At 40.9% G+C, this 72,089-nt stretch overlaps 3 protein-coding genes across 5 annotated transcripts in view; 1 reads left to right on the forward strand and 2 right to left on the reverse strand.

Annotated features, from left to right (window-relative positions):
- Positions 1–26,063: 26,063 nt before the first annotated feature.
- On the reverse strand, positions 26,064–60,369 carry LOC100556147 (uncharacterized). Of its 3 annotated transcripts, none has more exons than XM_062976821.1 (13): positions 60,122–60,368; positions 53,663–53,848; positions 51,054–51,116; positions 50,513–50,632; positions 49,249–49,328; positions 47,737–48,052; positions 45,317–45,390; positions 44,567–44,650; positions 43,019–43,148; positions 42,099–42,221; positions 33,640–33,770; positions 31,622–31,733; positions 26,064–28,632 (listed from the first exon to the last, which is right to left on the reverse strand). In XM_062976821.1, exons 1-13 carry the CDS (start codon positions 60,195–60,197, stop codon positions 28,430–28,432), a joined length of 1,698 nt encoding a protein of 565 aa, XP_062832891.1. In that variant the 5' UTR covers positions 60,198–60,368; the 3' UTR covers positions 26,064–28,429. The 3 variants fall into 3 exon arrangements, with proteins under 3 accessions (XP_062832891.1, XP_062832892.1, XP_062832893.1); XM_062976823.1 differs by having other exon boundaries at positions 28,496–28,632; positions 31,622–31,767; positions 60,122–60,365; XM_062976822.1 differs by lacking the exon at positions 53,663–53,848 and having other exon boundaries at positions 60,122–60,369.
- Positions 60,370–63,249: 2,880 nt separating this feature from the next.
- polr2h (RNA polymerase II, I and III subunit H) lies at positions 63,250–70,625 on the forward strand. The gene is made up of 5 exons (XM_003227605.4): positions 63,250–63,592; positions 66,211–66,294; positions 67,058–67,151; positions 67,787–67,870; positions 70,040–70,625. Exons 1-5 carry the CDS (start codon positions 63,520–63,522, stop codon positions 70,155–70,157), a joined length of 453 nt encoding a protein of 150 aa, XP_003227653.1. The 5' UTR covers positions 63,250–63,519; the 3' UTR covers positions 70,158–70,625.
- thpo (thrombopoietin) overlaps positions 70,297–72,089 on the reverse strand; it is a 9,677-nt gene continuing 7,884 nt past the window's right edge. Inside the window, exon 5 of the mRNA XM_008120847.3 lies at positions 70,297–72,089. This exon is cut by the window's right edge and continues 702 nt beyond it. The gene's annotated coding sequence lies outside the window, so the exon portion shown is untranslated.

Genomic DNA, 72,089 nt, shown 5'->3' on the forward strand with positions numbered 1-72,089 from the left:
CAGATGGCCCTCCCACCTCTGTTTAAACCCCTCCAAAAAAAGAGACTCCACCACATTCCCAGTCAGCCTTTTCCAGGGTTGAGCATGTCTTACTGTCAAGAATTTCTTCCTAATGTTTAGTTAGAATCTCTTTTCCTGCAGTTTGAATCTATTGCTCCATCTCCTATTTTCCAGAGCAGCAGAAAACAAGCTTGTTCTCTCCTCAATATGACAGCCTTTCTAATATATAAGCATGGCTATCATGCCCCTACTTCCGCCGGGAAGGAGCAGCCAACAATAAAAGGACTGAAGCATTGACATCTCTGGCCCATCTCCTGTTCGGATATCATCCAGCATGCCAACGTCTTAAATCAAGAAATAGTTTTCTCAGGAACACTTCAGCAAGTGAGAGTCCAAAAGTGGCAGGCTAAAAGCCAGAAGCTCAAGCCATGGCTGATACCAAATGAGAGACTCCCTTCTGGGCACACAAAAGACTGGGCGACTTGTCAATATTTCTGCCCTGCTGAGGGTTGCCAGGTCAGGTTTATCCAAATCTGGACATTTCACATCCAAAACCTGAAACTTAGGGATAACCCTATGGAGATGGACCTGACAATTTCATTAAGCATGATACATTAGGCATCAACCACAGTTGCACGGAATAGGCTATTGATTTAAAAACATATTTGGCTGGCATCCTGTTGGGAAGAGACAACATTTATGATTGCATAAAGTTGTACAATATTCATATTCTCAGGAGGAGGGTGGAGATGTAGTTGTGCCACTGGGAACACTGGGAAAGTGACATCAGCACTGCAGAATGACCATTGCGAAATGGTTCCAGTCCGCAATGGGTCCTAATGCAAAACATATTCCCTGGCACAGCGGGAGCCCTGTTCCAGTATGGGACAACTTGTACAGTCTCCATTGCACAGTGTTGCAATTCACTAGCATATTGGTTATGTGTTATATCAGATATGTAAATCCCATTGTGCCAGTGTGCATTATAGCCCTGACATGGAATCTGTCATTTATTTATTCCTAGTAAATGAGGAAATAAATACATAAACACTTTCTAAGGCAGTCAAACCCAGGACCTGGGATCTGGCAAGCCTTGTTATTTAAGGGAAGTCTGTGTTTTGTTTCTATGACTTAAGGTTAAATGCATGGGAACCAGACCAGTTATATGTTTAAAGTACGACCTTCTCAGTTTAATCGTTTTATCTTCTAGGAAGAGTCCAGGGTTGATTTGTTCTTGGACCCATTTAGTTGTCTCTTTGGAGTTAACATGTAGCTTAATTATTAACAATTAGCAAGCCCAATTACTCTGAGACCTGGGGAACAGGAGAAACTTCCATTTCCTTTATTGACTACTGGGAATCAAACTTCAAAATAGACATTCATCTGCATGCATTTTTTCATTGTCTCTTACATATCCAATTTATTTTACTGAAGATTTGGTATACTGAAGTTAACATAATATTTTTTATTTGCTTATTGGCAATCTCGTTTTTTTCATTTAGCATAACAAATTATAAACATTTACATAGAGTTGCTTAAGGAAATTGGAAATTTTGGAAATTTCAGCACAACTGTTCTCTACCTCCGATACTTATGTTTGAGCTGGAATGTAATTATCCTTTGGATTTTGAACTTTTCCTCCCTAAATTCTGGGATGACGTTCTTGGCTTAAAAGGGATAGTAATAAGCTTATGAAAATATATAAACCAGAATAAAATACAGTTAAACATGTGTACATTAAGATAAATATTGTTTATAAATGCAACATTGAGAAAATAAGCTCAGAAATACATGGATTAGAATTCTACCTCACGCTTCTGTAGTGTAAATCTACTTTCATGTTGTCACACAATGGTTGCATACACAGCCTTCTGCTGAATACCCTGTTTGTTGTTCACTTGTGCAATGTGGAATGCACAACAGTTGTTTCTGCAATCCCAGGGAACCAAAGGTTTCGTTGAAGGCACTGTTGAGTATCAGTACTCTAAAGCAGTGGTTCCCAACCTTTGGTCCTCCAGGTGTTTTAGATTTCAGCTTACACAGTTCCTAATAGCTGGTAAGCTAGCTGGGATTTCTGTGAGTTGAAGTCCAAAACACCTGGAGGCCCAAAGGTTGGGAACCACTGCTCTAAAGGCATCAGATATCATCCAGTCCTGAAAGCTAAGCAGGGTCAGCCCTGGTGAGTACTTGGGCGGAAGACAGCCAACAAATATTAGATGTCTTCAGAAGCAGGAACTTGCAAAATAATCTCTGAGTCCTCCTTGGCTTAGAAAACCCCATGAAATTCATGGGGTTGCCATAAATTGATAGGCAACTTGAAGGTTCCACACTCAAAGAGTGCAATACTATTGATTCATCCCAAGTCAATCATGATTTGAGTGTTGGACTATGAATTGGAAAACTAGGGTTTGAAATCCTGGGTGACCATGGGCAAGTCACACTCTCTCCGAGAAAATCAAAAGAAACCCATATCCAAAAAAGCCCCATGATAGAATCACCTTAGGATCATCATAAATTATAAATAACTCAAAGGTATGCAACAACAGAGTAGAACTATAGACTCAACTGTTGCCTGGTGAGTCAAATGTAGGTAAATTGAATTGATTCAGTGGTTCTGCTCCAGTAGAAACTAATGGCTCTGTTCCAGTTGGGACTAAAGATGGGATTTGAGCCGATGTGAAATGTACATCATTGTACTTCAGGGAGAGTAAACATCCATTGTGTGATATCAACAAGACTCCAACCACATATTTATGTACAACTTCTGCTATAGACATGTTATTGTGGGAATGGGTGGAACTGACTTATAAATTAAGATCTGAAATTGATTTGGGCAAGAGATCATCTATCCAATCCTTCCTTATAACTAAGGGCCCCCTATATTCCAGGATCTGATCCCAGGTTTTCTGCTTTAAACTGATTATATGAGTCCGCACTGCCAGATAATCTGGGATAAACAGAAAACCTGGGATCAGAACCTGGGATATAGGGCCTGCCTGGAAGGGCCCTATGATACATGCCCTCCAACATTTCACAGATGAAAACAAGGGTACACCTATATAAGCAAGGTCAGAATGTGGTCAAGATGACAAAAGTTACAAGAAAATAGAAAAGCTAAGACTAAGTTAATTGAAAGTAAACTCCTTTTGTAGTTTGAACTCTGCCTGCATCCATTGAAGTAAACTGAGGGTGAAGGGGGGAAATGAGGGAAGGAGAGGAAAATCAGGAAGCTTTAAAAGAAACTGAAAAAAGTGGGATAGCGGATGATTTAATCGGGATTCGGAACTGCCGATCTGGGACAATTGGGAAATATGGTGTCATGACAATCTAATATGCTGAAGGGCTTGTGGGAGCTTAACGCAGAACAAAAATATGAACAAAAAACAAAATAAACTGTGTAAACTTCTTTTACCAGGATTAACAAGAAAGCTGCAAAAGAATTGGCTCCCTCTTCTAGTAAATTTCAGGTGAGCTATGAAGACCTTTTCATTATGCAGGGCTTTTACTGCAGGTTAAATGTTAGCCTCTCTACTTTTTGCGTGGAATTGTTTTATCCCGCTTGTGCTGTTGCCGTAATTGGTTTTATTTGTTGGAACTGTTTTGTGGTGTGGCATTTTAACTGTTTTTTCCCTAACGTCGTGTGCAATCTCTTTCACAAGCTCCTTTCAGATTATTTTAGAAAGCACAAGGCAGGTGTGTGCTTTCAACAAATAATAGATGATGTGTAGAGCTTTCAAGTTCACTAAAGAATTCTGGAACATTAAAATTCAGCACAAAGAAGAGCCGGAGAAGAGTGAAGAGAAAAATTAACTGTCACTAAAGAAAAAAATAAATAAGAAGCAGCAAGGAAGAAAGAAAAAGATGTGGATGGAGATTCTGTATCAAAGAGACATAACTCTGCAGAACGGAAACATGGCACAACCACATCTGCATTGCATACTAATGTGTTACATCCAATGCCCAATCGTGGAATCAATTCAAAATGAGCAAGAAAGCACAATGTGGAATATGCAATTTGTGATGTTTGCAATAACATCCACTTTTCTAAACTTCAACTGAATATTGACATAATAAGTACAGTCAAATACATACAGTAAGTCCTGTTATTACACAACCACATTGAATGTGGTTCTAGTTATAGCGAAGAGCTTTGAAAACCATGGAATTGTGAAGGATGTCTAGCAATGTATTGAGAAGTATTGTTTCTAGGCCTCCAATGCAAAGTTGACCATATTGGACCATACAATCATACTGGAAGCTTAAAGATCTCTAGGTACATCTAGGTCCTCCTATGCAACTCTATACTATGCGTTGGTTGGGAGCCCAAGATATAATTCATTTCAGATGAGAAAAACAGAATTCCAGATTGTAGGTGAAAATTGTATTCCATGAAGTTTCCTGGAATAGATCCTTCAGATAATATGTAGGCCTACTATTCTACCATATGTGGAAGGCAATGTGTATATAGTAGAGTCTCACTTATCCAACATAAACAGGCCGGCAGAATGTTGAATAAGCAAAAAAAAAAATGATAATAAGGAGGGATTAAGGAAAAGCCTATTAAACATGAAATTACGTTATGATTTTACAAATTAAGCACCAAAGCATCATATTTTATAACTAATTGACAGAAAAAGCAGTTCAATACACAGTAACATTATGTAGTAATAACTACTATATTTATGAATTTAGCACCAGTATTTATTATTTATTATTTACCCCATTTATACCTGGCCCTTCTCCACCCAGGAGACTCAGGGCGGCTTACACATGGCAACTATTCAATGCCTCACCAAAGGCAAAAAGATTAAAATAAATCAAATTAAAATTAATACATTATTAATAATTAAAAAACAGTACATTCAACATTAAAACCACGTCATCCAAACTGTAGTCCGAGGCCATTCCGTAATCATTTCACATATGCTAGGTCCATTATTGCACTAAATTATTTCCAAACGCCTGGTCCCATAACCAAGTTTTCACTTTCCTCCTGAAGGTTAGAAGGGAGGGGGATGATCTAATATCACTAGGGAGGGAGTTGCATAGCCGAGGAGTCACCACTGAGAAGGCCCTGTCTCTCGTCCTTGCCAGCCTCACTTGCGAAGCGGATGGGACCGAGAGAAGGGCCTCCCCAGATGATCTTTACCTCCGTGATGATTCATAGAGGGAGATACCTTCGGACAGGTAAGCTGGGCCGGAACTGTTTAGGGCTTTATAGGCTAAAGCCAGCACTTTGATTTGTGCTCGGAAACAAACTGGCAGCCAGTGGAGCTGACGCAACAGGGGAGTTGTGTGCTCCCTGAACGCCACTCTGGTGAGCATCCTGGCTGCTATGAAAATGAAAATGAACAAAATCTGGCAAAATCTAAAATCAGGACAGTAAATAAAGAACAACACTCAGAAGACAGGGGAATTCCAGACAAGAAACAATCAGGGCCAGCTAACACCTCCCAAAAAAGGATGCTTCCAGACAGGAAGCAGCCAGGCTTTGAAGTTGCAAGGCTATTCAATGCTAATCAAGCTGGACAATTGCAACCTTCACACTTTCCTAAAACAGACAAGAGTTCTTTCTCCCACCCTGGACCTTCCACAGATATATAAACCCCACTTGCCTAGTTTCCAACAGATCTCACAATTTCTGAGGATGCTTGCCATAGATGTGGGCAAAACATCAGGAGAGAATGCTTCTGGTGACATGGGCATACATCCTGGAAAACTCACAGCAACCCAGTGATTCCGGCCATGAAATCATTCGAGAACACATAGTCACAAATTCCCTTCCTTTAGCTAGCTATGAACAAAGAGAACGGCTCCGCCGTGCACGACATGAATGAATGGAAGAGTCTCCACTATTGCACATATAACGAGAGAAATCTTCTCATAAAGAGTTTCGATTCCAAAGAAGCTGACTTTTTTGGTATGCAGGTGTATTGCTTCAATCATTGGAAAGATCTGAAAGACCTGTATCACCTTATGAAGCCTTCTGATAATTTGGCACAAGGTTCACGGCTTGAATTTTTCATCCTATTGCATTCTATCCAATTCCCACAACTGCATATGCTTTATACCCAAGGTATCCAAAATAAAAAGTAGGTTTTCATGAAATATCCAAGAAAGCTTATGCAAAACTCAAAACAGCTCTTGCAAGTGCTGCCACATTTATGTTTCTCCCCTTCCTTCCCTTCTTCCTCTTTATGTAAAAGTAAAATTAATTCCATCTCCTCGATGTACAATCACAGTGTGGGAAGAATTAAAGTTAAGAATGCTCTGCTTATTTTGAAATTCATGATTGGTATTTTGCTTGCTGCCTGGGTCTTGGGCGAGTCAAGGCCGTTTTCGGAGAGCTCCCCGAAGCCCTCCATTGATTATAATGCATCCCAATTATTAGAAATTCCTCCGTAACGGCAATGCGGCATTTAAAGAATTAATCCACGCGGGACAGTTTGTCGCAGGACGAGATTGCTGAGAAATGAGGCAGAAATCCTCCAGTGGTTTCTCATACTTTTGACAACTGAATAAGGTTGTTTCTGTCTGCATGGAGAAGCCCCTTTATTAACTCCCTTCAAGATTTAGGCTTATAATAGACATAAATGTAACGTCCCAGCTGTATAATATATTAGTGCCAAAGAAAATAAATTAACACTCACAGAATCGGATGGAAAAAGGCCGTTCGGATTCCTCATTTCAGAATATTGGATGCAAAATCCAAAGTATGTTTACTCAGAAGCAAATTCTACTGCATTTAATAAGACAAGATTGTGCCCAAAAAGTCTCTCTTTCACAAACTATGGTTCAAATTCGGTTCTTAGTCTCTATTTTTTTAAAAAAAAAAAATCTTTAGATTTGTGGAAATTGGATAACACAAAATTTATATGTTTCATCAATTCAATAAGTTTACTCCATTTAGGAGAAACAGTTGGATTTGAGTCCATATAACTATTTTAAAAAGATTATGCCCATCAATATTTATAGAAATGCTGGACCACTCTAACAACCATCATGTCAGACTACACAGAGAGGCCACTGAAATCCACAAGCATTTGGACAATTACAACAGAAAAGAGGAAACCATAAAAATGCACAAAACCCCACTTACTTAGTTTCCAACAGATCTCACAATCTCTGAGGATGCCTGCCATAGATGTGGGCGAAACGTCAGAAGAGAATGCTTCTGGAACATGGCCATATAGCCCAGAAAACTCACAGCAACCCAATTTCTATTTAGGTGGAATAATAAAACCTAGCAAGGCAAAGAAGTAAAAGATAAATGTGGAAAAACCCGAAGATTAATTTTAGCCACAGGTTTGAATTAATTGCATATATATATACTCCAAAGTTATTCATTATTAAATAATATGATACAATTTTAGAATGTCTCATCACCTCTGACAGCATACTTTTTAAATGAAAAAAGTATATAATTACTTGCATAAAGAAACAGATATCATGAAGTCATTCTCATTAAAAGGATTTAATTTTATAATATATAAAAATAATTTAGGACTTGATCCAAAGTCAATGTACATGGAAGGAAGATCATGAACTGGGAAATACGAAGGGGGGAGTTCCATATTTGGGTCAGGACTATGACAGACAGATCACCCTATTTTCGGTCCCTGAAGTTTCACGTGTATTATATTTGGAGTTTTAAAAAGCTTCCTTGGGGGCTGTAGCTCTCAGAATCTAATAGTCAGCAAGGAATCTGGAAGTTCTCATCTGAAAGAAATAAGGTTTCCAAACTCTAAAATCATAGGGTCATTCACTCCAATTTCCCTGATTTGCTTGTAATTAAATACTCAGTCGTATCTCTATATATCACACCAAAGCTATTTTGTAGCAAAAATGAAAAAAAAGTGCAGGTAATGACACAATGGTTAAAAAAGAGGCAGCATGGTGAGCACTGGACTAGGATATTGGGAAATCAAGGTTGACAACAAATTAAAAAAAAGATATCCCATTTAAATGCTACTAATCTGAAAAAAACCAAGCCAGATTAATGTAGCCGTTTATGTGTTGGACCATGGCATTGGGAGAACAGGTTTCAAATTCACATTCATCCACAGGAACCTACTGGATAACCTCGGGCAAATCTCAGCTTCAGAGGAAAGCAAAAACTGAAGGCCATCTCAGGATATTTCACCAAGAAAACTCTGTGATAAGTTTGCCTTAGGGCCCCTATAAGTCTGAAATGACTCAGAGGCAAAGAACAATAACTTGAAACAGCATAAAAACAGCAGGGTGTTGTGTGGTTTCTGGGCTGAATGGCTGTGTTCCAGCAACATTTTTTCCTGACTTTTCGCCTCCATCTGTGGCTGGCATTTTCAAGCTGTAGACAAAACTTTAGGAGATGTTGCTGCTTGAACACATTGGCCATAGAGCTCAGAAACCACACAACACCCCAGTGATTCAGGTAAAAGCCTTTGACATTAGCACAAACATATTTTGAAAAACATTACAATAAGAAGGTAAGTTTATTCTTCAAAGTTTATACGCAACTTGCCATAACATAACCATTTGCACCCAGAATCCTCCAATATCCAAAAGTTTGCATTCAATATTTGAGAAGGAAAACCCATTGCAGAATTTGAGCCTGCATGAAATCTGAAAGAAAACTGTGTTAGTCTGTAAAAAGTAAAAAAAAAATGTTTAATTATGGACCAAATAAAATAAAACAATGGCGCAACTGTGGCCAGCCACTGTATATAATAGAGAGCGAAGAGTTTAAGAAATAATTTCATTATACTTGCCAACTTGAGATTTTGCAACGTGGGGCTCCTTTGTCCTGAAAACGTGCACAGAAAGGATGTTTCCACCCACTGAGGCAACATATAACATGCATGCTTTGCCATATGATGAGTTATATGCAAGGAAATATGCAGTTTTTGATATGGATGTGGCTCTCCTTTGGCTTCCACAAATCCAACTGGGATGGGATGCTAAAGGAAGAGAAGGCCGTGGACTGAAACCAGGGCTGAAGTCGCAAGGAGAGCTGGGAGCTGCCATATCGGCCTTTTTGCCCAGGGTGGTGATGTGTTTACATGATCACACGGCAGAAGTGCATGGTCCGGTGAATGCTGTAAACATGGCCCGTAATCCCAGTGGCATTTCCCTTGTTACCATCACAAGCCCCCTGCTCCTGATCTTCACGCCCGGAAGCATCAATTGTGAGGAACAAGATGAAAGCAATCCCCAGCGGCTGCTCTCATTATGACCTCTTTTTCCACCTCCATGGAAAGTGGGAATTTCTTCACATTACAGCCAGCTGCCCGTTTTGTCTATCTGTGGAACTAGAGCAAGGAAAACAGAAGGAGATACACAAAACGTGTGAACAGGACATGGCCTGGTGCCATCCCCTAGGGATCTCTGCCTTCCACTTGGGCATCCTATGGCTTTTCTGCAACCCACATCAATGGCACAGATTGTGTGGGACATCAAAATAATCACTCATAGTTGTTTCAAGGAAAACTAACTGGTAACCAAGCTCTCAAAACTCCCCAGATTCTTTTATGGAATCTAAAACTATTTCAAAAATTAGAATTACTTCCCAGGGAGGTTGCTTTTAAAATGATTTGAGACAAGGGAATGCAAAATGTGCTTAAAAACATATGAAGAGCACACAACAACTTACTCTACCGACACTTAACAAAGTTAGCAAATTCACTGCATAAATATCATGTCTTGGCTTTATAAAATGGGTTTTAGACTGTTTACTGAAAGTGTTCTTTCTGTCCCATTCTTCTATTGTGATTCTCTTGTGCATTACTTAAGGATGCCTGGTGGATATGGAAAAGTGATTTCTAAATATTTTAGAGGGATAAATGCTTGCTGAACTAAAAGGTTTGGAAACCAAGCTGCGCCTTAGGGAGTTGGATATGCTTAACTTGAAGAAGAGAAGATTGAGACGTGGGAAGACAGCCATCTTTAAATATCTGAAGACACATAGTGGAGGTAGCTTGTTTTCTTCTGATCTGGAGACTACAAGGACAACAATAGATTCAAATGACAAGGAAAGAGATTCCATATAAACATTAGGCAGAACTTCTTGATGTTAAAAACTGTTTGAAAGCAAAATTAACTGCTCCAGAAGGAATCCCATTGAGCATTGCAGCACACCAAAATACTCAGGAGTTACTCTGGACCGTGCTCTGACTTATAAGAAGCATTGCTTGAATATCAAGCAAAACGTGGGTGCTAGAAGTAATATCATACGAAAGCTGTCTGGCACAACCTGGGGCTCACAACCAGACACAGCGAAGACATCTGCCCTTGTACTTTGCTACTCTGCTGCTGAATACGCATGCCCAGTGGGGAATACATCTCACCACATTAAAACAGTGGATGTGGCTCTTAATGAGATATGCTGCATTATCACAGGATGTCTATGCCCCACACCACTGCAGAAATTATACTGTTTAGCCGGCATTGCACCACCGGACATCCATTGAGAAGTAGCAGCCTATAATGAAAGGATCAAGACATTGACATCTCCAGCCCATCCTCTTTTTGGATACCAGCCAGCACACCAACTCTTTAAATCAAGAAACAGCTTTCTAACATCTACAGAGATACCGAATAGAGCACCTCAGCAAGTGACAGGTTAAAACCTGGAACTTCAATCCATGGCTGATATGGGATGAAAAATTCCCTCCTGGGCAGACAGAAGTCTGGGTGACTTGGAAGGCACTGCGCTCTGGCACCACAAGATGCAAATCTGATCTTCAGAAATGGGGCTACAAAGTGGAGTCCATGACATGCGAGTGTGGAGAAGAAAAAACCACAGAACATTTACTGCAATGGAGCCTGAGCCCTGCCACATGCACAATGGAGGACCTTCTCACAGCGACACCAGGGGCACTCCAAGTGGCCAGCTTCTGGACAAAGGAAATATAGTATAATGTCAAGTTTTAACTTTGTTTGTGTTTTTAAAAATACATTATAACTGTACCCTCAATTCACTTCTGACTCAATAAATACCATAAACAGAAGTCGGATGGGCATCTTTCCAGAATGCTTCAGCTGGATAAAAGGTTAGACTAGATGACCCTTGTGGACACTTCCAACACCAGGATTGGGAGCTTCTCTAATGATCCCACTGACTATTAGAAAAGCAAAGGGAGAAATACAGTATACAGTAAATTCTCATGCACCCACCCATCCACCCGAAGATCGTGAGTCAGAAAACAAGAAGAATGTAGTAGATGCGACAATGAAACATTTACAATAGGATGCAACATTGTTAGATAAGGAAAGCATGTAAAATTCAAGGATGAATATTCTGGTCTTTTCTATCTTTTTTCCTGTACTACCTTGCTTTGTATACATGTGTATATACCTGTCACCATCATGGCTGGCCCCATCATTTGACACTCTGAGTCACTGGCCTCTGGCAGCATGTTTGTGGGAGCAGGACCGGACAGGTAATGGTTATTCTTTAGTGCTTCTGGGAAAGCACAAAAATGAGCAGTGCTTGTGGAATTTTTCTGCCTTTTCTGCTAAAATAATTCAACACACACCTTGTCCTGGACAGGTCAAGGACACCGTGTCCTGCTCTGTCCCAGGTAGCTGGAGGCCGCCTTGTATCTCATATTATGGACTTCTGGAGATACTGCTGTCCTTCCTTCCTCTTCTGCCCACTTTTCTCCAGCTCCCTTTGGCAGGACAGGATCTGGGGCCGGTTCTGAAATCTTAGATCTCAGTTCAAGACTGGCAAATAATTCTCAGACACTGAAATCACAGACTTCCTTCACTGGGTGCCCTTTGGAGATTGTCAAAATTACTCTTTCGGACTACATTTCCCAATGGCCATATTTGTTGGTGTAGTCCGAGCATGAATAGTAATCTTTCCAAATTTTTCTTGTAATCCTGTTGTTGCCTTACTCATTTCTTAGCTCCCCTACAGAAACAGATGGACATTTTTGTTTGATGCAGAATGGCCACATTGAGTTGAAGGTTGCAGATGCAAAGTTGTACATGCAGAGCCATCACCCATGCAGATGTGGTAATGCATTTTCCATCGTACAATTGAAATCTTGGTTCCGGCACACAACACAAGAGTTATGTAGCACAATTCAAGCATCATGCTGAGATTAACACATCACAACCCCAAGGAAGGATCTCAACCAGTGATCTTTTGAGTCCCCACGGGAAGATGGGACAGGATACAAATAATGATGGTGATAATAATATTGACGATGATTGAAGCTCTGCTTTCAACTGATTGATTAAGTCCTTATCAACAAGAGCAATAATGGGAAAGGTTTAAAGTGGGAACTGGGCTGGCACAGAATCTCTCCCACCATTTTCCTGAACCTCCCTTCCCCTCGTGGACCAGATGAACGAAAGCCATGGCTGCCTAGAAGGGAACACAGATGCTGATCAGTTTAGACGGACTTCTCCAAGGCCATCAACAGAGTGATAGCGAATCACTTCAGCACAGCAGACAGGGCCCTGGGCAGTCCATGACCTTCCTTTTCTTGCCAAGAAAACAATACTTTCAGGGTGAATACATGGCCACCAAAAGGCTGTGATGAGGCGAGGGGGAGCAGGAGGTAGAGGTGGGCATGTTTTTCCTGTGCTGAGCTTTCTGATGTCCCAGCAAAACAAGTGGCTGCAAAATCAATAAAGCCGCAACCGGAGGCTTTGAGTCTCTTAGCGGAAAACTTGAGCAGCCATCCCAGAAGGACTTGGAAAACAGTGGAAGCTGCTGTAATTTCTCCATCCCTTCAGGTCTGGGGACTCTTCATCCCTGCAGTCCTGAGTGTCTTCCATTTTGGCCTTCCATTTAACTTGAAAGGTGAAGAAGCTCTCAGTTTATCCTCCAGCTTAAAATTTCTTCAACTGGAAATTTTATTGAAAGTAGTTCTCCCAAGGAATAGTAACCTTTTCCTACTTGTATATCTAGTGGCATCACTAAGGCAATAGTGCAAACCTCACCAAGTGAGACCCCCAGAAGGAGGGACATCAAAATATCTCTGTACAATTTGTGTGCAGAAATATATTTTTCATATAAATCCATGTAGTTAGTTATAATCACAAAACATTTTTCATCAGTTCAGCATACATGCACTGTGTCAATATACCATACCTACAAAGCTAAAATGTATTCTTATTTACATTGTAGTGATGTGAAGTCAGAGCTCTCATTATTACCAAGTTACAATGATACTTCGGATCATGTGGTTTTTATCTACACTCACTACAAACACACAGTTTTTTAATGCTTTTTGTTTGGGATTTTAGCTACAATATTGTGATGTGGTTAGGTTCAAGAGGAGGTCCATCAAGGTGATATCATGAATTGCCATCAAGGTGACATCATGAATCACCAACCCTAGTGATACCACTTGGTACCAGAAAAACAGTGCAAGATTGTCCAGAATCTTAGTTGTTTTGGTTCCTTATGGATGAAGCCAAAAATTTCAGTCCAGACTCTCAAGACAGAATTTGTTAGCAATTCTAGCTGCATCTTGTTGGTGCTTTACATGTACAGAAGTAGTTGCCTCTTTTTGGCCAATGCATAATGTCATATTTACGTGAAAGTGGAGAGTTACACACATGGTGCTACTGTCAACAGTATGTTTCACATTTCACATTACTGCACATTATTCATAGAATCGCAGGATTGGAAGGAGTCATATGGGCCATCAGGTCTAACCCAATACTCAATATAGGAAATCCAGCTAGAACATCCCCAGGAAAGTGATTGTATAATTGAGTGTAGTTGTGCATGTGCATTCATGTGAATTGAGCATTTTGTTGTGCTATGTTGCAATTCTGTAACAGGGTGTAATGTATTGTAATTCTATTTAAATTACAGTAGCCCTTTCTAAATTTGCATTCATATATATATATATATATATATATATATATATATATATATATATATATACACATTAGCACAAATCTTATGCAAATCTGTGACTTCTTTTGTCCTTTTGTGGTGACTAATTTCCCCTTTATCCGGTAATGCACAATTACTGTCACTATGATATAAGCCATGCTGGAAATGGTGGTGTGATTTTGCTCTCGGTTTTGCTTCCCAGTAGGCTCACCTTCCGCAATGCCAATTCCTTCAGAGCCTTTTCAGAGCCAGAGTTTCTAAGCAGTCCGTGGGGTTTATGACTACACGTCAGGTAACACATGGGGAGAGTTGTAAGCCTACTTAGTTGTTATATTTGTATCTAATTTAGTTTTTTTTTCCCCTAAAAAATGCTCCCGGCATTCGGGTGTGACCACTGGAGCTCAGAGTGTCTCAGCATCCCTGTCTTCACTTGGCATGTGTGGCAGGGAGGAGGGGGCAGAAACTGGACCTGGGGGAAGAATTTCTCTGAAAGGATGATTTAAATGAACAGAGATGGAAATTCATGTCTGCATGGATTAAATGCAGAGGACGCTTAAGCTGATCTGACCCATCCCTACACTTGGCAGAGAAGCAACCTGATGGTGACCCTGCCATGAACCCAAACTCCTTTCGCTGCAAGGCCAGATTTCCCCCTTCTGCCCCTGCCATGAACTCCGGCTCATTCTATGCCATCCTGAATGGTTCCCAGCCCCCCACATTTCTTTGGTCCTTCATGCGCAGATGGCTTCTTGCACCTACCTTCTGATCTCTGGCCTTCCCCAAAGTGTGCTTAGCTTGTCCTATTCTTCATATAAAAATTGACATTTTATTAGGCATGGGGCTAAGGACACAGATTGGGGTAGCCATGGGTCTCTTTCATGTGTAGAGAGACTTGTAGAAAAATGAAACCCACAAAACTTCAGAGCCAGCCCTACACTTAAGGAGAAGGACAACCAGACACAGATGATGCAGGGCATTCATAAGTTGTTCTTGGGATGCTAGAAGTGTTCCATTCACTTGTTCTTTCTCAACTAGTTTGATACCTCAAATGCATTGTAAGACATACTCCCTTCACCAATGTTAATGACCTGCCAGTCCTGCTGACTCCTGTACAAGGAATAGGGAGGAGGTTCCATCTTCACTAAAGGAAAGAATCTTTCACATGCCTTTCAGGGCTTGGAATGGTCTCCTCACCCTCTTCCACCCTCTGCATTCCGCATACGCACACTATTCGTGTTCTTGGCCAGTTGCTTAGAGGAGATAAAGGAAGTGTGTTTATGAGAGAGAAGAAGCCACTGGCTCTGAGGTAGGACTGACACCCAACATCATTGGGGTTCTTACAATCCAAAAGACCCCAACATAGTATAGGTTATACATTGGTCAGAATGTTCTGGGCAGAAATGATACATAGTGAAGAAGAAGCTACCATTTTGATGCCATTGAATTGCTTCACTATGCCACTGTCTACAGGTCCTCTGCCCAAAGGAACAGTGCACATTTATCTATATATATAAAAGAGTGATGGCATCACGGCGACCCACAAAACAACAAAACTACAGGCCCCCCAACCTCGAAATTTGACAACACAACCCATCATCCACGCCTCTAGGTTGATACAACAAAAAGAAAAGAAAAATAAAGTCCTAATTAGAGAGAGAGGAATAATTGCTTTTATCCAATTGCTGTCAGTTAGAAGGCTAAGCTCCTCCAACTTGGTCTCCTAGCAACCCAATAAAAATAATAAAAAACACTAACAAATTAATACAATAAAATACTATAATAACAGAAAATAACTAAAAATAATACAAGAAAATAATAAAATATAATAAATAAAAAGATAACTTACAATAAAATTAATAAAAAAATACAAATGTCAAATAAAAATGACACAGCAATTTTTAACCAATACCACCACCACTTTGCCACAGCAACGCGTGGCCGGGCACAGCTAGTAATTTCATAAAAATTTACATTTGTGTTGTCGAAGGCTTTCATGGCCGGGATCACAGGGTTGTTGTATGTTTTCTGGGCTGTATGACCATGTTCTAGTAGTATTCTCTCCTGACGTTTCACCCATATCTATGGCAGGCATCCCCAGAGGTTGTGAGGTATGGAGAAACTAAGGAAGGAAGGTTTATATATATCTGTGGAAAGTCCAGGGTGAGAGAATAACTCTGTCAGTTGGAGGCCAGTGTGAATGTTGTAGTTAATCACCTTAATTAGCATTGAATAGTTTCATCTCCTGGCTTCTTCCTGCCTGGGGGCATCCTTTGTTCAGAGTTGTTAGCTGCCCCTGGTTCCCATGTCTGGAACTCCTCTGTTTCCAGAGTGTTGCTTCTTATTTAATGTTCTGACTTTTTGAGTTTTTTTTAATACTGGTAGCCAGATTTTGTTCATTTTCATGGTTTCCTCCTTTCTGTTGAAGTTGTCCACATGCTTGTGAATTTCAGTGGCTTCTCTGTGTAGTCTGACATGATAGTTGTTGGAGTGGTCAGGCATTTCTGTGTTCTCAGATAATATACTGTGTGCAGGTTGGTTCATCAAGTGCTCTGCTATGGCTGATTTCTCTGGTTGAGTTAGTTTGCAGTGCCTTTCATGTTCTTTGACTTGTGTCAAATAACTTCCTTGCTTAGTTTCTCCATACCTCACAACCTCTGAGGATGTCTGCCATAGATGTGGGTGAAACGTCAGGAGAGAATACTTCTAGAACATGGCCATACAGCCCAGAAAACATACAACAACCCCAGTTTACATTTGTCTACCACCAAGCTTGGTCTCTCCATATCTGATATTTATTTTCCTGTAGAAATTTGTATTGCATTTTTAAAAGAAAGAAGCACCTACAACTTCAAACCTGTTCCCTCCTGGTACCATATAGGATATTTATTTTCCTGCAGAAATCTGTACTACATTTTTAAAGAGAGAAATACCTACATCCTCAAAGTCACATCTTCGTGGAAATCCTCATGCCATCTCACATGATCTACCTTAGTAAGATGAACTATGCAGGTCTGGCAAGCTTTTGGCCACACCTCACTGGGAGGGGGGACAACCTTAATATAACCCAGAAGTTGGCTTATAGAATGTGTCACATTCATGACCACCATGGGGCCAGTTCTATGGCCACCATTGTCATGATAACTTGTCATTGGAATTGCATTGGGGAAGAACCACATTTTAGAGCACTGGGAGATGAAGTCCAAACCACCTGCAGTACCAAAGTTTGGGACCATTGATTTAGAGCAGCCATGGACAAATGTCAGCCCTCCAGGTGTTTTGGACTTCAACTCCCACAATTCCTAACAGCCTGCTGGCTGTTAGGAAATGTGAGAGTTGAAGTCCAAAACATCTGGAAGAGCGAAGTTTGCCCATGCCTAGTTTAGAAGGGAAGTTCTCAGACTCATCCTTTAGGTCAGTGGTTCTCAACCTGTGGGTCCCCAGGTGTTTTGGCCTATAACTCCCAAAAATCCCAGCCAGTTTACCAACTGATAGGATTTCTGGGAGTTGTAGGCCAAAACACCTGGGGACCAACAGCTTGAGAACCACTGCTTACCATGTCTAGATGACTGCAAGTGATGGGAAAGACCTTTCCCTGTTGAAAACTCTGGGGACTCAGGATGCCAGGCTGGAAACCAAAGAGAACCCCAGTTCCTTCAATGTTTTGTGAAAAGGGGATTTCAGCTGGTGTTGCTTGCCACATGACCAAGAAACAAGCAACATCTGTTGGCATTCCTATGCAAATGTTAAAAGTGTAGCCAGGCTGTGGCGCAGGCTGGTGAGCAGCTGCTGCAATAAATCACTCTGACCATGAGGTCATGAGTTCGAGTCCAGCCCATGGCGGGGTGAGTACCCATCAATTAAAAATAAAATATAGCCCCTGCTCGTTGCTGACCTAGCAACCCGAAAGATAGTTGCATCTATCAAGTAGGAAATAAGGTACCACTTATAAAAGTGGGGAGGCAAGTTTAACTAATTTACGACGTTGGAATGAGGAAGTGAGGAAGTGCCGTCAGAGTGGATGATGAAGCAGCTGCTCCCCCCTGTGGCCAGAATCGAACATCCCCACAGGAGAAGGTTAAATTGCCTCTGCGTCTATCTGTCTGTCTGTCTCTGTCTCGGTTTGATGTGTTGATGGGCATTGAATGTTTGCCTTATATGTATATAATGTGATCTGCCCTGAGTCCCCTTCGGGGTGAGAAGGGTGGAATATAAATACTGTAAATAAATAAATAAATAAACCATTGTCAATTTTCAATACGGAAACCACATCTGTGGGGCGCAAACCCCACCCAAAGAGATCATATGAGACTTGGTGTACGTTTCTATGCCCATGTACATTTAGTGTCCTTGTATTCCTTGTAACCCCATGAATGTGGAGTGCCCGTTCCCATTAATTTCACGCCCCACAAAACGTGCCTGTCGGAAACCACAATTATATGGATCCTTTGTTGGGGGGGGGGGTATTGGGGGAGCTGCCATCCCATTCGGTACGGTCCAAAAAGAGGCAGAGCTGAACTTTCGACCCCGTCGTTCTAGGAGCCGGAACAGATGCCGAGTGCCGTGGCGCCCCGTGGCGCTGCCAACGGGTCGCTGCTGTGTTTTCATAACCCACTTTGTCAGCCCCCCCCCCCTTGCCTCTACCCACCCATTCCTTGCCCGCCGGGGATTAGAGAACATTCCGGTTCATTGGCAGGCCACTGGGTGAACCGCCTTGGCAATCCCCCCGCTCCTGCGCATGCCCCACACCCAATGTGTATGCGGTTATATTTAGAACGGGCATGAGATGTATGCTAGGTCGGCGTGTATCGCTGTGAGAGTGTCATACGGAGATGGGAGACTAAGAGGCCACTTGGTAGGGGATTTAACCCCCTGACCCTCTTCTCTGCCCAGCTGGCCGGGATAATGGCCGTCGTCCCCAAAGAGCACATGTTGGCTTCCCTGGGAAGCAGTGCGGGAAAGGGGCCTCCAAGCAGCTGAGCTTCAGCCCATCTTCTCAGTTTCTCTCGGGGGCAAATCCAGGCCTAGGAATGTCCAAACAGAGAAGGCCCCTTTCACGCCTCCTCTATGGCTGAATGGAGGTTGCCACAGCAACAGGGATCCATGGCAAACCCATGAGATCTCCCAAGCAGGCTTTCCTTCCAGTTAGACCTTTGGGATTGCAAGAGTTCTTCCAATCCTGTCCTTAACACAGTTGAAAGGATTTTGGTGCTGGTTTGTTTTTGCACACTTCTAGGTCAAAAAAATTCAAAAACAAGCTAATACAGGAGAAGGTACCCTGTTTCCCTGAAAATAAGACATCCCTGGAAAATAAGACCTAGTAGAGGTTTTGCTGAATTGCTAAATATAAGGCCTCCCCTGAAAGTAAGACCTAGCAACGTTTTTGTTTGGAAGCATGCCTGCCAAACAGAACACCAGAGCATCCAGGATGGGTAAATATATATGTACCACAGATTGTTGTAAATAGAAATAATGGTACAGTAGAGTCTCACTTATCCAACATAAACGGGCTGGCAGAACGTTGGATAAGTGAATATGTTGGATAATAAGAAGAGATTAAGAAAAAGCCTATTAAACATCAAAATAGGTTATGATTTTACAAATTAAGCACCAAAACATCATGTTATACAACAAATTTGACAGAAAAAGTAGTTCAATACACATTAATGCTATGTAGTAATTACTGTATTTACAAATTTAGCACCAAAATATCACAATGCATTGAAAGCATTGACTACAAAAATGCATTGGATAATCCAGAACATTGGATAAATGAGTGTTGGATAAGTGAGACTCTACTGTAGTAACAAGAAATTCTTGATAGGATTCACAGTTTTTCTGGTTATGCTGGTTTGTGATGACAACTACTGGACAGTATATAATAAATGTTCTTTTTTTTGTTCAGTAATAAATGTGAATTCTTCTTCATGGAAAAATAAGACATCCCCTGAAAATAAGACCTAGCGCATCTTTGGGAGCAAAAAATAATATAAGACACTGTCTTATTTTCAGGGAAACACGGTATATAAGTTGAGCATCCCTTATCCAAAAAATTTAGAACCAGAAATGTTTTGGATTCTCCCCCCCCCAACCCCCGATTATGGAATACCTGTATTTGCATATACAGTAGAGTCTCACTTATCTAACATAAATGGGCCGCAGAATGTTGGATAAGCAAATATGTTGGATAATAAGGAGGGATTAAGGAAAAGCCTATTAAACATCAAATTAGGTTATGATTTTACAAATTAAGCGCCCAAACATCATGTTATACAACAAATTTGACAGAAAAAGTAGTTCAATACACAGTAATGCTATGTAGTAATTACTGTATTTACAAATTTAGCACCAAAATATCATGATGTATTGAAAACATTGACTACAAAAATGTGTTGGATAATCCAGAACATTGGATAAGCAAATGTTGGATAAGTGAGACTCTACTGTACATGCATAATAACTCCCCAAACAGTTAAGAATGGAAAACAAAATGTCAGTGGAAGACAAAAGGAAGTTAAAGATTGACTTAAAGCTAATCTTAAAAAATATGGCATCAATACCGTGAACTGGTCCTTGAGCACTTGAACTGGAGGTCAGCTATTCCCAACAGTGCTGTGGAATTCGAAGAGGCACTAATAGAGGACCAAAGGGAGAAACGTGCGAAGAGGAAGGTACATCAAGCAAATTCTTGTCGGGACTGCCTTCCATCTAGAAATTGATGTCGTCATTAGGAAAGACTATGCCGATCCAGAATAGGTCTCCACAGTCACTTACGGACCTACTGCCAAGATTCTATCTCTATTATGGTGATATGTATGCAATTGCATAATAGCCTATCTTGGAGATGAAACACTAATATGAACATGGAATTCATTAATGACTCATGTGCACCTTAAACAGTACATAGTCTGAAGGTATTTTTGTGCACAATAGTTTTGAAAATTGTGTTCAAAAACAAAGTTTGTTTACATTAAACCACCAAATTACATTAATTTCGGTGTTCTTAAACCCAAGAATATGGAAAACACATGCATCCATGATCTCATTTTACCATAAACCAGAACTTTAAAAAGAGTAGTTTTTAGGTGTATCACCTAAAATCCTTAATCTGAGAGCTTTATTCCACCAGAAACGCTTTATTACACCCAAAAAGCCCAGATTATGCTAGTGGATTACGTGTTAAACTCTGGATTTATATTGTTTATAATTTTTTAAATTGTTTTAATGTACTTTTAATTTCTATTTTAATATTTATTTAAGTTTTAAGGCATCAAATCATTACTTGTATGTAAAGCCGCCTTGAGTCCCCTCCGGGGCTTATATTTGGGTCATCTTATACTCGAGAATATATGGTACATTTATTATTTTTCTCTATTATTGTTGCTATTATTACATTTATTTTACTCTATTTTTATTATTAATACATGTATTATTTCACTCTGATATTATTATTATTATTGCATTTATTATTTTACTCTATTTATTATTACTTGTATTATTTTCATGTATTTATTATTATCATTACATGTATTATTTTACTCTATTATTATTAAAAGGATACATAAGCACATTTACATTGAAGAAGATGAGAATAATGATTTGATCAGAGTAGGACAGTCTTATTTTAAATTTGAGCTTTATGTAAATATTCAAAAACATTTAACTTACTGATGCATCAATTAATGTAATCTTATTGGTATCTATTTTTATTTCTGAAATTTACCACCCTAGGCTTATACTGGAGTCAATGTTTTCCCAGGTTTTTTAATGGTAAAATTAGGTGTCTCAGCTAATATTTGGGTCAGCTTATACTCAACTATATACGGTAATTGGCTCTCCATATCCAAAGATTCAATATCTATGGATTCAACTGTACAATGCCTGAAAATATTCCCAAAAAAATTCCATAAAGCAAACCTTAATTTTGCCATTTTATATAAGGGAACCCATTTTACTGCAGTCTATCTGAATCTAAATCCATGCTATATCTAAATCGTAAGAAAACTGGAGAATGGTTAAATAAACTTAATGTATTTTGGAAGAAGCCTTTGAGTGATTTGTAGAAGGTTCAGGGTGTTTTGTTTTCTTACACGAGGCATACTTGGTGGTTTTGGATAAAATATTTATTTAAATATGTTGCATTGTTAGATTTTGTTGTGGTTGTTGTACAGGATGTTATCTCTTTTGCCTAGGAATGTATCTACTTTGTTAAGTGAGGTATACCTGCATTTACAAACAATGGCAAAGGCTGTTGTCTCTGCCCAGTTGCTTCCCCTGGCAAGTAACCACAACTGAGGAGGAGATATCAGGTGCATTTCTATATCCCCATCTGCTGATCTGCCAGATGGATTCACCTGAGTGCATTGCAGCAGCAGCATCAAGAGGAGCAGTCAAACCCAAGTCAGCCTGCAGCTGATCAGAGACAGGGGAACCGTTTTGGGCTTCCCCAAAACCAAAAGTGTTGTTGTACATAGTAGCTAGCAGGTACTTGTTGCACACAAGGGTGCAGGCTTTCCAAAGTGTACTAGATACAGGCTGAGTATCTCTTACCCAAAATGCTTGGGACCAGAAGTGTTTGAGCTTTTGGATTTTTTCTGATATTGGAATTCCTATATTGCAATATGCATAGGTAAAGGTAAAGGTTTTCCCCTGACATTAAGTCCAATTGTGTCCGACTCTGGGACATCATGATATCTCATGATGTATGCAATATTTATTTATTTATTTGCAGTATTTATATTCCACCCTTCTCACCCCGAAGGGGACTCAAGGTGGATCACAATATACATATAATTGGCAAACATTCAATGCCATATACACATAGAACAGAGACAGGCATAGAGGCAATTTAAACTTCTCCAGCTTCCTGAGGGTACGCTCAATTCCGGCCACAGGGGGAGCAGCTGCTTCATCATCCACTGCGACGGCAACTTCCTCATTCCAAACGCTTGCTGGACGATTTTTTTAGGGTGTCGTAAATTAGTTAAATTAGCCTCCCTACATATAAGTGGTACCTAAATTTCCTACTTGATAGATGCAACTATCTTTCGGGTTGCTTAGGTCAGCAACGAGCAGGGGCTATTTATTTATTTTAATGGTGGGGTGCTCATTCCGCCATGGGCTGGCCTCGAACTCATGACCTCTTAGTCACAGTGATTTACTACTAACCAGTCTATGCCACAGCCCGGCCCCTATGCATACATCATGAGATATCATGGAGATAGGTCAGATACCTTTCCCAGTATTATTATTAGAATTAGTATTGTACTAATTGTACTGTATATTGTTTTTTCAAAGGAAACTCAAAGCAGCTTGAGTCTCTTTGTAACTAATAAGATTTGGGTCATTATTTTCTAAAGTATCAACAAACAGGATATTCCCTGTGTGGTTTCCTCCTCTTACTCTGTGCAAGTGTTTTAAGATGGACATACCCTGTCAGGAGTGTGTTAACTGTTTCTTTCTGTATGGCAAAATAAGGTTGAACTGGATGGCTCTTGGAATCTCTTCCAACTCTATGATTATACTTAAATACCCTGGGACTCTTCCACACCACACAATTATAGAGCTGTTTTGGAATGGTTGTCCTGTGATTCTGCAACCAGAGAGCTGAAGCGCATTACCTGACTACAAATCCCAGCACTCCTGAGTTGTCCAAGCATGTCATGCTATCATATTATCTCATTGTACATCATGCTTCAAACTGACCTTCCTTTGCCTTTGTTCCACTAAGCAAGCCCACGCCATCCCAACAAACTTCTCTCTCTGGTTGTGGCTGAGGAAAAGACAAGATACTAGGTGCAACACCTTCTTGCAAATGCTTCTGGGCTGGGCTCCAGAGAGCTTAATGCCGTTACACCAAGGCCAAGCTGACCTGGAATATGCACTATTGATGGACCATACCTCAGGGAAGCTGCCAACTTGGATCAGGGCTGTGCCTGGCTCTCCTTGTACAATCGCCTCCTGCCCTTTGCAAAGAATGTCCCACGCACCAAGAGAAGTAAGCAGCCTGCTCAGACCCATATTCAAGATCTGTCAGTCATATAATTTACATTTGGGGCAAGCTTTCTATTTGTGAGGGTTTTATAGGCTTTAACAAACCATGTTTCTATTGTAGAAATATGTGCCTTGGCCTTGGGCAAACGACACTCTCTCAGCCTCAGAGGAAGGCATGGGAAAACTCCTGCTGAACACATTCTGTCAAAAAACTCTGTGATATGTTTGCCATAGACTGACCAAAGGTCAGAAACAGCATGAAAGAACACAACAGTTTGCTTTCCCCTCTGTACTTCAAGCTCTGCACTCCATCCTGAAAATCAGGAATCCAGTTCAATCATATCTTTCATCTTTAGTGGGAATGCTACAATCCTTACTTCTGATACCACATTGCCCTCTGCTGGAACAGCTTGGCTCTCAACCACCTGCGAGTTCAGGCTTCATTGGAGAATCATTCACAAAATTTTAAAGGCAGCCACAATCTAGAGGTGGCCAAGACACTACAGGTTCAAGGGTATAACTAGACCAAATAATTATAGCAGTTTGATACCACTTATAGAGTCCTGAGATCTGTTCGTTTTTTGTGGTACATATGACATAGCCTTCTCCAGCAGAGAACTTGTGTCTGAATAATTTCACCAAAGAAAGGGTCCCCGATGGCGTAGTGGACTAAAGCCTCGTGACTTGAAGGTTGGGTTGCTGACCTGAAAGCTGCTAGGTTCGAATCCCACCTGGGGAGAGTGCGGATGAGCTCCCTCTATCAGCTCCAGCTCCATGCGGGGACATGGGAGAAGCCTCCCACAAGGATGGTAAAACATCAAAATATCTGGGCATCCCCTGGGCAACGTCCTTGCAGACGGCCAATTCTCTCACTCCAGAAGCGACTCAAGTTGTTCCTGACACGAAAAAAGGAAAAAAACAAAGAAAGAAAGGGAAGCAGACCAGTTTTGAAGTCAAGGTTTAGCCATGGTCCCTATTGAATGATGGAAACCCCCTGGAAGACCTTGGGCAAGTCACACGCTCACAATTAATGAGATGTGAAACTGCATTCATTCGATCATATAGATGAACCCTTAGATCAATGGTTCTCAACCTGGGGTCCCCAGATGTTTTTGGCCTTCAGCTCCCAGAAATCCTAACAGCTGGTAAACTGGCTGGGATTTCTGGGAGCTGTAGGCCAAAAACATCTGGGGACCCCACTGCCTTAGATGGTGGGTTTAAGGGAATCTTTATTACATTTGCAGACGATACAAAACTGGGAGGGGCAGCTAACATTGGAAGATTCAAGCAATTCAAAAGGACCTTAACAAACTACAAAATGAGGCTGAAGCTAATAGACAGAAATTCAACATAAATGTATAACTTTACCTTTATGCCACAAAAGCCAAATGTACACATAGGATGGCTGATACTTGGTTTAGTAGCAGTGTGTGAAAAGGACCTTGGGATTTGTTTTCCTAAATCGAACAAGACCCAACAGTGTGATGTTGCAGCAAAGAAGGCAAATCACAGTTAAGTTTGCATGAGTAGCACCTGAGTTTCCATGATAAAGAAATTAATAGTCCCACTATATTTTGCCATAGTTGAGTTTCAAATGGAATACTGCATTCAGTTCTAAGCAGTATATTTTACGAAGAATATGGACAGAGCAGGTTCAGAGAAGGGCAACAAGGATAGAGAACAAAACATGAAGAAAGCTTGAAAGTTGTTGGCTATTAGGAATTATGGGAGTTGAAGTCCAAAACACCTGGAGGGCTGAAGTTTGCCCATGCTTGCTCTAGCTGGATTTCCTGCATTGAGGAGATTGGATTAGATGGGCTACAGCAGTGGTTCCCAACCTGTGGGTCCCTAGATGTTTTGTCCTTCAACCCCCAGAAATCTTAACAGTTGGCTGGGACCCACAGGTTGGGAACCGCTGAACTATAGGAACCTTTCCAACAATATAATGCTGAAGGCAAAAGGGGAAAGCAGACAAACTATGTTTTAAAACATCTGAAAAAAATGGGGCAAAACAAAGGACTACTTGGTCCTGTCGCTGTCAAATCAGGATGAGCACTGATTTCAGTTTTATTTCAGTCTTACCCATATTTCAGTATCCTAACAGTTACCTGACAAAGCTATGTGTTTCCATACCCAACTCAACCATCTATTTCTTTTCAAAGAATGAAACCAAGTTGTCAGTTCAGCCCAGGTTTTCTTTCAGTCTGAATAAATGCCTCTTTCACCCAGATTTTGTGGGGTGTGGGTTTATTTTTTTCTGTCATATTTACATACACCAAGCCCGTTGGAAAAATGCACCATTGCCACTACCCCCAACAGTGAAAACTAAAAGTAATAATTTAAAAAACAGAAATTCAAGAAATGGGATGGGAGAAATGATTGATAAAATCATGAGCTGACATCTTCAAATACGGTGGGCTTCTTCCAATTGGTGTTTTACACTGCATGGTGCCATACAACCCCGTTTCTGTCTTGTGACTCAAGTCATTTTTATCCACTTGATGAATATGAAGTCGAGCCATTTTAAAGGCCTGCTTTAGACAATGATGTTAGCAGCAAACACAGCCTAATCCACAAAGAGTCTGCCTATATACAACTGGCATCATGTGTGTAAACAGAACCATGTGGCACAATGGTAATGCATGGAACATATCCTCTATGTGCCACTGTTGTCATATCAAGAGGTGTCTAAGTAGCTCATCTCTCTTTCCACTCATCCAGAGAAGGAATAGTGTGGCTCTCCAAATGTCAATGGACTGCATCTCCCAGCATTCCTCCCTATGTCGGCTAGAGCTGTTGAGAGGTACAGTCCAAGAAGACCTGGAAGGTCATTTAATCCTTCCCCTATAGAAGTATCCCTGCCAAATTGGGAGGTATGTATGGGAGGTATGTATGGGAGGATCCCACATCTTAACCCATTTTAGGGTTGGCTACTGTGATGAGTTTGAAGAAGTTATGGCTCTGATGGCAACAACTTGTGTCTATAGATGTACGTGGAAGCCTCAGTTGAGTATGAGGACGTGGTCACCTTCAATAGTGAAAGATTGTGTTTGCATGCACAGGTTCCTCAAATGGTGGTGAGACGCTTCCAAAATCTCTGAGAATGGAGATAGCTTGCTGTAAGAACAATGAATGGGTTTGGAAAGGTTAATTCTTCAAGCCAATTCCTACCCATCAGCCTACTCTAACCATCTCAGTCACAAAACCCACAGGAGAGCCAGAGAGCAATTTATGTAGCGACCTTTCGGAGAAAAAGATGGCTCAAAGCAGCCTTCCCCAACTGGTGGCTTCTAGCTGTGTTGGGACTGGAACTTCCAGACTCCCCCAGGTGGCCAAGCCCAACACAACTAGAGAACATCAGATTGCGGAAGATTATACTAAAGCAAATTATGAACCATGACTAGTTCCCAGCAGGCTTGGCCAGTATAGTCAATGATGAATTCTGCTGGGAGTTGGATTCCGGGCTTAAAGATATGGAAAACAAGGTGATTCCTGACTGCAACCTATGGAAACAGGCAGCGGCACAGCTTCCTTGTTCCTAGTGAGCATCCCACTGAGCATTTGGTGCTTAGATGAGGCATCAGATTGGTTGCTTTTATGACCCAGAACCACACTGGAGTTAATTTGGTTATTTGTACAATTGCCAGGAAATATTTAAACCAGGACCAATCTCAATGAATCCATCTGAAGCAAACAGTCATGACATAGTTTCCCAAGTTCTGCTCTTCTAGATGTTTTGGACTTCATCTCCCAGAATCCCTGATCATTGCCCCAGGCACCTGAGGCTTCCTGGAGTTGAAGACCAAAGCATCTGGAAGGCCTAGTTTGGAAATCACTATTCTAAGGCTATCCCTTATACCTGAGGTCAACTACCAACCATTTTTCCCTATGACATTGGGGTTGTCAATATAACTCACGATGGTTAAATGGCCATGCCAGTGGATTGGTGACTCCACTCTGAGTTTCAGTCAGAACTCCAAAGGGACTACCCAAGGTGGTGAAGCTATTCTGGGGATAGGGTTTGTTACCCCTTTAGACTAAAATCCAGAGTAGTTTACTGCTCCATTGACACTGGAGCCCCAAGATGCCCACTTGGGTCACAACAAGAAGTACAGGAGATTGAGGATAGGTTTAAGGGTCGGATAGAAATCATGTGGGCCTTCTGATGCTACTGGACAGCAAGTACTAACACGTCTTACTCTGCATTGCCCAAGATAAGGAATGCTGGGAGCTGCATCCAACATCTGCAGGACTATATCATTCTCACCCATACTGGGGAGGATGTAAGGAGGACACAAACCCTCTTACAGGCTCAGGAAAGGGGTGAGTGGCTTACCCCAAGGCAGGTTGGGCTGTCAGCTTCAGCTAGCATGGCCATTAAAAGGGCAACTGGTTTGAGGAAGGGTGGAGCAGAGTAGCATTCATGGGCCTCATTGACCTACAGCTGAGGCAGAGAGCAATTCACAGGTGTGAGGCTGGTCAAGCAACCTCCAATCTAGGTCCCTTTCCAGAGTCCACAAACAGCAGCTCGGTGGGCCCCATAGGGGCAAGACAATGAGTGACGCTGTGGAGGGTATGAAACAGCAGACCCTACTCTTAGAGGGCAGCGCTGAACCAGGGAAGTGGCAAGAACAAAGCATATCTGGCCAGGTGGAGTGTGGAAGTCAGAACCAGCTGCCTGGTTGGGTCTGGCTCTTCTTTTGCTGAATCTCTTGCCTGCCTCCCATCCCACCAGGAGATGAGCAACGTGGCACCAGGATCCAGCCGGGAAGGGTCCACAGCACTAGTCAGATTGACACCTGCATGAGAAACAACAGAAGGAGGGGAGTCACACCCAACAGGGCTCTTGATATAAATCCACAGAAAGAGACCCATCTGTATTCCATTGACTGGATCAGGGCATGCTGTTATTAATTCACCACGCATCCAACTCTGAGCAGCATTTATTGCTTTTCTAGGAGTGCATCCACACTGAACAGTCACGCTACTTTGATGCCACTTTAATAAATGGCACAGCAGGTTAAACCACTGAGCTGCTGAACGTGCTTGCCGAAAGATCAGCAGTTCGAATCCGGTGAGCAAAATGAGCTCCCGCTGTTAGGCCCAGCTTCTGCCAACCTAACATGCAAATGTGAGTAGATCAATAGGTACCACTCCAGCGGGAAGGTAACAATGCTCCATGCAGTCTTGCCGGCCACATGACCTAGGCGTTGTCTACGGTCAACTCCGGCTCTTCAGCTTAGAAATGGAGATGAGCACCAACCCCCAGAGTCGGACACGACTAGACTTAATGTCAGGGGAAAACCTTCAACTTTACCTAATTCTGGATATATTTCACCAGGTTTTCTGAGGCAAGGAGTACTTAGAGGTAGTTTTGCTGGTTCTTTTCTCTGAAATAGAGCCTAAAGCACCTGGGATTTGATGGTGGTCTCCCATCCACTAACCGACCATGGCTGCTTGGCTTCTAAGATTACACAGGTTCTGGTGCCTTTAAGGCATTAAGGTGACACAGATGCCATCCTGAAATATTTTGTATTTTCTGCTGCTTCAGAGATTAGAGCATAAAACAATGGGTTGAAAGTAAAAGAAAGAATTGATTATCTCAGGAGGCAGTGGACTTTCCATCATTGGGAGTCTTTAAGCAGAGATTGGATAGACATGCATTAGCTGTAAATTCTGGCATGGCAGATGGCATGGCAGACTCACTCAAGGTTCCTTCCAGCCCTATGATTCCATAAAAGCAGCAGCTTGGAAGAAGCGGATGGGTTGTTAGAAGCAGACAACCCGTCTCCCCCTCCATTTGGCTTTGCTATCCTGCTGAAGTACAGCAGACTCTAAGGAGGCTCAAACTGTGGCTGAACAGAATCTGAAGGGTTCAGAAGATTGCCAGCTGCAACCCTTCTTCCATCAGTACTTCAGGCATTTCCAAAAGATGCCTAATCGAAAACTAAAGTAATTTATGCAGACAGTGAGAAAGGAAGAGCTTGTGGCAGGAAGTTATTTCTAGCCCTCAGTTAGGAACATTCATGCAGGCTCCTCCAAGGCCATTCAGGTATAAAGTACACGGATCTAAGAGCACTCTCTTCAACTCTAGCACATGCTTTAAAAATAGGTAGATCTGTTTCAGTAGTGCTAAAGAACAGAAGATTTCTTAGCTAAGTGTTTTGCCAGCTGTCATGTGTATAAGTTGACCTATTTATGTATTGACAGAATGGTTTCTGAACTACCATCACTTGTGAGCAAAGAACAGAACCACAAATATGTCATGACTCTCCCATCAGGAAAGGGTCTTTAAATTCGATGATCTGTGAGATAGAATGAAGGGATTTGTTTTCAAATACACACATGGAGGGAGCATTCTGATAAAGGGGGCCTCCCTTGGCTTTAGTTTGAAATTTAGAGGAGCTTTCCAAGCTGCTGACACTTACCCTTGAAAAAGGGTTTAGTAGCTTGGATAGTTCAGAATAAAACTTCAAGTGGATTCACTCATACACACACATTTAGAATCATAGAATCCTAGAGCTGGAAAAGACCTCGTGAGCCATCCAGCCCAACCCCATTCTGCCAAGAAGCAGGAAAATCACATTCAAAGCACCCTCAACAGATGGCCATCCAGCCTCCAAAAAAAAACTCCAAAAAAAGGAGCCTCCACCACACACTGGGGCAGAAAGTTCCACTGCTGAACAGCTCTCACAGGTAGGAAGTTCTTCCTAATTTTTAGGTTCCTAATTTGAGAGAAGTTGTTTAAGCAAAAGTTACTTGTAACATTAGACAGCCATCTTATATCCTTGATATTCATTTTGGACATTCTGGTACAACGAGACCCTGGTATCCATTGGGAGTTGGTTCCAGGACCCCTCAACCAAATAGATATCAAAAATTAAGGGATGTTCAGGTCCCGTTATATAATAAAATTGTGTCCCTTATATATGGTGAACTATGTAAACATATGCCGGGGGAGCCTAAAGAACTATGGGATGTTATTTTGGATGCTTAAAAATATTTTTGAGTCATGTTTGGTTGAATCCAGGGATGCAGAACCATGGATACAGAATCCAAGGCTACAGCAGGCTGCCTTTGTTGAATCCACCTTTCCTTTAGTTGTTGATTTATATCTCTTTCTAGGTGCCATTCAGCTGACAGCCTGGGAAATGCTTAGGGTCCACAAAATAGCCTTATGGGGGACCTCATGCAACCTTGTAATAGGGAGAAGATGCCACTTAGTGGGAGAATGAACAGTGTTACTGCTATTGGTTTTTGCAACTAACACTGAGCATCCAATCAGGAGTAACCAAACCTAAGGCATAAGGAGAGAGTTTAATGTTGTAATTTGATCTTTTTTATTTGTTGCTCAACCTTTTTGCAATCAAAAGCTTACCAGGAACTCTTAATGGATCGGAGTGTCTGATAGTGTTCTTAAAGGAAGAACAAAACAGTTCATCATCACAACTAAGAGTTATCAGGGGAACCTGCCCCTTGTATTCAGGTCATGTTATGTGATAATTTGTTCCATATTACAACAAGGAAAATTGCCATTGGGTGTCTTTTGGTCAAACCTGAAGCAGCCACTGTGCCACAAAAGCATCAAGGAAATGATTTAAAAAACACAGACATGTGTGCACACATGAGAGAAGGCTTTAAAAATGAAAAGAGTGAACATGCCCAGGAGAAGAAACAATGCTAAGCAATTTGTCTTCTCCCTAAAGAATTCTATCTCCAGTTTCTCAAACTCTCGGCCAATTACTGGAATCTTAAAGGCCACAACCAGAAGGGAGCATTAGTTCTCACCTGGGTGAGTGCACATTTCACGTTCTTCCGAAGGCACCTCCAACCAACCAGACTCTTCATGAGCTGCATTCTTCTCGAGATGCTCGTGGTGACAGGTGTCCAGTGGGTGGTTCTATGAGATATGCATATGAAAGTCCTACCATAACCTGGTGAGGAAGGAGAAGGGGCCTGTCAGGTCAAGGAGTACAGCATGGGAGAGGCTGGGCAGGCAAAGGAGGAGGACGGGAGAATGCATCTGAATGGGGGCCCTGAACTGACCTCCATGCTCCCTAGATATGTTATTGAGGAGGAGGTTCTAGTGAATATGTGTGTGTGTGTGTGTGTGCACCAACTCCCCCTAAAAACAACATTGGGTGCATCTATACTGTTTGACACCATTTAAAGTGCCATGGTTGAATGCTATGAAATACTGGAAGTTGTAGTTTGGTGAGACACTACCACTCTTTGGGTAGAGACTGCTATCAACAATGTAAAACTACAACTCCCATAATTCAATAGCATTCAGACATGGCAGTAAGAATCGCAACATTGGAATAACACTGAACTGAAGAGTTTGCATTTGAACTTTCTTCAGCAAGTTCAACCTTGAAGGTTGTGTGTGTCTGCTCGTTTCAGACCCACAAAGAGCTTCTGAAAATGAAATCTGCATTGGCACAAGTAACCCTTAGGAAGCCAGGCAGAGGAACTGAGTAGGCAGTGAAGAAATTGACTCTGCATCCATTTCAGCCAGGCCAGCAAGAGATAAAAATCAGAAGAAACCACATGAAGGATAAAACTGCTTAGGACTGTGGTTCTAGAACTAGCCTTTCCACTCTGGATGCAGGAATAGGCAGGCATGGGAGTATGCATGAGGAACTGGGGAGTTTGGTTGAACTTTGGGGTGGTAAGAATGACTAAGCCATGGGCAAAGCCCAGTTTACATAGCATTCTTTTCAACCCAGTCACTGGCAAACACCTTAAGTATCAGGAGAAACCAAGCCTCCGACTTTTCTCCTCCTTACCTGACTTTACTAGAAAACTTCTAGAGTTCTTTCCCAAAGACAAGAACACAGAAGAGTTTCTAATTATTAGAAAAGAATTCCCATGTTCTGGAATTTTGAGGTGGGTGTGTAGTGGTTGTGCCACCTTTGCTAAACCCTTGTGCCAGCAGGGCTGCTGACTGACAGGTCAGTGGTTCTAATTCGGGGAGAGTGGATGAGTTCCTTCTGTCAGCTCTAGCTCCCCATGCAGGGACATGAAAGAAGCCTCCCACGAGGATGCTAAAACATCAAACATCCGGACATTCTGTGGGCAATATCCTTGAAGACAGCCAATTCTCTCACACCAGAAGTGACTTGCAGTTTGTCAAGTCACTTCTGAATTTTTTTAAAAAAATATTTTAATGTTTTATGGCTTTAGTGGCATAAATTGTTTTTTAAAAAAATATTTGTCTTCTAATGTTTTCATATTACTTCAATTAGCATTGCTTTATATTTATTGCTAGCTGCCTTGGGCCCTGTAATAGGAGAAAAGCAGGAAAAAATAAAGTAAATAAATACATCTGAATAACATGTTCAATTGTTATGCTGGCTGGAAGATCCTGGGAATGATGGTCCAAAAAGGCAAGTTTTCTAAGCTCAGAAACAAATTGGCAGCCAGTGGAGGTGCCGTAGCAGAGAAGTTGTATGGTCTCTGGATCCAGTACCTGTAAGTACCCTGGCTGCAGCTCTTTGGACTAATTGAAGTTTCTGGACATTCTTCAAGGGCAGCCCCATGCACAGCCCCTTACAGTAGCCTAGATGGGATGTAACCAAGGCATGGACCACCATGGCCAAGTGCGGCTTCTAGGTACAGGTGCGCTGACACACAAGTTTTAATTGTGCAAAGGCCCTCCTAGCCACCTCTGACACCTGGGCCTCCAGGCTTAGCGTTGAGTCCAGAAGGACTCCCAGAGCTTGGAACAAACCCTTCCATACATATACAACTAGAAAGTTGCAGGGGGAGGACAGATGACACAAAATTATTCCCTTAGCACTCACCATTAGCAAGCTCAGCAGCCCCATCATTACTCCCAACATGATGTAGAGGTTATCCGTCAATCCTCCAGCCCATAAAGGTCCCAGAATGGTTGCAATTCCCCCAACAGAACGACGGAGGCCTTGGCTGAACCCTACAGGAGAGTGCAGTTATTGTCAACAACCTCTGTGAAAAACACATTACAGCAATAAACAAACCTTAAGAACAGAGACAAAAGGGGTAAGTATGAGCAGCAGCTTGGTTATGTTTATCATGGAGAAGACAATGGGGATATGGTAACCATCGTTTATCATCTGACATACTGCTCCTGTAAACATAGAGCAGGTCAATAGTTTTTGGGACATGAGTGCCATTTTTAGGGGATTTCCTACTAAAATATAGGAATTCTTTTCTATCCCAGATGGATTTCCTGAAGCAATAAATATAATTTAAAAACATTACAAGAGCCTCCTGAGCATTCCTCTCCAATTTGGTACTACAAGCCCATATTGCACTGGCTATGCTGTACTCTACTTGATATAGATACCAAATATTCCTGCATCCCCATCATTGCAGGTTTTTTTAAATTTCTAGGTTCAACTTCTGCCAGAAGATGACCACAGAGTTTTGTTGAAGGACCTAGAGATTCCTAAGAGAGATGTTATCTCAGGTTAAAAAATAGCAATTTTTCCATTTTCAGTTTTTCACCTTTGCAGGAGTCATAGAATCATAGAATCATAGAATCATAGAATAGTAGAGTTGGAAGAGACCTCAAGGGCCATCTAGTCCAACCCCCCGCTAAGAAGCAGGAAATCGCATTCAAAGCACCCCCGACAGATGGCCATCCAGCCTCTGCTTAAAAGCCTCCAAAGAAGGAGCCTCCACCACAGTCCGGGGGAGAGAGTTCCACTGCCGAACAGCCCTCACAGTGAGGAAGTTCTTCCTGATGTTCAGGTGGAATCTCCTTTCCTGTAGTTTGAAGCCATTGTTCCGTGTCCTAGTCTGCAGGGCAGCAGAAAATAAGCTTGCTCCCTCCTCCCTATGACTTCCCCTCACATATTTGTACATGGCTATCATGTCTCCTCTCAGCCTTCTCTTCTGCAGGCTAAACATGCCCAGCTCTTTAAGCCTCTCCTCATAGGGCTTGTTCTCCAGACCCTTAATCATTTTAGTCGCCCTCCTCTGGACGCTTTCCAGCTTGTCAGCATCTCCCTTCATCTGCGGTGCCCAAAACTGGACACAGTATTCCAGGTGTGGTCTGACCAAGGCAGAATAGAGGGGGAGCATGACTTCCCTGGATCTAGACGTTATTCCCCTATTGATGCAGGCCAAAATCCCATTGGCTTTTTTAGCTGCCGCATCACATTGTAGGCTCATGTTTAACTTGTTGTCCACGAGGACTCCAAGATCTTTTTCGCACACACTGCTGTCAAGCCAGGCGTCCCCCATTCTGTATCTTTGATTTCCATTTTTTCTGCCGAAGTGAAGTATCTTGCATTTGTCCCTGTTGAACTTCATTTTGTTAGTTTCGGCCCATCTCTCTAGTCTGTCAAGATCGTTTTGAATTCTGCTCCTGTCTTCTGGAGTGTTAGCTATCCCTCCGAGTTTGGTGTCATCTGCAAACTTGATGATCGTGCCTTCTAACCCTTCGTCTAAGTCGTTAATAAAGATGTTGAACAGAACCGGGCCCAGGACGGAGCCCTGCGGCACTCCACTTGTCACTTCTTTCCATGATGAAGACGACGCATTGGTGAGCACCCTTTGGGTTCGTTCGCTTAGCCAATTACAGATCCACCTAACCGTAGTTTTGTCTAGCCCACATTTTACTAGTTTGTTTGCCAGAAGGTCGTGGGGGACTTTGTCGAAGGCCTTACTGAAATCTAGATATGCTACATCCACGGCACTCCCTGCATCGACCCAACTCGTAACTCTATCGAAAAAAGAGATCAGATTAGTCTGGCATGACTTGTTTTTGGTAAATCCGTGTTGACTATTAGCAATGACCGCATTTGTTTCTAAGTGTTTGCAGACCACTTCCTTAATGATCTTTTCCAGAATCTTGCCTGGTATTGATGTGAGGCTGACCGGACGGTAATTGTTTGGGTCGTTCTTTTTTCCCTTCTTGAAGATAGGGACCACATTCGCCCTCCTCCAATCTGCTGGGACTTCTCCTGTTCTCCAAGAACTCTCGAAGATGATTGCCAGTGGTTCTGAAATAACTTCCGCTAGTTCCTTCAATACTCTTGGATGTAGCTGATCTGGCCCTGGGGACTTGAATTCGTTTAGAGTGGCCAGGTGTTCCTGGACAACTTGTTTCCCTATTTGGGGTTGGATTTCCCCCAATCCTTCGTCCATTCCATGTTGCTGAGGTTGAAGATGGCTTTCTTTTTGTGAGAAGACCGAGGCAAAGAAGGCATTAAGCAGTTCTGCCTTTTCCCTATCCCCTGTCACCATCACCCCATCTACTCCTTGCAGTGGCCCTATCGCCTCCTTTTTCTTCCTTTTTCTACCAACATAAGCAAAAAAACCTTTTTTGTTGTTTTTTATGTCCCTGGCAAGCCTGAGCTCATTTTGCGCTTTAGCCTTGCGAACCTTTTCCCTACAGGAGTTGGCTATACATTTGAATTCTTCTTTGGTGATTTCTCCCCTTTTCCACTTCTTGTGCATGTCACTTTTGAGCTTTAGCTCAGTTAGAAGTTCTTTGGACATCCATTCTGGCTTCTTTGCACTTGTCTTATTTTTCTTCTTTGTTGGCACTGTTTGCATTTGCGCCTTGAGTATTTCACTTTTGAAAAACTCCCATCCATCCTTAACTCCCTTGTTTTTTAATATCAGCGTCCATGGAATGCCGCTCAGTAATTCCTTCATTTTTTGGAAGTCAGCTCTCTTAAAGTCCAGAGTGCGTGTTTGACTTGTCTTAGTTTCAGCATTCCTTTGTATTGCAAACTGCAGGAGCACATGGTCACTTGCCCCTAAGGATCCAACCACTTCAACTGTATTGATCAGGTCTTCCACATTTGTTAAGATTAGATCAAGAGTTGCTGATCCCCTTGTTGCCTCTTCTACCTTCTGGACCATAAAATTATCTGCAAGGCAAGTGAGGAATTTGTTGGACTTTGTACTCTTGGCTGAGTTTGTTTTCCAGCAGATATCGGGATAATTGAAATCGCCCATGACTACTATATCTCTTCTTTGTGCCTGTTTGGTCAGCTGTTGACAGAAGGCTTCATCAAGTCCTTCATCCTGACTCGGAGGTCTGTAGTAGACACCCACGACAAGATCTTTTTGAGTCCCGGTTCCCTTGATTCTTATCCAGATGCTTTCAAGCTGGTTTCCCGGATTACAGTCTTGCATTTCTTCTGCAACGTAACTGTTTTTGACATATAAAGCTACTCCCCCTCCTCTCCCCTTTGTTCTATTTCTGTGAAAGAGGTTATAGCCCTCAATGGTTAAATTCCAGTGATGGGAGTCATCCCACCAGGTTTCAGTGATGCCTATGACATCGTATGTGTGGTGCTGTGCTAGGAGTTGGAGTTCGTCTTGCTTATTTCCCATGCTCTGAGCATTAGTGTAAAGACATGTAAGCCCCTGTGACCTCCCCTCGAACTGTTTATTTGGGATTATTGTGCTCTCTGTACTTGGTCCTTGCTGTGTTTGTGCAGCCCTCCGTTTAGCCTTACGTAGTCCTGTCCAGTGAATTTGGGGGAGCCGACTGTATGCAGAATACTAACTCACAATTATTCTTCAGAACACAGGGCCCTGAATGCAAGGAAACCTACTTTTTGAATAATTGTGAGTATGTTTTCCATCACTATTCCCATCATCCCACTCTACTACCAATGCCCCAACACCATCTGAAAAGATACAAGTTGCTCATCCTTGGTCCAAGCTCTGCTTGCACTTCCAAAGATACTGAGGATGAGGCAGTGGAACAAACCACATTGCATTAGTACCAGCAAAGTAGATCCTGCAATTCCACTTCAGTTACTTTAAAAGGCGTTAAAACTCTCAAGCAGAAAAAAAGAAACAGGAAGCTGGTTATCTTCCCCAAGTTTGGAAGCAATGTCATGCTGCAATGCTTTGCTGCTCAGAAGCGGAAGGCGGAAACAACTCAACATCTTTTTTTAAAAAAACAACAACATTAAATCGATGGTAAGTGCACAAGAGGGCAAAGCTTGGCTGTAACAAGACCCAGGAAACTGCCACCTAGTCAATAAGAGAAAGCTGGTCAAGCGCAACAGCAATCCAGATGAAAATAAGACTCTGAGACCATTGCAGTCAGTCCAGAAAGGGAAAGAGATCCATCAATACAGGCCATCTTTCAAATTGACAAACAGCATCTTCATCCAAAACTCAATTTCATGGCCATAAATGTAAGCATTTAAAACTATGGAGAATAAACCATAAAACAGTCCAATCAAAAAGACAGAGATAAAGTGAAATAAGCACATGAACAAATGAGAAGTTATTGGAAATAGCAACTTCCCAAGCCTTTCACTATTTATTTGTTAATGTATATATTTGCTAACCTGTATTCTATCTGTAGGTTGATTTGCCAGTTTGACTGTACCTCTTTGGTGTGGGAAGGGTTATAGACATGTGATTGTACTGAGCATGTTCAGACTCAGGACTCCATTTTGGATTCTGTCTGTTCAACACCTCAGTGGAGGTGGATACATGTTGCTGTTAGAACTTAAGTAGAGAAGTATGACTTATGGACTCCAGTGAGTACAACTATACCTAAAGACTATGGACTACTGATTAAGAATGATACCCTGTGTACTCAACACAGAGAACTACATCCTATCTATAATGAAACTTAAATAAATGTGCTTCTATGGTGAATTAATATAAAATGTTTGTGAGTAAAAAGGTATGTTATTTTTCAAAGAAGACTTTGTTTTTTTATCTCTGAGCACATCTTTTAAACTAAGGTTTCAAGAGAGTGTATATCTTTTGGGCAGCTGCAACTGTAATTTCAACTTCAAAGAAACAACAATCCTCTGCTAACCAAATATATTTTTGTAGTGACATGTCTTTTGTCTTTGGCAGTTCAAAGACATGGTTCTACAGTTTAACAGCTACGTTACCTGTATGCCATTACATTAATGATTGTAAATATCACTTGTTCAAAGAGTTGACTTCTAATAAGATCATGCTTTACTTGACTAGTGGTTTTCAAAAGGTGGTCTCCACATGTTCATGGAGTTTCACATTTGCCAAAAGAACATGACATATTTTTTTCCTTTTCAATAAGGTTATGATTGCCATTTATTTCCAAAGGGATATGTGCCCAGACACTGGATGCAGTTATTTCCACTAAAAGTTGTTTTAAAAAAAATAGGTGCTAAAAGGAATACTTCTGAAATGTTTCAGGGAAAGGCAGGGAGTTCTAAAAGTGCAGAACCATAAATGAGACCCTCATTTGTACATATATAATGTGCAATGCTTTTCTCTTTAATATATTTGGAGAAAGGCTTCCTCTGCCAATGTTTACTGAAGAAGTATGGGAAGAAGGACTCCTTAAAGTCTTGGGGACCAAACTCATTTAGGTTCTTAAGGTCAAGGAGAAGCACCTTAGAGTATTGGGGAAAATTTTCCCATTATTTACATGGATCTCCATCATCCCACCTCATGTTATGTTGTTGTTGTTGTTGTTGTTGTGGTTGTTATAAATCATTACACTATGTAACATGATTTTTGTTCCTGGGTCATATCATTTCCTAATTGGTTCTATCATAAAAACATAGGGAAAGTTTATTAAATTGCAAAAACTTTGTCTTTGTGAGACACCCTGAAGCACATTTTGCTCTTGTTTTTCAATTAAAATCCTGCTTGGAGGGATTACGTGACCTGCTGCTGAAGATAATAAACAGCTCCCTTGAGCAAGGAGTCTTTCCAGAGGGATTAAAAGAGGCAGTGGTCTCTCCTCTGTTGAAAAAACCAGATTTAGATCGTTTGGTTCCCTCCAGCTACCGCCCAGTTTCAAATCTTTCATTTCTGGGCAAGGTGATTGAGAGGGCAGTAGCAGTGCAGCTGCAGCAGTTCCTAGATGACACAGCCGGACTGGATCCTTTCCAGTCTGGCTTCCGTGCAGGGCATGGGACAGAGACTGTATTGGTTTCCATCACAGATCATCTCCGATGCCAGCTTGACCGGGGCGGGTCGGTGTTGCTTGTGTTATTGGATCTCACAGCAGCATTTGACACAGTCGATCACAATCTTCTGACCCACCGCCTTGCCGTTGCTGGAGTTAGGGGGACAGCTTTAAATTGGCTGGCCTCCTTTCTTCACAACCGTGGACAGCGAGTGGAGAGGGGAGGCCTGGTCTCTGAGAGGTCCCCTCTACATTGTGGGGTTCCTCAGGGGGCCATTCTCTCCCCTCTGTTGTTTAACATCTATATGCAACCACTTGCTCAGCTGGTCCGAGATTTCAGGCTCGAGTGTTATCAATATGCTGACGACACTCAGCTTGTGTTAAAGATGGAAGGCCAACCGGAGTCTGTACCCGACAGTTTTCACCAGTGCCTCAAGGCCATTATTGGATGGTTGCGTTCCAGTAGGTTGAGGGTGAATCCAGCAAAGACGGAGATCCTATGGCTGGGCCGACCGGGCAGTGGGGATATCCAGTTGCCAACCCTGGATGGCGAAGTGCTACGCCCGTCTTCACTAGTAAAGAGTCTGGGAGTCCTCTTGGACCCTTCACTGACGATGGAGGCCCAGGTCTCCGCCGTTACCAAAACTGCCTTTTTTCATCTTCGGCAGGCTAGACGGCTAGCCCCCTATCTATCTAGGGACAACCTGGCTACAGTGATCCAGGCTACAGTCATCTCGAGACTGGATTACTGTAATGCCCTTTACATTGGCCTTCCTGTGTCGGTGATCCGGAAGCTCAAATTGGTGCAAAATGCAGCTGCCCGGCTCCTTGCGGGAGTCCCGATAAGATGCCACATAACACCAATCTTACGGCAGCTGCACTGGTTACCAGTTGAGCACCGGATCACTTTCAAAGTGATGGTGCTTACCTCAAGGCCTTACATGGTCCAGGGCCGATGTACCTGAGGGACCGCCTCACCCCCTACAAACCCCAGAGATCCCTCCGTTCTGAGGACCAAGACCTGCTGGAAGTCCCCAGTTTTAAGACCTTGCGTCTAACTGCAACTAGACGCAGAGCCTTTTCAGTAGTGGCGCCATCTCTGTGGAACACCTTGCCACCTGAAGTCCGTGCCTTGCGGGACTTGTTGGCCTTCCGCAGGGCATGTAAGACACACCTGTTTCGGCAGGCTTTTGAGTTCTGTTGCTGATTTTTAAAAGGTGCTTTTAGGATGTTTTTAAGATTTTTTTTAAAGATGTTTTTAAAATGTTTTTTAAATTGTTGATTTTAGTCTGTTCTTGTAAGCCGCTCCGAGCCCTAGGGGAGTGGCGGCATATAAGTTTGAAAAATAAATAAATAAATAAATAAATATCTCATAGAGTCTCAACCAATTCAACCTAGTTTGTGGCAGCCACAAAAACAAAGTTTCTGGAGTATAATAACTACTTTCAAAGTAAGTACCGTGCAATTAAACAGAAAATAACCGGGAACTCTTTTTTTTTTTCAAAATGTGTTAGTGTTATTTTTGTAATACAGTCAGCTCTCTACATTTGCAGGTTTATATACTACAGTCGGTCCTCCATACTTGTGGGCTTAACTTTGGCAGATTTGATTACAGTAGAGTCTCACTTATCCAACACTCGCTTATCCAACATTCTGGATTATCCAACGCTTTTTGTAGTCAATTTTTTCAATACATCGTGATATTTTGGTGCCAAGTTCGTAAATGCAGTGATTTCTACATATAATTACTGTGTATTGAATTACCTTTTCTGTCAAATTTGTAGTATAACATGATGTTTTGGTGCTTAATTTGTAAAAGCATAACCTAATTTGATGATTAATAGGCTTTTCCTTAACCTCTCCTTATTATCCAACATATTCGCTTATCCAACGTTCTGCCGGCCCGTTTATGTTTGATAAGTGAGACTCTACTGTAATAAGTTATCTCTAAGGATCTCTAGATCTTCCATCACTGGAGGTTGGCCACAGGGTCATGCTCGATGACCTGGAAATTATTTGAGCAAACAGCTCTCTTTGAGTCTCTTCCAGTGTGATTCTATGGTTCACTTGTTAATTAAAAACTTTCAAGATACTTGGAAACAATACTTGTTACTCTTTCTCTTAAATGTGATTTTCAACGCTTTGTTTTCATTGAAATCTGACTTACTGTGTCATGTGAATCTACTCCCTCTAAAAACTATCCACAAACCACAATTTAAATATATGATCTGTTGTACTATGAACTTTGGCTTGTTAAAACCATAGTTTGCTTTGACATTCATTCAAGCCCACGACTATGGCTTGATCTTGTCCTATTTCCCAAGCATGTGAAAAAAATAGAAGTCAGAATCCAATGCCACAACACATGGGATGTCATGAGCTCACCTTGCGTCCTCTCAGCCGTGACCTTCGAAAAGAGTGACACCTGGGAGACTGCAACAAAAGGTAAGCCTAGAACCTGTAGGAACACACCAATCACCAGCTCCGTCAGGAGGACAGCAAAGGAACCTGAGGATGAGAAAGATCAGGAAATTATGATGGTGCAACAAAGATGGGAGTTTTTTCACAAGGAAGTTCCAAAATGCAAAAAAACCATAAAAAAACTATAATTTTTTGTAATTTCACTCATCAGCAAGAAAACTTCCAAAATAATTATTTCATGTGAAAATGCAAGATTTGAAGACAATGTACATTCCTAGTCAAAAATCCACTATTGGGTTACAGCAGGCACAGGTAAACTTGGGTTCTCCAGGTGTTTTGGACTTCAACTCCCACAATTCCTAACAGCCAGTAAGCTGTTAGGAATTGTGGGAGTTGAAGTCCAAAACACCTGGAGAACCCAAGTTTGCCCATGCCTTGGTTACAGTGTGAGCTAAAGAGGGTTGCAAAAGTACCCTCACTATCACTCAAATATATATATTTAAAAATAAACATTAGAAGCCAATCTCTAAATCTGTATTTTACCCAAAAGCAGGCCTTATATGTGGAAACATTACATCCACTAAAGAAGACTCTTATGTTCCTCCAAGTTTGATAAAATCTTTCAGATACAGAGCAAGAGCTGGAGTTTTATTAAAGCTGGCTATCACATATCAACAGAGCTTGCAAAAGGTGCATTTAAAAAAGGTTACAGTTCTCCAAATCTGCCATTGGATATAACCAGTGGGAGATTATGGGAATTGCAATCCAAAAAAAAAAAAAAAACCCTTTCAAGGCCTACTGATTACAGAAAGGTGCCAAACACATATCAGCATGAAGCCACCAATGACCTTCTTTCCTGTTTTCCATTTGTGAAGCATCATTACCTCGGGGCCACGCCAGGAAGAGCAGGCACCAGACGCAGGCGATGTTGCAGATGATGAGACCGAGAACCAAAATGGCGCGGTCCGTCAGGCGGGTGCTAAGGCAGCGCACCAGGAAGAAGCCACCAATGACCTGAAGAAAGAAGGGAACTCAGGAATCTGCCTAATACTATATGTGCAGCTATAAGATGGTAAATGTGAAATGGATCTTGGGGTCTCAGTGTCTTAGGATCTTGGGGTTGGGCTGTGGCACAGCTGGTTAATAAGGTAAAGGTAAAGGTTTCCCCTGACGTTAAGTCCAGTCGTGACCGATTCTGGAGTTGGTGCTCATCTCCATTTCTAAGCCGAAGAGCCGGCGTTGTCTGTAGACACCTCCAAAGTCATGTGGCTGGCATGACTGCATGGAGCGCCGTTGCCTTCCCGCCGGAGCGGTACCTATTGATCTACTCACGTTGGCATGTTTTCGAACTGCTAGGTTGGCAGAAGCTGGAGCAACAGCGGGTGCTCACTCCGCTCCCAGGATTTGAACCTGGGACCTTTCGGTCTGCAAGTTCAGCAGCTCAGTGCTTTAACACACTTCGCCACCAGTTAATAGCCAGCAGCTATATATCACTGCTGATCGAAGGGTCATGAGATCGAAGCCCACGATCGGATTGAGCTCCTGACTGTTTAACTGCCTAGCTTACTATCTACCTAAGCAATTCAAAAACAGCTGCAGATATAAGTTAGAGAAATTAGGTAAAAGGAAAAGGTTTCCACTGACATTACATCCAGTCATGTCCAACTCTGGGGGTTGGTGCTCATTTCAATTAGGGACCGCTTAATTCGGGAAGGTTAATGCAAATTAATTTACTGCACCATAAAACTGCTGGCGAGCAAAGAGTAAAAAGGAAATACTATGATCGGCATCATAGTGGATGAAGCGACAGCTCCCCCTTTGGCTGGAATCAAGCATAAATTCCTGAAGCCGGAAGTTGGAAAAATATCGAATCACCTCTACTGTCTGTCTGTCTGTCTGTCTGTCTGTGTGTTATATGTCTAATAATAGCACTGAATGTTTGCCATGTGTATGTGCATTGTGATCCGCCCTGAGTCCCCTTTGGGGTGAGAAGGGCGGAATACAAATACTGTAATAAATAAATAGACCATAAGCTGGACATGAGTCAACAGTGTGATGCAGCAGCTAAAAAAGGAAATACAATTCTAGGCTGCATCAATAGGAGTCTAGCTCAAGGAAAGTAATAATACCATTCTATTCTGCCTAGACGACATCTGGAATAACACTATGTCCAGTTCTGGGCACCACTATTTCTGTTATTCCCAAAGCAGAAAAATATCATACTAGGTGTGCCAATTATAGACTAATCTATTATTGACTGTTGCAATGGCTAGCAGGCCTCAAAATGTTTTGAATTACAATAAATTAACCTGGTCCACATAGTTTATATATCTATATATCATAGACAGGAAGCTGATAATATAGGATTGGCTGCAAAATCATTTGCTAGAATAGTAGAAGACCTCTATGCTAATGGGATTCATAGTACTCACCTCCACCCCACACAGGAAATACATGATGCTGTTCTCCAGTTCCCCAAAATTCAGGTACTTCTGTGTGATCGGGGTTACCATGGTCTACAATGGAAAATGAACACAAAAAACAGTTTCAAGCTCCATTTAGATTGCAGTAAGCTATGGGTGGGCTATCCTGGCTGTTTTTGCAGACTTCTAACTGCTACAAGGATGTCACTGGGGGAGTAAAAAGCCCATGAGAGATCTGGCAGTCCTTTATATAGGCCTGCAAATGTGGTGGGCAGTCATTGTTGTCCAGGCATTTGATGCAAGCACGTTGTGCTGTAGTCAAGTCTTTGTAGGCCCTTCGGCCATGCCATCTGCTTGGGAGAAGGAACCGAAGTAAGTTGCATCAGTATGCAGAACATTACTAAGGATTCTGCAAGTTCTGGTGATGCCATTGGTGACCACCAATGGTTAGCAACTCCACACCCATGAAATGCCTTCTGTGGTCCCATGCCATTTCAGCAGCTTATAATAACACTTAATATTGTAGCCCTAGCACTGGAGGTAGCTTAATTCCATGGTGATGTATCTTATGTCACATCTACTAAAGCTACAGCAAGATACTTTGACCCAAAACATCCTCAAAATGTTAGCAAGTCTATAACCTCTAAACTTCCAAGAATGGCTAGGCAGCATGAGAAAGGAGGAAGGATGTGAGTAGAATGTCATAGATGCAACTTCTCATTAATGTTGTAGCTTCTGCGCTCCCACATACCCTCTTACCTCAAGTGCAGTTTGATTGAAGAGCGTGATAAACTGGGCAGTGAGGAGGACCACCACCTCTTCCCTCAGGTATTCTGCAACAACAAGATGAGTCCTGTCTGCCCTTGTCATATTCTTGCTGGCACCAGGATGTTGTGTATGCGCCTGTCTGCTTATGGCAGCCCCATAAATTTCACAGGGGTTTCTTTGGTATGGATTAATCAGAAGTGCTTTTGCCATGTCCTTCCTCTGAAATATAGACTACAGCTCTAGGGCTGTTTTCGCAGTCTCCCATCCAAATACTAATCAGGACAGATCCTGCTTAGCCTCATAGAGCAGATAGGATCTGGGACCTTTGAAGTACTGTATATACTCGAGTATAAGCCGACCCGAATATAAGCCAAGGCACCTAATTTTACCAGAAAAAAACTGGGAAAACATTGACTCCAGTATAAGCCGAGATACCAATCAAATTATATTAATTGAGGCATCAGTAATTTAAATGTTTTTGAATCTTTACATCAAACTGTAATTTAAGATATGACTGTTCAACTCTGATTAAATCATTATTTTCATCTTTTTCAAAGTAAATGTGGTTATGTATCCTTTTAATAATAATAGAATGAAATAATAAATGTAATAATAATAATGCAGTAAAATAATAAATGTAATAATAGAGTAAAATAATAAATGTATTAATAATAATAAAAATAAAGTAAAATAAGTAAAAGTAACAACAATAATAGAGTAAAATAATAAATGTAATAATAATAATTAATATAGTAAAATAATAAATGTAACAATACTAATAATAGAGAAAAATAATAAATATACCATATATACTTCAGTATAAGCCAACTTGAATATAAGCCCACCAGGACCCTCACCCGAATATAAGCCGAGGAGGTTATTTTCAGTCCTAAAAAAGGGCTGAAAAACTAGGTTTATACTCGAGTATATACAGTATTTAAGTCCCTTGCCACATATTCTCTGCTTTCTAGTTCATTAATTTAGGACAAGTGTTTTCATTGACTCAATTTAGTTCGACAATAATCACTTATCCATTGAAGAATAAGAGCAGTTTTTCAGTGTTAAAATAATTAACCTAATTCTTCCCTGTTTCCATTTTCCTTTTGCTTTGTTTGTTTTTTATGCTTTATTTAGGAAACATTTGGTCTTCAGCCTTCACTTGTCACAAGAGGAAATCCTTCCCCATCCAAATCCAAAATAGGCTTTTGACATGATGGCAGCAGCAGTGTCAGTATTGAGACCAAGGTAAAGGTAAAGGTTTTCCCTTGACATTAAGTCTAGTCGTGACCAACTCTGGGGGTTGGTGCTCATCTCCATTTCTAAGCCAAAGAGCCGGCATTGTCTGTAGACACCTCCAAGGTCATGTGGCCAGCATGACTGCATGGAACACCATTACCTTCCCGCCAGAGCTATACCTATTGATCTACTCACATTTGCATGTTTTCGAACTGCTAGGTTGGCAGAAGCTGGGGCTAATAGTGGGAGCTCACTCCACCCCCTGGATTTGAACGTTCAGCAGCTCAGCGGTTTAACCCGCTGCGTTACCAGGGGTTAAGACCAAGACTTGGGGAAATAACTTCCCAAGCTCAGGTTAAAATGTGATAAAAATATATGGACTGTCTACACTGATGGTGCTATATATATTTTTTATATAATTTTTATTGAAGTTTTCAAGTAGGTTACATAAAAGGGGCAGGATATGATCCTTATAAAAAAGGAAAGGGTAACAAGGAAAGGGAAGTAACTATGGGCTTACTAAGGTTGATTTGGGAAAAAGGAAAGAATAAAAGGAACGTAGGAAATTATGGGGTTAATAGGTTGATTTTGTCTTCCGTTCTTTGTTCTTCACATTATTTTCAACTTGCTTTTATTTTTATATTGTTCAAATTCTCTAGACTCCTCCACATTGATGGTGCTATATTTTAATATGGATTTATCAGTGAATTTTTTACCTGCATTTGAACTCTGTGTATCTTGTATTTTAATAGTTTTAATGATGTTGTACCCCACCTCAAGCCACAAGGAGGTTTAACTTTTGTGGATTTGATTATTCACAGATTCTATTAATAAGTTCTTTTCTAGGAATGCTTAGGTCTTCCAGCATAATAAACTTTCGCTAGACACTGACCATAGCATGATGCTAGATGACCTAGAGATCCAGAGATAAAACTTCTCTAGGCATTTATAGATCTTCTAGCATGACTCTGTGGTCTACTTCTAGTTGAAGGACCAAAATGTTTCCTGGAAATTTTTGTTTGTTTGTTTTTCTTCTTTCGGGGGCACTGCAAAAATGGGAGGGCCTACTATAATAACAAGCTTACCAAGATCTGCCTATCCCTGCCTTGTCCCACGTACCTTCTCTACAGGGCTAGTGTTTAATGGCCACATGTCCATAAGCAGGAAATGCTCACCTCTCATGGAGCTGAAGTCATGGAAGGGGCTCTTCTCCTCCTCATCCGCCAAGTGTCCGTTGGGCACGTACCGACACTCATCCCCCAGGGATGGTTCCCGGTGCTCCACAACAGTGCTACCATAGCTTCCCGTCTCTGCTGCTTCCTCTTGAACAGTTTCATGCTTCATGAGGGGCTCCTGCTCTTCCTCTTCTAGAGCGTCCCGTGCTGCTGTGGGTACAGTCCTGGGAGAACTGCCCGAACGTGATGGTTGGAGATCGTAGTACATGGTCACCACAAGGATTTGGAGCAGGAGCCACACCAGGCACATGAAGAGCTGCAAGCAGAAGGAAGAGCAAAAGCACAAGGGGAACAAAGGATAAACCAACTTGTTCTGAAGAGGCAGAAGCCTCCTATGGACTTTTTAAGCAAGAAGAATAGTAAGGATGCAATAATTTGTGGTTACAGGTATTAATAATCCTACTAGGATTATTTGGTTAGATCTATAAAGGTAGAATTATATTTCTCTTTTTTCTGCAGTATTTTTTCTCTTACTAATTTATTATAGTTCATATTGGGGATGGTCAGACACCCATAGTGCATTAAATTGATTAGTAATAGTAATACAGTAGAGTCTCACTTATCCAAAACTCGCTTATCCAAGATTCTGGATAATCCAAGGCATTTTTGTAGTCAATGTTTTCAATATATCATGATATTTTGGTGCTAAATTAGTAAATACAGTAATTACAACATAACATTACTGCGTATTGAACTACTTTTTCTGTCAAATTTGTTGTATAACATGATGTTTGGTGCTTAATTTGTAAAATCATAACCTAATTTGATGTGTAATAGGCTTTTCCTTAATCCCTCCTTATCATCCAAGATATTTGCTTATCCAAGGTTCTGCTGGCCCATTTAGCTTGGATAAGTGAGACTCTACTGTAGTAGTGTTTTAGTATGATGTATTAGTTTTAGGGTTACATTCGGTCAGCTTCAATTCTTGTGTGTATGGGTGTAGGTGTGCATATATATTCATTTTCCCATTTTTCCTTCCTTCCTTCCTCCCTCCCTTCCTTCCTTCCTTCGTAGAGGATTGAACCGGATGGCCCAGAATGGAACTCATGTTCATTTACAAAACAAGGGAGAAATGTTCCTGGAAATATATTTATTTATTCTTTTCTGAAAATATTTATATCCTCAGCTTACAATAGAATCAGCTCAAAACAAAGCAAATTTAAAACAATAAATAAAATAATTACAATGAAGTCACTTTAAATGATTTAAATAATCTAAAAGCCATTGAATTTTTAAAAAGTTTAAACAGTTTAAACGGTTCATGAATGAGGACAGATCTGAATGTAGCCATTAAACCCCCAAAATGTGTCACCAGAATTACAACAGTGTCAATAAGAAGGACAAGTAGGGTGCTATAGCAGAGAAGGCCCTTTCCCACATCCTTTCACAGTGTACTCATTACTCTGATGGAGAACAAGGTAAAGCCTCTGATTCAGAGTGCTTACTACTCACCCCAGGTGAAGTGAACTTGTTGACCGTGAAGGGCCCAATCCGGAAGTTACAGAGCCGTAGAAAGAGATTGCAGGCTGGCCCTAGGAACAAATATAACAGGACCAAGGATTAATGTTGCTATCTTACGTAACTGATAAAACCAATTCAAAATAATTGAGAAGTTGCGTGGATATTTTGGGATGCAATTTAAGAGGAATGCCAGCACTTTATCCTGCAGATCCCAGCACAATGGGTTAAACCTTTGTGCTGGGAGGACTGCTGACCAAAAGATAGTCGGTTCAAATCTGGGGAGTGGGGTGAGCTCCCGTTTGTCAGCTCCAGCATTTTGTGCAGAAACATGAGAGAAGCCTCCCACAGGATGGTAAAACATCCAGGCACCCCCTGGGCAATGTCCTTGCAGATGACCAATTCTCTCACACTAGAAGTGACTTGCAGTTTCTCAAGTTGACACACAAAAAGTGCAGACTTGAAGAAGGGGACAATGAGGCTTCCAGACTCTTTGGCTATCAACTTCTAGAAGACCTAGCAAGCAATTTATTTATTTATTTATTTACAGCATTTATATTCCGCCCTTCTCACCCCGAAGGGGACTCAGGGCGGATCACATTACACATATAGGCAAACATTCAATGCCAAGACAAGACAAACACAGGCTCCGAGCGGGCCTCGAATTCATGACCTCCTGGTCAGAGTGATTCATTGCAGCTGGTTGCAGCTGGCTTGCTCTCCAGCCTGCGCCACAGCCTGGGCCAATGGTAAGGGATTATGGTTCAAAACTATGCTCTATATCAGGCATGGGCAAACTTTGAGCCTCCAGGTGTTTTGGACTTCAATTCCCACAATTCTTAACAGCTGGTACCTGTGTCTATACTAATCTTCCAAGACCAGGAAGCCTATGCTGGCCTATGATGGGAGTTATAATCCAACACTTCTGAAGGATTTCAGGTTATGGTGTTCTGCAGATACATAGGAAATGTCCAAACAGATTTCATTTTATGTATTTGAAACATTTTATCAACTGGCCTGCTAGGAAATTGCAAGGAATGCCAAAAGATGTCGGCGGGCATCCCCTAAATCTCTATGATTACAATTTCGGTAGGGCTTCTTTTCTTGGTCCCATTGTATAAGTAACATTAACTGAAAACATTCTGGTGTAGTAGTATCATAAGTTAAGAGTAGCAATCCTCAAAAGTTGGAACACAAGATGGACAAATCTACAGGTATGTAGGATCCCGTCAAGAACGGGTGAAGCTATCAACCTTACCAATGAGTAGCCCAACCTGCCGGCAAGCCATGACAGCGGCAAATACGGTGGCACGCTCCTGAGAAGTGGTGGATCGAGTGAGGTAGCCGAAGATGGACGCTCCCACTCCAGTCCCCACACCTGCAAGGGAAATACAGAGAAATATATAAAACAAAGGGTGGATAGGGATTTACCATAGTATAGTAGTTCGGTGATGGGCTACAACTCTGGAGACCAGGGCTTGATCCATGGAAACCCACTGGGTGGGTTTGGGCAGGTCACACTCTCTCAGACTCAGAGGAAATCAAAAGCTACATCTCTCCTCTGAACAAATCTCAGCAAGAAAACTCCAAAGTAAGTTTTGTCATAATATCACTGTAAGTTGGAAATGCCCCGAAAAGCACATAACAACAGCAACAAGGACAGGATAAAGTTTATTAAGAAAGTTTTCTTAATTTTCATCTCCTTAATGTACTGGCTGGAGATGGATGGGTTCTGTAGTCTGATACACCGGCTGAGGAGGAAGTCAGAATATGAAAATGGCTTCCATTATAGCGCATACCTGCTACAAGTCGACTGCTGAGAAGCATCCATTTGGACCCGCCAACAAAGTACATAAAATTCCCTGAAAGAGAAAATGACAATAAAGCAAGGTTAAGGCAAAGGTAAAGGTTTTCCCCTGACATTGTCTAGTCGTGTCCAACTTTGGGGTGTGGTGCTCATCTCCATTTATAAGCCGAAGAGCCAGCGTTGTCCATAGACACCTCCAAGGTCATGTGGCCGGCATGACTGCATGGAGCGCCGTTACCTTCCCGCCGGAGCAGTACCTATTGATCTACTCACATTTGCATGTTTTCAAACTGCTAGGTTGGTAAAAGCTGGGACTAACAGCGGGAGCTCACCCCCACTTCCTGGATTCGAACCTGCCAAACTTTCCATCAGCAAGTTCAACAGCTCATCGGTTTAACCCACTGCGCCTGGGGCTCCTCTAAAGCAAACTTTCCAGCAAAATGAAGTATGAAGCTGTGTTAAGCCTATTACAGTAAAAATGACAAAGTCAGATTGCACCTAAAAGACCAACAAGTTTTATTTGAGACCAGCTTTTGGTGGCATAAAACTCAGATTTACTGCTGCTTGTCTCCATGATGGATGACTTTCCTGGCTTTAACCCAGGGTTGGGCAGACTTTGGCCCTCCAGGTGTTTTGGACTTCAATTCCCACAATTCCTAACAGCCAGCAGGCTGTTAGGAATTGTGGGAATTGAAGTCCAAAACACCTGGAGGGCCAAAGTTTGCCCAAGCCTACTTTAAACTGACTTTGCTCCACTTTAGACAAATTTATGGGAGTATCTGCAAGCTTATGGCAGTCTGGGCATCTAGATCTTCACATCTCTACATCTTTCCCATCAATCCCTGGACTTGTTCCTTTAATTGCTGATGCCATGCAATGCATATGCTCTCTCCTAGGACTGCCAGAGTGAAAACTGGAGATGGCTCCTGTTCTTTTAATGGTTTTGTAGAAAAGGAAATGCGAGTAGGTGTTGCTTGTCATGCCACCAGGTAACAAGCAACCTGCTGAAATTCCTTCTTCTACACAATCATTAAAAAACCAGGTGCTGCCTGCAGTTTTCAATCCGGCAACCCTATCTATCATTGAAATATATCCTACTGCTTGAAGCAGAAAGACAATCCTTCAAGTACCAGAGCTCAAAATAGCCAAGGACACAGAGTGACCGGGACAGGGTCATTATCAAAGGGCATGAAGTCCATTGACATTTTCCAAAAACACCTTGCTCTGGCCGTGCCGCACCAGCTGTTCACTGTTTTTTCACCTCCTAGATGTGAGTCTACATTGGCAACATAATGCAGTTTCAAACTGCACTATATGGCAGTGTAGATGGGACTTCAGCTACCGGCTTTCTTGCCTCTATTATTAGATTACGTTTATTGAATTTTCTGTAGTATTTGTGATGCCAAAAACTACTATGAGTGATTCCAGTTTGTACATAACCACCTCTCTTTATCCCTAGCAGTAAAAATCCAATAACTGCAAACAAGGCAAAATTACTCCCAACATACCTTAAGCAACATTTTAGGGCAAACTTTTGTTTGATTTTTTTTAAAAGGTAATTCAGTCCTCCAAGGTTTCCAAAGGAGCAGTATTTCTCCATAACTCTGGGAAGTTGCCCATCTTTACATTACGAAATGACTGGTCATACTCTGCCCACTCTCGGTATATAGTAGCTCCCAATATGTAGAACGCTGGATGTTACCATCATCAATTGAAGGTCTGTTTAAATAAGAACTTTCCTGATTTTTTTCCTAATTATTAACTTGGTCCACTGCCCTGTATTTTTAATGAAGTTTTATGGATTTTGACTGCTTTCACATCCCCCCACCCCCAACATCCATTTTATCTTTCTAGCTCCTATTTCACTTGTCATGAGTTTTTGTTTTTATTATGACAGTAACACCCCCTTTTCTGGAAAAAATTGTGGATAATTCAGAGTGCCAATCAAATAAAGAAGCTCTGGTCCCAGCATACCACTAAATTGTGGTAGAGAAAATAAATTTATTCATTTACAGTATTTATATTCTGCTCTTCTCACCCTGAAGGGGATTCAGGGTGGATCACAGAACACAATGGTAAGAGGTATATATAGGCTTTCCCATCTTTCGGCATCTTTGGAGGCTGTACTCAGTTCCAGTCACTGGGGAGTGTTGTCACTCCATCTCCCTGCTGAAGAGCTTTCTTTGGTCATAAACTTCCTCCTTTTTTCTGATCGAAACACTGAACCTAAATACCTCCCCTCTTTAATGTGGTTCCTATTTATCTACTCACATTTGTTTTCAAACTGCTAGGTAGGCAGAAGCTGGGCTAAAGGTCAGGAGCTCACTATGATCCGAGCTTTGAACTTTCAACCTTCTGGATGACAGGATTTATTGATGCTTGGTGATTAACTTGCTGTGCTAAAGTCCGATGCTAGATCCCTAAAAAAGGGATCTAGGAAAAGCATACCATAGAACTACACTGGAAGACACATAAATTCTTAGCAATATGTGGATTCTGTGGTTACAGGGGTCTTCCTGTATTTTAAACCAATTTGAAAGATAGTTTTTTGTAAAAAGACATATATACGTTAACTTTTGCAATGAAAGGAACAACACTTACCAGCTATCTGAAACAGGTTGGCAAAGAGGATGATGGCCTTGGTTTGGCGGGTACGGTCAGACCAGTATCCGAAGAGCGGCCCTGTGATCAGCCCAGCAAAGCTAAAGGCAGAGATGCCCAGACCCAAAAAGTACGGCTCAGCATTCAGGGATTGCAAGTAGGCCCAAATGGTTGGCAAGATCACCGCTGATATAAAGGGGAAAAAAGAGCAAACATAGTTCATTGACAACACAATGTTCTTCCCCAACCTTAAAGCACCCCTGATCTTGTTCTTACTTATCTGATCTAGTACAGAAGAAAATCAGAGTAAACACACCACTATTGGCATTTATCCAGACACACTCTTCTATTTTGGGGCTGGGAGGCAACATAATACTATGTATTAGCAATGAAAAACAAAACATGGGTGGCCAGCAACATCGCAATGTGGCAATAATAATAATAATAACAGCAACCAGCTTCTTTCTCTCTTAATGAGATTCAAAGAGCCGGACAGTGCTAAAACAATACACTTGATGAAGAATAGGAAGGGCTGCACCAGTTGCCTTTTGCCTGAGCTTACTGGGAAGGGGAAGATTTTGCTTCTCTTTAATCCTTTGCCAACTTAACTGAGTGCAAAGTTTGCACTAAAAGAAGTAAACTGAAGGAGGAAAATAATGGAAAGGAGGGGAAAATAGTGGCGTTTTAAAAAGAAAATGAAAAAAACTGGATGAGGAAGGATCAATCAGGATGGTCCCTGCTAGTTTGGGATGGATTGGGGGTAAGAAATTTGCTCCAGGTTTTCCCCAGCCTGACGCCACAGCATTGGGCATACCATTCCTAGTCCATGTTATCTTCTTTTGAAAACAAAAGCTGATGCTGTCAAGTCCCCAAATTTATGATGTTATATCACCGTCCTGGCCCTGATATCCTCATTTTAACTGTCTTGTAACACAGCTTGGCCCTTTTATTGTTACAGTTTATATCTCTCTGTTGCATTTGTATGAGCTGTCTATATCAAAATTCCAAACAACAGAAAAGAAGGAAAGAGACAGTAGTGAACAGAATACCATTCATCTAATTCAGTTGTCATTGGCTCTTAACAGCAAAGAGAAAAAAGTCACCAGTGCAATGACATTTGTCTAAGAGACAATGCTTAAACTCATGTCATAAAACACTGTCTGCAAAACAGCTGTCTGGGACACAAGATTTAAGAAACCCTGATGTTTCATAGGAAAAGTAGGAGCGCAGTGGGTTAAACCCTTGTGCCGGCAGGACTAGTGACTTGAAGGTTGGGTTGCTGACCTGAAGGTTGCCAGTTCAAATCCAACCCAGGGACAGCGCAGATGAGCTCCCTCTATCAGCTCCAGCTCCATGCGGGGACATGAGAGAAGCCTCCCACAAGGATGGTAAAATCATAAAAAACATCTGGGTGTCCCCTGGCAACGTCCTTGCAGACAGCCAATTATTTCACATCAGAAGCGACTTGTAGTTTCTCAAGTCGCTCCTGACACGAAAAAAATAGAAAACGTGTGGAATGAAATAGATTTCTGACAAATATGAGTAGTATTTGTACAAGTAAAAATCTGAGTCCTGCTAACATAAAGAGTTTGTTTTTAAGAGAGTTCAAAGAGAAAAGTAGAAATACCAGAAACAGGTAAAACCTCATCAGCCATTGTGTAGCACAGGGGTCCCCAAACTAAGGCCCGGGGGCCGGATGCGGCCCTCCAAGGTCATTTACCTGGCCCCCACCCTCAGTTTTATAATATAATATTTTATATCATTTTAAATAATGTAATATATTGTATATACATATAATATTGATAATAATATTATAATGTTATATGATACAATACTAATAATACCATATAATAATATTAATTATATGATGTATATTACATATAATATTACAGTATAGTGGTATAGTTCAATATAGTAATATATAATGCTAATATTTTGCTATGCTAATAATATAATATATTGTATGTACATACAGCTGCTCTGAGTCCCCTTCGGGGTGAGAAGGGCGGGATATAAATGTAATAAATAAATGTAGTAAATGAATAAATAAATAATTTTAGACAATCCTAATTAACTTGACTATCTCATTGGCCAGAAGCAGGCCCACACTTCCCATTGAAATCCTGATAGGTTTATGTTGGTTACAATTGTTTTCATTTTTAAATATTGTATTGTATTGTTCTTTCATTGTTGTTGTTGTTTTGCACTACAAATAAGACATGTGAAGTGTGCATAGGAATTTGTTCGGGTTTTTTTTTCTCCAAATGATAATTCGGCCCCTCCACAGTCTGAAGGATTGTGGACCGGCCCTCTGCTTTAAAAGTTTGAGGACCCCTGGTGTAGCAGATTCAACTGCCCCATGTATCTAAGAGAAGAGGAAGACTATATTACAGGTGGACAGACTCAAGCAAGGAATTTCAGATCTCACTCAACTATGAGATTTAGTGCTCTCATCCAAGTATTACCAGGGCTGAAGCTTCTTAGCTGCCACAATTAGACTGGATCTGGTGCCTTCAGGGTATTTAGGCTGCTACATAACCAAATAGCCTTGTGTGTTTGATGCTCAGATGATCTTCTCTATTTGCTAAAAAAAGGTAATTTGAATGATGACACATCCAATTAACATTTTCAAGGCAAAAAAGACAAGAGCATCTAAGTCTCAAATAAGTAAGGTTACCTAGTTACATATCAGCCTAAATACCTAAAGGCACCAAATCCTGTCTGATCTTGAAAGCGGATTAGCACTTCAATGGGAAACCATCAAATGTTATGGCGGAGAAGAGTTTGAACCCTGAGCATTGTCGTTAAGTGCTCAATCCACTACAACACAATGGCTCACATTTCTACTACCCCATGTGTCAATTCAGAAACCTTAATTTAGAAACACATAGCACTTGGCCACCTTCTCCTGAACTTACAACTCTCAAGTAACCTTCATAGATTATTGATTCTTTACATATATATTTCACTTCTCTTCCATGACGACATACACATCAGGGGGGTTTCAGGAAAAAAAGTCAGAGTTCTGTAGCACCATAAAAGCTAACAAATTTATTCTAACATTCGTTTTGGAAGGCTGTAGGCTAATTACTAAAGTGGTCCTTGGTTCATGAAAAACCCTATTACAGCTTCTTTTCGCAATGGCACAAATCTATTTTTCTTGCTGAAACAGATGTTAGATGTTGGCTTAAACTGAGTTCAATGTTAGGAGTCTGGAAAATCCCTATTTGGCAATGCTGGGTGACACCTTTGCTTGCACAAGCAGTTGACAAAGAAGTTGTGCAACTCATTCATTCAATCACATGGGTGTTACCCGGTGTGTGCTGTCATCCCATGGATCTCCTCCCATATGAGATTATACCCCAGTATTATACCTAAAATGGAAGAAAAACTGACAAAATCAGCAACTGATAGATGCATATGTTCTATATCTCAAAAGCTAGAACTAACAGGGGGAAAAAGGTGCCATTTTTGGAATCCGCAGATCAAATATACCCCGAAACAGGTACATCTGACACACTAAAATGTGTGCTCGGCAGTGTAATAATGAACTCTGACCTGATTGTGATACTGATAGTGATAATGATGATGATAATAAGCTTGTAGCATATGCTGATGAAATGTTGTGATTTCAAAACATTGCGAAATAATAACAGCTCTAACTGGAGCTGATGTATTTTAGACAATTCATTATATTGATGTTTATCATCCTTGTGGGAGGATTCTCTCATGTCCCCACATGGAGCTGTGGCTGATAGAGGGAGCTCATCCATACTCTCCCCAGATTGGATTCGAACTGGCAGCCTTTAGGTCAGCAACCCAAACTTAAAGTCATCACAAGGGTTTAATCCACTGCACCACCAGAGGCTCAAAACATCTGGGCGTCCCCTGGGCAACATCCTTGCAGACAGCCAATTCTCTCACAGAAGCGACTTGCGGTTTCTGAAGTCACTCCTGACACTATATCTATAGATAGATAGATAGATAGATAGATAGATAGATAGATAGATAGATAGATAGATAGATAGATAGATAGGACAAATGTAAGTTGGACTTACAAAAATGTTTTTCCGGTTATATCAAACTGCAAAATATTTTTAGAAAAATAAAATTTAAATTTAATAATTTAAAAGTATTTTAAAGAAGAATAAAGGAGAGGAATTAAGCTTCCCTTCTTCCACCTGCATTCCTGTCCCATTCAAAGAGTTCAGCCAGATGCAGTTATCTCCAAACATTGGTCCTTCAGCTCTCAGAAGTCCCAGCTAAGCTTGCCCAACTATTATGAATTCTGGGAGCAGTTTTCCAAAACATGTGGAAGACTAAAATTTTGGAAATATTGCCTTATATGGAAATCTGACATGTGCTTTTGTGTGTGTGTGTGTGTGTGTGTCAGGAGTGACTTGAGAAACTACAAATCGCTTCTGGTATGAGAGAATTGGCAGTCTGCAAAGACGTTGCCCAGATGTTTGATGTTTTACCATTCTGTCAGAGGCTTCTCTCATGTCCCTGCATGGGGAGCTGGAGCTGACAGAGGAAGCTCATATACCCCCTCATCACCAACTGATGCTCTGGGGCCAGAGCGAAGAGGAGACTCCAGGAAGACATTTCCATCTTGTCTTCTGTGCTATCAGCTGGAGGCCCCTTCCCCCAGTAACATGCTGTGCTAATAATATAGTATACAATATAATATATAATAATAAATAATAATTAATATATTATATATACAGTAGAGTCTCACTTATCCAACATAAACGAGCCGGCAGAACGTTCGATAAGTGAAAATGTTGGATAATAAGGAGGGATTAAGGAAAAGCCTATTAAAAATCAAATTACATTATGATTTTACAAATTAAGAACCAAAACGTCATGTTTTACAACAAACTGATAGAAAAAAGCAGTTCAATACACTGTAACGTTATATAGTAATTAATGTATTTATGACTTTAGCACCAAAACATTGCAATGTATTGAAAACATTGACTACAAAAACATGGACTACTAACAGGCAGACTGCGTTGGATAATACAGAACGTTGGATAAGTGGAAGTTGGATAAGTGAGACTCTACTGTACATATAGTATTGATAATGATGTTATAATGTAATACAATATAATACTAATAATAATACAATATAATATTAACTACATATCATATATTACATGTAACATTCCTAATAATATTACATTATAGTGGTATAGTACAATATAGTGAAAGATAATGCTAATATTGTGCTATGCTAATAATATAATACATTGTATGTACATATTATTTGTAAGCCGCTTTGGGTCCCCTTCGGGGTGAGAATAGCAGGATATACTGTAAATGCAGTAAATAAATAAATAAATATACGCTCTCCCCAGATTCAAACCGGCAACCTTCAGGTCAGCAATCCAACCTTCAAGTCAGCAGTCCTGCCGGCACAAGGGTTTAACCCATTGCGCCAATGGGGACTCCCTGATATGTACTAAAAACTACAGTAATATTCATATATATATTTTTTTAAAAAAAAATCTGCTTAAACAGGGCACTAAAATTAAATGGATGGTTATTTTGGTGTCTCAGAAATGATGTCATCCAGTATAGTTCACTCTCCCCTAATGATGGTATTAGCATAATTGGTGGCACACCCAGTTCTGCAATTATTATGTGGTTTTCCTGTGCAAATATCATGCTACCATACTGCCTCAAGGCAATCAAACAATGACCTGTGATGCAGATTGTATAGAACTGGAGAACTGGTCTAACATTGAATATATATGTGTGTATATGTGTGTGTGTATGTGTATATATACAGTAGAGTCTCATTTATCCAACATAAACGGGCCGGCAGAATGTTGGATAAGCAAATATGTTGGATAATAAGGAGAGACTAAGGAAAAGCCTATTAAACATTAAATTATGTTATGTTTTTACAAATTAAGCACCAAACCATCATGTTATACAACAAATTTGACAGAAAAAGTAGTTCAATACGCAGTAATGCTACGTAGTAATGACTGTATTTATGAATTTAGCACCAAAATATCACGATGTATTAAAAAGCATGTTTTATGTTTTATATTTTAAGCATATGTTTTATGTTTTATATTTTATACAGTATTTAACTGGTTGTAATACATTTTTATATGTTGTTGTTTTAATGATGTGTCGGCATCAAATTGTTGCCAATTGTACGCCGCCCTGAGTCCCTTCGGGTGAGAAGGGCGGGATAGAAATATTGGAAATAAATAAATAAATAAAAACATTGACTACAAAAATGCGTTGGATAATCCAGAACGTTGGATAAGTGAGACTCTACTGTATATATATATTCAAAAAATATACTTCTTTGGTATCAAATCCAACCCCTTAACCCAGGCATGGGCAAAATTTAGCCCTCCAGGTGTTTTGGACTTCAACTCCCACCATTCCTAACAGCCGGCAGGCACTAATTAGCATTAATTAATTAATAATAATTACCATATTCGATCCCTCCGCACAGAAAGAGGAGACCAATTGTGTAGTTGGTCAGCTTCTTTTTCCGAGGCTCATCCATGCAACCCTATGTGGTTTCCTTTACAAAAAGGGCTGGCGATTTCAAGCAGCCAAGGGTCATCCCTGCAATGCTGGGCCCTCTGCACATGCTCAGAAGCACCCTTTCCCTCCCAAATCCCTCCTGGATGGAAGGAGAGGAAGGGCGGGACTAGAGCGGATAGCGACCAATGCCTGAGGAGCATCTCCAACTGCCCAGCCCACCTTTCCTCCCGCCCTTTTCCAGGCGGCGCTGGCTTAACCTGGCTGGCTCCGGCCAATCAGAACACGCTTCGCTCTTCGGGGACACGCCCACAAGCATCCTTGGCCCAGAATAGCTTGGGAAGGGAAGGAGGCTGCAGCCAATCAGAGCGCGCTCCTGCTTTAAGAGCATCCTGAGCTAACCTGGCTGGTCCTGGGAATGGAACGCGGGCTCCAGCCAATCGGAACGCGCCTCGGTTCTCAAAGACACGCCCACTGCATCCTTGGCTAACCTGGGGTGCAGCTGCTGCAGCTGCTGCTCTATTTATTTATTTATTGCGTGTCAAAAGCATTGCATAAATAATAATAATAAAACTTTATTTATACCCCGCCACCATCTCCCCGCGGGCACTCGGGGCGGCTTACATGGGGCAGAGGCCCAAACAACATAGGACAAAATATAGGCAACATAATACAAATCACACTATAAAAAGATAAAACAGCAATACAATATATCAATTAAAACAAAATACAGGATAAAAAATTGCATTTAAAACACATAAATTGTAAAATCGTAATAAATACAGGATAGATTATTAAAAACCCTACTATTCTAGGGTTCAACTCTACTATTCTATGAACCCTCTAGGGATGATTAATTAATGACTGTATCTCCAAAGGCCTGCTGAAACATCCAATAGGTTGCTGTGAGTTTTCCGGGCTGTCTGGCTGTGTTCCAGAAGCATTATCTCCTGATGTTTTGCCCACATCTATGGCAGGCATCTTCAGAGGTTTATTTATTTAATAATAATAATAATAATAATAATAATAAGAAGAAGAAGAAGAAGAAGATTATTTATATCCCGCCTCCATCTCCCCCAAAGGGGACTCGGGGCGGCTTACAGCAAAATCAAAATACAAGCAATGATAAAATATGAAACATCAAAGGACAACAACAGAAACCAATAATAAAATATACACAGTAGGCGAAAAAACACAACACAGAATTAAAACATCAAATTAAAAACAATGAGGTTGCAATAGTGGATATAAATTTATGATTTATTTATTTACTACATTTATATCCTGTCCTTCTCATCCCGAAGGGGACTCAGAGCGGCTTACAAATTAAATTTACATACAATATTATATTATTAGCATAGCACAATACTGGCAATAAATTACTATATTGTACTATATCAATATATTGTAATATTATTAGTAAGATTATATGTAATATATAATTAATATTATTATATTGTATTATTAGTATTATATTGTATTACAAAATAATAAGGTTGTGAGGTCTGTTGGAAACTAGGCAAGTGGGGTTTATATATCTGTGGAAAAATGTCCTGGCTGTGGGAAAGAACTCTTGTCTGCTTGAGGCAAGTGTGATTGGTGCAATTAGCCAGCTTGATGGCAAGCATGTGGACAATTCCAACAGAATGGAGGAAACCATGGAAATGAACAAAATCTGGCTACCGGTATTTTAAAAACTCTAGAATTAGGACAGTAAATAAAGAACAACACTAAAAAAAAAACAGGAGAATTCAAGACAGGAATCAATCAGGGCCAGCTAACACCTCCCAACAAAGGATTCCTCCAGGCTGGAAGCAGCCAGGCTTTGAAGCTGCAAGGCTTTTCAATGCTCATCAAACAACAATGCAGTTTTGTTGTTTGTAACTAACACAGAAATCTTTTCCAGTCTTTTTAGCTGGAACGACATATAAAACATATACAGTAGAGTCTCACTTATCCAAGCTAAATGGGCCGGCAGGATAAGCGAATATCTTGGATAATGAGGGATTAAGGAAAAGCCTATTAAACATCAAATTAGGTTATGATTTTACAAATTAAACACCAAAACATCATGTTATACAACAAATTTGACAGAAAAGGTAGTTCAATACGCAGTAATGTTATGTTGTAATTACTGTATTTAGGAATTTAGCACCAAAATATCACGATATATTGAAAACATTGACTACAAAAATGGCTTGGATAATCCAGAAGCTTGGATAAGTGAGTCTTGGATAAGTGAGACACTACTGTATGTGTGTGTATATATATATATATATATAGTGTGAATTCATTCCACAATGTGTGTGTGTATACTTATAATATATAAATTATAAGACTATAACACACCCACATATTGTGGAATGAATTAATATGTGTACAGTAGAGTCTCACTTATCCAACATAAACGGGCTGGCAGAAGGTTGGATAAGCGAATATGTTGGATAATAAGGAGAGATTAAGGAGAAGCCTATTAAACACCAAATTAGGTTATGATTTTACAAATTAAGCACCAAAACATCATGTTATACAACACATTTGGTAGAAAAAGTAGTTCAATAGGGAGTAATGCTACGTGGTAATTACTGTATTTACCAATTTAGCACCAAAATATCACGATGTATTGAAAACATTGTCTACAAAAATGCGTTGGATAATCCAGAACGTTGGATAAGCGAGTGTTGGATAAGTGAGACTCTACTGTATATGTAAATATGATATAATAAAATATATAAAATAGAAGATGTGTGTGTATATATAGATTTATACATACACCTAAAATTAACATTCAAAACCTAAACTTTCAATGTGATCTAGCTGTAAAAAAAAAAAAGATGGTCTTCTTTATAAATATCACATGGCCTTTTATGGTTTTTATGGTATATAACAATTCATTCCACAATATCTATGTATAATGCTTTACTAAATGCAATTTCGTTGCTTCTAACTAACGCCAGTCCTTTAACTGGAACGAGTGTTCTGATATTTCGCCTGGGAGGTAAAGAAAGCTTCTGCGCAGGCGCAAGGAAGCCCAATGACTTCATCCTGCCTTCCCGTTTCCTCTGGAACGTTGGGGTTAAACATCCTTCTGCCCGCGAACACGATGGCTGCTTGAGCTTCGGGCGTCATCTGCGAGCGCCGGAAGCAACTCCAGTGTGGCTTCTGTGTGGATTTCCTCACTCACTCCACGCGGATCCTGGCCGCTCTGGCTCCGAGGAGAGGGCGCAGGAGGCGGGAATTTGAATGTGTATTATTTCTTGGTCTGGCTCTCTGTGAGGCTGCGTTTCTTCCCCTTCCTGATCCATCCCTGAACCTTTGGGCCTTGGGCCTCCGTCTCCTTCGCCATGGCCGGCATCCTCTTCGAGGACATTTTCGACGTGAAGGACATCGACCCCGAAGGAAAGAAGTTCGACAGAGGTAAGGATGATGATGATGATTATTATTATTATGTATGTTATCTTATATAGGCAGTCCCCAAGTTACGAACAAGATAGGTTCTGGGTTGCTGTGAGTTTTCCGGGCTGTCTGGCCATATTTTAGAAGCATTCTCTCCTGACGTTTCGCCCACATCTATGGCAGGCATCCTCAGAGGTTGTGAGGTACAATAGAGTCTCACTTATCCAAGCTAAACGGGCCGGCAGGACCTTGGATAAGCGAATATGTTGGATAATAAGGAGGGATTAAGGAAAAGCCTATTAAACATCAAATTAGGTTATGATTTTACAAATTAAGCACCAAAACATTATGTTATACAACAAATTTGACAGAAAAAGTAATTCAGTATGCAGTAATGTTATGTTGTAATTACTGTATTTAGGAATTTAGCACCAAAATATCATGATATATTGAAAACATTGACTACAAAAATGCGTTGGATAATCCAGAACCTTGGATAAGTGAGAGACTACTGTATATTGAAAACTAGACAAGAGAGGTTTATATACCTGCAGAAGGTCCAGGGTGGGAGAAGGAATAATAATAATTTTATTTGTATCCCGCCTCCATCTCCCCCCCCCCCCCAGGGGACTCGGGGCGGCTCACAGAAATATCAGATACAAAACAATAACAAATACAATACATCAATAAACAATAACATGCACCAGTTATAATATTTCAACATTTACCAGTAGAATAAAAAAAACACACTTACTAAAACATAGAATTAAAAACAGTGAGGTTGTAATAGTAGATTAGCAAAGTTCACATTATAAGTTGCGAACTCAAAAGCCACAGATTCGTTTGAGGTCAATTTGGGATGAGAGGAGCCCTGAGCTAATGTGTCAAGTAACCAGGAGAGGTGTGACCAATACAAAAATGTCAAGGAATATAATTATGATGGGTATGGGCAATCTTAACCAAAGGCCTGGGTGAAACTCTTGTCTGTTTGAAGCAGGTGTGAATGTTTCAATTGGCCACCTTGGTTAGCATCGAATGGCCTCGCAGCTTCAAAGCCTGGCTGCTTCCTGCCTGCTGGAAGGCTGTTAAGAATGGTGGGAGTTGACGTTCAGAACACCTGGAGGACTGAAGTTTGCCCATGCTGGTCATAGAGTCTCAACCAATTCAATCTAGTTTGTGGCAGCCACAAAAATGAAGTTTCTGGAGTGTAACAACTACTTTCAAAGTAAAGACTGCAAAATTAAACCGGAAATAACATTTTCAAACCAGGACCAGAAACATTTTCTAATTTTGTTACATCATGTAATAGAAAGGGCAAGAGAGACATTTCTCAAAGACTGGAAACCTACTGTATACTTTTTGTACACACACAAAAAGACTTCATAACTATTGGGTTTCATTATTAGAAAGACGAGATTATTGATAAAACAGATTGTGTTGAGATATTGTTGAGACTCAACCAAAAAGATGACAGAAAGTAAATTTTCTTCTTTTCTTTTCTTCTCTTTTTTACCTCTGTATTCCTGAAGGTTTAGTTCATTGTGTTTCAGGTTTTTTATTTAAAAAATTGTTTCTAATATTTGTAATTTTAATGTGTTTTGAATCTCTTTTTAAATATTTTATTGTGATATATGATAAAAGAAACATACATTCTTCAAAATTCAACAATCAAAATATTGTTTCCCGCCACGTCCCCATTCCCAGCTGTGAACCACCACCCATGAATTCCAACACCACATCATATGGAACTAGTATCTAACAAAAATCTGTCCTTATCCTTACACTAATAAATCCCCTGTTCGGCTATTTCAAAATCTATTTTGTCTTCTTTTTTAAATACTTCAAGTCCAGTCTCCATTTTCTAGCGAATCTTTCCTTGTTTCCTCCCCTAAGCGATTGGAGAGCTTGGCCATTTGGATATACTCTTCTAGTTTTTTTCTCCAGTCCTTGATAAGTAGTTCTTTTTCCCCCTTCCAAGATTTTACTATTGTGATTTTCGCTGTCACCAAACTATATTGGCAAATTTCTACATCCTTTTTTGTCAATTATCTCCTGAAACAAACCCAATAAGCACATTTCTGGGTTTTTCTTAATCTTCTTAATCATTTTGTTAGTTTCTTTAGTCACCTTTTTTCCAAAACCTTTTTACCACCATGGTCCACCAAACACATGAGAAGGTGCCTTTCTACGGTTTGTATCTCCAACGTTGTTGTTTTTTTCAATTTTACCCATCAATTCAGTAGTTATACTGTATACCTTCTATAGAACACTTTATACATGTTTTTGCTAATAGAATTATATTAACAAGTATATTTCCCAAGAACTATTCCTGCCCTCTCTAAACTTCCCTTCCACCTTCACATTCATTTATTGCTCTTATACCTAATGTTTCTCCCGAGAACCCAAGGTGCCACATATAATTCTCCCCCCGAACTACGGATCACAATCCTTTGATGAAGGCCAAACATTAATACATTATTAGCAGTTACCCGCCACATTTCATGATGACATTTGAACAAGATACGTTCTGTTTCCATCCTATCTGTCTTCAGGCTGCTAGAAAAAGTTCTCATTTTCTGCTTGGTGACAATACATTTCCAGTGTTGTGTCTTAATTGACTCTTGGGTTTGTCTTATCAGTTTCCCGACTGCATTGTGAGAGTGAGTCCTTCAAGATGGATTTAATCCTAGATGTGAATGTGCAGATCTACCCTGTTGATCTTGGTAAGTCAGTTTTGAGTGACTGGCCCAACAGTGTTGGGTAATAGCTAAGCTTGTGTTGGTTGATTGAGTGTCAGTATCTTTATTTTTAAGCTTTTTTCTCTCAGCGAATTCAGGCTTCTTGACTTACAGTATATTAACCCTGCTCTTTTGCTCTTATCCAAAATGCTTGGGATCAGAAATGTTTGGATTGCAGATATATTTTTTTATATTCATATAAGTATGTCATGAGATATCTTGGAGATGGGACCCAAATGCAGAATTCATTTATCTTTCATGTACATCATATACATACAACCTGAAAGTAGCTTTATGCACAGTATTTTTAATAATTTTGTTCACATAGCAAAGTCCATGTACACTGAACTACCAGAAAGCAAAAGGTGTAACTACTCAGCTAGCCATGTAGACAACTTTGAAGGATTTTTGGATTTTGAAATTCCAGATAAGGGGATACTGAACCTGTAATATACAGAAGTATTATTTCACCCAGAGTTCAGCCTTTGGAATCACCTATCCTTGCACTGAATTGACAGTGTCATGTTTTGTTTTATTGTGTTATGGACCTAAAGTTGACTTTTGGTGTCCCCATGGTAGTGTTTTCTTGTCGAGATTTCTTTAGAAGAGGTTTGTTATTTCCCACTTCTGAGGATGAGAGAGTGTGAGTTGCCCAAATCCATTCAGAGGGCTTCCATGGCCAGACCCTGGTCTCCTGGAATCCACTACTCAAACCAATGCACTGAATTCCTGTATTCTCTCATCTCAGGTGACAAATTCCGCCTGGTGATTGCCAGTACCTTGTACGAAGATGGAACCCTGGATGATGGAGAATACAATCCTACAGATGATAGGCCATCCAGGTAATGGAGAAAATGTTCTGCCAGATGGGTGAGTGTCACATAGGACTGGGGGAGAAAGGCATCTAGATCATGCTTTTTTGCAGACTTAATCCCTTGGGGAGACTGTCTTCTCTGTCCCACCACCTGCACAGTTACATCTGGTGCGAGTGTGGGAGAGGGCCTTTTGGTGCCAGCCCCAGTCGACTTCTTCAGGAGATTAAATGTTCTGCTGCCATTAGCAGAGAAATATGTTTTTCCTTTGGCAGACCTTTTAAGAATTGACAGTTTATAAAGAAAATATTTTCATGTTGTGAGGTTCCATTCCCATTTCTTGTCTTTTTAATGCATGTGTTTTTAAAATACATACAGTATTTAAAATCAAATTATTTTTGCAAGCCACTTTGGATTCCATGTCAGGAGAAAGGAAAGATAGAAATTAAACTAAGCTCTCTCGATTCTGATTGCTATTTTTTAATTGTATTGAAATAGTAATGTTTTGTATACTTCTACGCACACGTTCAATTTTTGGAAGCTGCCTTGTATCTGAGTTCTCAGAAAAGATAGGAATAATTTGTGTTTCTCGACTTATACAGTGTGTGTGATTAATTTTTTTGAATGAATATTCTTTATTCTTGTGCTTTTTCTCTTCTCTGTAGAGCTGATCAATTTGAATATGTGATGTATGGAAAAGTCTACAGAATTGAGGGAGATGAGACATCAACAGAAGCAGCTACACGCCTGTAAGTATCTCACAATTTTATTTATTTTGTGTCAAAAGCATTGCATAACAAATACATTTAAAAATGATGAAAAAAATAGAGGAAATCACAAACAACTAAACAGCAACCGCATTGTCCGTAGCTTTAAACAACTACGCCTCCGTACATGAGGCAGGACATTGTGGGCAAGCATACATGTGCTGAGTTGTTTGCTCTGCTCCACAGTCACACAAGGTGGAGGATTCCTCCAGGTAGTGCCACCTTGCCAAGTTGTCTTTAGATCTGCCCACTCCACTTCTGAGTCTGTTCAGGGACTTCCAAGTTGCCCATTCCTGGTTTGCCCCTGGAGGAAGACCCTCTTGGGGGGCCATCCAGTTAGAATTGCCAGGTTTAGCTGCCCAGAGGGACACCCTTGCTGCTGCTGGAGGAACATCAAGAGGAGTGGTGGTTCTCATGAAGCCCTTCCTTGATTTGAGTCTACTGGGAGGAGGCTGATAGTCATGCAGTGGGTGGCTTTCACAATGTTCAACCTTATTCCTCTCACAGTTAGCAGCAACTTCCCGTCGCACGTCAGGAGGGGCAATGCCAGCTAGCTTGTAGAGTTTATCAACAGGTGTAGGTTTAAGGCATCCTGTGATTATTCTGCATCCTGTGATTATTCGTTTAGTGCTATGTCCACTTGCTTCGCATGGGCAGACTTTTGCCAGACAGGACAGGCGTACTCTGCAGTTGAGAAAGACAAGGCCAGGGCTGATGTTCTTATTACTTGTGGGTCTGCACCCCATGAGCTGCCAGTCAGTTTCCGCAGGATGTTGTTGCGTGCAGCTACTTTGTGCTTGGTGTTCGTGCAGTGTTTCCTATATGTTAGTGTTCGATCTAAGGTGACACCAAGATATTTAGGATGGAAACAGTGTTCGAGCTCTTGGCCTTCCCAAGTAACTTTCAGTTTCCTGTTGGCTTCGCGGTTACGTAGGCGGAAAGCACACACTTGTGTCTTGGCAGGGTTAGGCTTCAGGTGGTTCTCTTTGTAGTAGCTGGAGAGGTCTTTCAAGGCATTAGTGAGTTGGTTTTCAACTGTTTCAAAATCTTTCGCTTGTGTTGTAAGGCCAAGGTCATCAGCATATATAAAGCTCTTTGTGAGTGGTGGTAGTGGCTGATCGTTCGTAAAGATGTTAAATAAGGTCGGTGCAAGAACGCTGCCTTGGGGTAAACCATTCTTTTGCCTCCTCCATCTGCTTTTCCGGCCCTGAAACTCCACATAGAAGCTGTGGTTTTCTAGGAGGGTCTGGACAGCTTTTGTAAAGTCAAAGTCCCGGGTGATATGGTAGACTTTGTGCAGCATTTTTCTATGTTGCACCGTGTCATAAGCTGCCGTAAGGTCCACAAAAACTGTTCCCGTAATGCAGCCTTTCTCATAGCCTTCCTCGATATGCTCAGTCAGATGAAGAATTTGACCTGTACAGTTTTTCCCTGGTCTGAAACCTGCTTGTTGTGCAATAAGCTTGGGTTCAATAACAGGTCCTAGTCGATTTAATAGCATCCTCTCATAGACTTTATATAGATGACATAAGAGGGAGATTGGTCGGTAGTTCCTGGCATTGGAGGCATCTTTACCAGGTTTTAAAATGGCAATGATCTTAGTTTTCCTCCATGCTCTGGGAATCTGCTTGTGTGCCAAGCATTGATTGTAGAATTTCAAAAGCCAGTTTTCAGCTTTGGGGCCCAAGTGTTTGATTTGCTCCATCATCAGGTCATCTAGGCCAGGTGCTTTACCAGTCTTACATCGCTTGATGGCTTCTCTGAGTTCTTTCAGGTTTAGAGGACAAGACAACTGGTGGGTTTCAAGTTCTGGCACCCTGTTGATTTTCATCTTTACTCTGCTGCAGTTAGTTTTCCCATTCTGAATTAGCTGGTGAGCTATCTGGTCTGGTGTCACGTTTGCATGTCAATGGTTGACCAGAGGGTCACTATCCAGGCGTCTCAGCAGTTGCCAGGCTTTTCGGCTACTCTTGGACATGTCAAGGTTCTCAAGCAGCTCTATCCAACGGTCTTTCTTAGCATTAGCTAAGGCTGTAGATAGTTTTTGGCCTGCTACTATAGTCCCATCACTGTATGGATTCTCTTGAAATAGTCTCACAATTATAGGAGTCCTAAAGGCTTGATTCTCAGGGTTTTTTCTTCTTCTTCTAGCTCTGCCTATGTATCCTATGGAGGCCTGCTCATGAGGCTACAGGGAGATGCCAACAACTTACATGGCTTTGAAGTGGATTCCAGAGTTTATCTGCTGATGAAGAAACTGGCCTTCTAACCAAGTTGAGGTGCTGGATGGTTGAAGGATATAGATTGAACTATTGCTGCCCCTCAAGAATATGGAAAGGGAGATGGAGAGTCCAGTGGCTTGCTGACATGTTGTGTTTTCCACCTCTTTCTTATCTTCCCATGACCAACAATGAGTGGCTGCAGAAGAAACTTTCTTTATTTCAGATTGCATCAGGACTTTGTTGGTGCCAAATGCTCCAGATGGGGAACAAGTCAAGCACCAGGCTGATTTTTTTTAAAAAAAATCCCATTCAAATTGGAGAAATTTCATCTTTTTCCAAGTGTCTAGACAGCTATGATTAAACAACCCTTTTTATTACATATACATCCTTGAGAATCAGCTTGATATTTCAGAAAGACTGTGAACACAATCTTGTTGCTGTCTTTCAAATGTAGGGGCAACCTTCACTTTGACTATAGTTTGTTGTCTCAATTAAAAACATAGATTTTTTCTTAATCTGGCTGCATTCCTGAATGGTGTAATCCATTGATACTCGAAAACCAATGGTTCAAGAATCTTAAGACCTGCAAGATACTGCAGTCAGGATTCCACATTTTGCTGATTGAGCTCTATTACCTTATTTCAGTAACAGAAATGGATTAGTCTTCCAAATTCTGAGCCAAGAACACATTTCCTCCAGGGTTTAGATCAGAGTTTTATTACTGGAAAAAAATGACCTTAACAGAACATCCACGACCCACAGGACTGCAAGGGGCTTTGTCAGCTTTAATCCCTGCTTTGAACCTCTATTTTTGTGAGTCCCAGTATTACATTTTTTGTTTGTTTGTTTGTTTTCAATTCAAAACTAAAATAAGAGGCAGGGAAGAAAAGTATTATAGCCCACACAAAGCCTGTGAAGGAAAATGGTGCAGAGGTGAATTCCAAATACTAGGCAGTTGCCCAAACTCATTTAATATTTACAATATTCAGTGGGGTTAGGGACACATGACCCTCATAAAAGTGAAAAGGACTATTTTTTTACCTAGAGATTCTAGAGACACCACATTAATCCTCCTTTATAGTTCCATGAGACTACATCTAACCTGCTTTGTGCAAGACCTTGGCAATCTATTTATTTATTTACATCATTGTTACCCCGCCTTTCTCCCCAGGGGGACTCAAGACGGCTTACAATAAATATGCAAAAATTCAATGCCTAAAAACAGTGTACAAAACAACAATTCATATAAAAACAGATACCATTACAAAATAAAATCACATTATATAAAATTTTAAACATAACCAAGATTAAAATCCATTCATCCAGAATCCTCAACATAATCTCTCTCTGACTTTCAGTTTGTTGGGGCTGGAAAAATAATATGAGTATTATTTTTTTTTACAAAGCACATGTTTATTATGTTAACGGTATAGATAGAAAGTTTTCTTTAGCTCCCTTTTACTCCAAGCCTTGTCTGTGACAAGCTGCTATAGTCCAGCCTGAAATGCATGTCCACAAGAAGCATACAGGTTTATTGCTTCACCTGCTACTTAAAAATTGTCTCCCTGTTCTTATTTACAATTTTCAGCGAACGGTCCCAAGTACCCTGTGTTTTATTCCAAGGAAGGTTTAAGATAGGAGAAAACAATAAAACATGTCCCTGTTTCCTCCGTTTTAACCATTTAAATATCTAAACACTTTTTGCTGTGCCTTGAGGCAGGTCTTGACATAACGTGAATAGCCGCCCCAAAAGGCAAATAATTATGTTGTATGCCTCTAAAATTTATTACAGTTTCATAATGTGTTACCTACCAAAATGTGGCTGCTTTTGGACTGTTCAATGAAACTGGAATTATAACCAGTCCAAAGGATCCGGGGATTACTGATGAGCTGAAATTCACTGGTATTTGTTTTTGTGTCTCAGTTTCCTTGTCTTACAAGCAATATATCCTTAAAGGACATAGTGATCAATTGGTAAG

The sequence above is a fragment of the Anolis carolinensis genome, chromosome 3 (genome assembly GCF_035594765.1).
Source record: "Anolis carolinensis isolate JA03-04 chromosome 3, rAnoCar3.1.pri, whole genome shotgun sequence".
Taxonomy (NCBI): Eukaryota; Metazoa; Chordata; class Lepidosauria; order Squamata; family Dactyloidae; genus Anolis; species Anolis carolinensis.

Excerpts from the sequence above, each read along its gene's own strand:
- LOC100556147 (XM_062976821.1), bottom strand. The coding sequence starts at position 60,197 with ATGGATGAGCCTCGGAAAAAGAAGCTGACCAACTACACAATTGGTCTC. Across the intron at positions 45,391-47,736 it reads TGACTTCAGCTCCATGAGAG|AATACCTGAGGGAAGAGGTG; the intron begins GTGAGCATTTCC and ends TTGTTGTTGCAG. Across the intron at positions 31,734-33,639 it reads GGCTGCTGAGCTTGCTAATG|AACCACCCACTGGACACCTG; the intron begins GTGAGTGCTAAG and ends CATATCTCATAG.
- polr2h (XM_003227605.4), top strand. The coding sequence starts at position 63,520 with ATGGCCGGCATCCTCTTCGAGGACATTTTCGACGTGAAGGACATCGAC. Across the intron at positions 66,295-67,057 it reads GATCTACCCTGTTGATCTTG|GTGACAAATTCCGCCTGGTG; the intron begins GTAAGTCAGTTT and ends CTCTCATCTCAG. Across the intron at positions 67,871-70,039 it reads ACAGAAGCAGCTACACGCCT|CTCTGCCTATGTATCCTATG; the intron begins GTAAGTATCTCA and ends TTCTTCTTCTAG.